The sequence below is a fragment of the Mustela nivalis genome (genome assembly GCF_964662115.1).
Source record: "Mustela nivalis genome assembly, chromosome: 1".
Classification (NCBI taxonomy): Eukaryota; Metazoa; Chordata; class Mammalia; order Carnivora; family Mustelidae; genus Mustela; species Mustela nivalis.
In genome coordinates, this window is record NC_139020.1 from 82539059 (window position 1) to 82611147 (window position 72089).

Genomic DNA, 72089 nt, shown 5'->3' on the forward strand with positions numbered 1-72089 from the left:
AATTCCCTTTCCCCAATCAATGCTACCCCTATAGGAAAACCAGTTTTTAATCCCCCTTTATCTTAGGAATGTTGAGTCCTTTAACAAAGATATCAAGATACATCCAGGAGGAATCACAATAGGAAAGTTGGGTCCTTTAAGAAAGATATCAAGATACAACCAGGAAGAATCAAAATAACCTTCCTCGCCTACACTGAGAATTTATAACACTCTCATCTTTTTCTTCCACCAGTGTTTCTGTGTATTTGTGTTTGTCCTGATAATATATAAATCTTATACTTGCAGTTCTTTTTGATGAGGTTTTGTTTTTGTTTTTGTTTTTTGCTTTTATATATATATGTATATATATATATATATTTTTTTTTTCTCTTGTCATATACTTTTATCAGTCTTTTTATTTGTCTGTTTTTGCTTGTATACTTCAAAAATCTTACCTTGGGGCCCATTTGGGCTGAGCCTCCTCTTTTATCTTTCTTTCTTTTCCTGTCTCTCTCTCTCTCTTTTTCTTTTTCTTTTCTTTTTTCTCTTTTTTGTTTTTCTTTCGTTTGGGTGCAGACTCCTGATTGCTCAGAAGCGTTCCAGGGTGCACCTTGACTGCACCATGGTCGATACATCCAGCTACATCTGTTCAGCTATCTCTCACCAAAACGACTAGGAGGAGGAATGCCCAACAGAAGAAAAATTCAGAGGATGGGCCTTCTGCAGCAGAGCTAATGGCTATTGACACAGACAATATGTTGGAAAGGGAATTCAGGCTAACAATTATCCAAGCAATAGCTAGGTTGGAGAAAGCCATGAATGACCAAATGGAATTGATTAGGGCAGAACTGAAAGCCACCAGGAATGATGTTCAAAATGTTAGGGCAGAACTGAAAGCCACCAGGGATAATGTTCACAATGCTCTCAATGAGTCCAATCTAATCTTAATTCTCTAAAAGCTAGGGTAACTGAGACAGAAGATAGAATTAGTGATCTGGAGGACAAACAGATAGAGAGAAAGGATCAGGAGGAAGGCTGGAACAAACAGCTTAGAAGCCACGAAAACAGAATCATGTAATAAATGATGCCATGAAACGTTCCAATGTCAGAATTATTGGAATCCCTAAAAGGGAGGAGAAAGAAAGAAGTCTAGAAGATACAGTGGAACAAGTTCTCCATGAAAATGTTCCCAATCTTGTGAATGGAACCAGTGTTCATGTACTAGAGGCAGAATGGTCTCCCCCCAAGATTATAGATTCTCGAAAGTCCTCGAGACACTTCATAGTAAGAATGAAGAATTATATTTGTAGGCAGGTCCTCTTAAAGACAGCTATGACTAAGAAGCTCCTTATGTACAGAGGAAAGCCCATCAGAATAAGACCTGTCCACAGAAACCTGGCAAGCCAGAAGGGTCTGGCAAGATATATACAGGGCACTAAATGAGAAGAACATGCAGCCAAGAATACTTTATCCAGCAAGACTGTCATTCAAAATAGATGGAAAGATAAAGAGTTTCCAAGACCGGCAAGGCTTAAAAGAGTTTGCGACCACCAAGCCACCACTGCAGGAAATATTAAGGGGGGTTCTATAATAGAGGAAAAATCCCAAGAATATCACCGAACAGAAATATAGAGACAATCTACAGAAAGAAAGACTTCAAAGGTAACTCGATATCAATAAAAACATATCTCTCAATAATCACTCTCAATGTGAATGTCCTAAATGTGCCCATAAAATGACACAGGGTTGCAAATTGGATAAAACAACAGGACTCATCCATATGTTGTCTCCAAGAGACCCATTTTGAACCTAAGGATACACCCCGACTGAAAGTGAAGGGATGGAGAAGCATCTTTCATGCCAGTGGGCCTCAAAAGAAGGCCGGGGTAGTGATTCTCATATCAGATAAATTAGATTTTAAACTGAAGACTGTAGTCAGAGATACAGAAGGACACTACATAATCCTTAAAGGGACTATCCACCAAGATGATCTAACAAGTGTAAATATCTATGCCCCCAATATGGAGAAGCCAATTACATAAGAAAACTATTAATCAAGATAAAGAGTCATACTGATATGAATACATTAATAGTAGGAGATCTTAACTTACCTCTCAGTAATAGACATATCATCCAAGCAGAAAATCAATAAAGAAACAAGAGCATTCCAAACTGTGGAAAGAACCAAGATGCCCTTCGATGGACGAATGGATATGGTCCATATACACTATGGAATATTATGCCTCCATCAGAAAGGATGAATACCCAACTTTTGTAGCAACATAGACGGGACTGGAAGAGATTATGTTGAGTGAAATAAGTCAAGCAGAGAGAGTCAATTATCCTATGGTTTCACTTATTTGTGGAGCATAACAAATAACATGGAGGACAAGGGGAGTTGGAGAGGAGAAGGGAGTTGAGGGAAATTGGATGGGGAGGTGAACCCTGAGAGACTATGGACTCTGAAAAACAATCTGAGGGTTTTGAAGGGGTAGGGGGGTGAAAGGTTGGGGGAACCAGGTGGTGGGTATTAGGGCACGGATTGCATGGAGCACTGGGTATGGTGCAAAAACAATGAATTCTGTTATGCTGAAAAGAAATGAAAGAAAAAGAAAGAAAGAAAGAAAGAAAGAAAGAAAGAAAGAAAGAAAGAAAGAAAGAAAGAAAGAAAATAAACAAGAGCATTGGATGACACATTGGACCAGATAGACCTCATAGATATATACAGAAAATTCCATTCTAAAACAACAGAATACTTATTCTTCTCAAGTGCACATGGAACCTTCTCCAGATTAGACCACCTACTGGGTCACAAATCAGGACTCAACTGATACCAAAAGACTGAGATTATTCCCTGCATATTCTCAGATCATAGTGCTTTGAAACTGGAGCTCAATCACAAGGAAAAGTTTGGAAGGAACTCAAACACCTGGAAGCTAAAGACCACCTTGCTTAAGAATGCTTGGATCAGGAGGGGGGACAAGATGATGGGGAATTAGGAGGAGGCGCCTTTTCAGCCCATACCCCAAAGTGAGCTGATTACCTACCAAAGAACTCTGATCACCTATGAAATCAGCCTGAGATCAGAATTATACACGTCTGGATCTCTACAGGGGCAGAAGACGCCAGTGGCCAGGTAAAGCGGAGTAGGAACGGTGGATTGATATCGGAAGATAAACAAAAGGGAGAGGGAGCCACCAGAGGCGACCGGTTGGAAAGTAATACCCCAATACGAGCGAGAGTGCCCTGCATCTGGGGACCAGCATTAACTTGGAGACTGGTTGAAAGCACTCCAAAACAGCAAAGGATCGCGGAGGGAAATTGTGGGAATCGGGGCGGCTAGGGACAGGGGCTTAAGTCCCCAGTCCCAGGACAGCCTCCCCTGGCGCTGAGGCAGAGAGAATGCGGCGGAGAAACCAGCTCTTGGTCCCTAAGCCGCCAGCGTGCCCGAGAACGCGTGGGGTCCATTTCCTGTGAGGGGATGGGAGCCACGCTGGGCAGCAGAACGCGTGAGCCCTGCTATAGAGCCCGAGATACTTCCCTGAGAGAGGTACAAAGGCCCAGCCAGCGCCCTTTGATACACGCCATTGTTTCAGAACCTAAGATGCCTGCACCAAACTCTCCCCCCAGGGAGGTGCACGGAAGTCCCAGCCTGGTGCTTTCGGACCTGCGCCCCGTTCTCAGAGCCTGAGACCCGCGCGCGACCCACAGTCTCCCCTGAAATTGGTGCGCGCAAGCTGCGCGCTCTTAGACCCAGAAAGACCAGGCACTCCCAGCTTGGGCCAGCGGGAAAATCTCAGTGTATGATTGCTGCTTGGAATCTCTCTGGTGGTCTGGAGCTGCCCAGACAGCCGCCACTGCCTTGGCTTTGGGTACAAGCAAAAGATCCTGCGTCCCCAGGGACCGCAACTTGGAACCTGCTCTGCCAGCGGCCAAGGGAGAACTTATTTAGGCTCTGCAGCCAGACTCAGGCTTCTCTCTGAGAGGGAGATCAGGGTGCGGTTAGTTTTCCTCTAAAACTACAAAAACCATCAAAAGCGGTCAAAGTGAGAGAAAAAAAAAAAAAGTGAACAAACATAAAAACCGCCAGAGAACAAAAGCCTGAAAAAAAAAACCAGTTTCCTCAGAGCCCACCCCCTTGAGGGGGGCTGGAGGACTTAACTCAGGGAACACCATTGACTGAAAACCCACGTGGCAGGCCCCTCCCCCAGAAAACAAACCAAGAAAGAAAAAAAAAAAAGAAAGACAAAAAAGGACTACAAGAGAACAACCACTACTTCAAAGGAAAACTTTTATTTTTCACTTGTTCCCACTATTCTGATTCATTTTTTTATACATAGGTAATTTTTTTAACCTATTTACCATCACAGCGAGCTGTACAGTACATCAAATTCTATAATAACCTTCTAACATGAACTTTTTGATACATACACCTATGTTTTTCTTTTGCATTTCTATTTTTTGTATTCCTTTTTTAAAATTTTAGTTTAGTCTAGTTTATTCCTTTTTATTTTTATCTTCTAATATTCATATAGAGTTAAACTTCAAAGTAATCCCCTTTCCCCAATCAATACTACCCCTGTAGGTAAACCAATTTTTAATCTCCCTTTATCTTAGGAAAGTTGAGTCTTTTAACAAAGATATCAAGATACATCCAGGAAGAATCAAAACAACCTTCCTCATACACACTGAGAATTTATAACCACTCTACCATCTTTTTCTTCCACCAGTGTTTCTGTGTTTTTGTGTTTGTCCTGATAGCATATAAATCTTACACTTGGGGTTCTTTTTGACGAGGTTCTTCCTTTATTTGATTATATATATATTTTTCTCTTGTCATATACTTGTATCAGTCTTTTTGTTTGTCTGTTTCTGTTTGTCTAATTTATAAATCTTACCTTGGAGCCCATTTAGGCTGGACCTTCTCTTTCATCTTCCCTTTCTTTCCTGTCTCTCTCTCTCTCTCTCTTTTCTTTTTCTTTTTCTTTTATCTCTCGTTTGGGTGGGGAATCCTGATTGCTCAGAAGTGTTCCAGGGTGCACCTTGACTGCACCACAGGATACATCCAGCTACATATGTTCAGTCATTTCCCACCAAAATGACTAGGAGGAGGAATGCCCAACAGAAGAAAAATACAGAGGATGGACCTTCTGCAACAGAGCTAATAGCTATCAACATAGACAATATGTCGGAAAGAGAATTCAGGCTGACAATTATCCAGGCAATAGCTAGGTTGGAGAAAGCCATGGATGACCAAACGGAATTGATTAGGGCCGAGCTGAAAGCGACGAGAGATGATGTTCACAATATTAGGGCGGAGCTTAAAGCTACTGGGGAGGAGGTTCACAATGTTCTCAATGAGTTCCAATCTAATCTAAACTCTCTCAAAGCTAGGGTAACTGAGACAGAAGATAGAATCAGTGATCTGGAGGAGAGAGAAAGGATCAGGAGGAAGCCTGGAACAAACAGCATAGAAACCACGAAAACAGAATCAGGGAAATAAATGATGCCATGAAGCGTTCCAACGTCAGAATTATTGGAATCCCTGAAGGGGAGGAGAAAAAAAGAAGCGTAGAAGATATAGTGGAACAAGTCCTTCATGAAAATTTTCCCAAACTTGCGAATGGAACCAGCATTCATGTACTAGAGGCCGAAAGGTCTCCACCCAAGATTATACATTCCAAAAAAAATTATGACACCTGATAGTCAAATTGAGGAATTATAAATGTAGGTATAATCTCTTGAAAGTCGCTAGGGCAAAGAGGCTCCTTACTCACAGAGGAAAGCCCATCAGAATTACATCAGACCTGTCCACAGAGACCTGGCAAGCCAGAAAAGTCTGGCAACATATATTCAGGGCACTAAATGAGAAGAATATGCAGCCAAGAATACTTTATCCAGCAAGACTGACATTCAAAATGGATGGAGAGATAAAGAGTTTCCAAGACCAGCAAGGCTTAAAAGATTATGCAACCACCAAGCCGACACTGCAGGAAATATTAAGGGGGGTTCTATAAAAGAGGAAAAAATTCTAAGAATATCATTGAACAGAAATATAGAGACAATCTACAGAAAGAAAGACTTCAAAGGTAACTCGATGTCAATAAAAATGTATCTCTCAATAATCACTCTCAATATGAATGGCCTAAATGCGCCCATAAAATGGCACAGGGTTGCAGATTGGATAAAACGACAGGACCCATCCATATGTTGTCTACAAGAGACCCATTTTGAACCTAAGGATACACCCCGACTGAAAGTGAAGGGATGGAGAAGCATCTTTCATGCCAATGGGCCTTAAAAGAAGGCTGGGGTAGTGATTCTCATATCAGATAAATTAGATTTTAAACTAAAGACTGTAGTCAGAGATACAGAAGGACACTACATAATCCTTAAAGGAACTATCCACCAAGATGATCTAACAATTGTAAATATCTATGCTCCCAATATGGGAGCAGCCAATTACTTAAGAAAACTGTTAATCAAGATAAAGAGTCATACTGATATGAATACACTAATCATAGGAGATCTTAACATGCCTTTCTCAGAAATAGATCATCGAAGCAGAAAATCAATAAAGAAGCAAGAGCATTGAATGACACATTGGACCAGATGGACCTCATAGATATATACAGAACATTCCACCCTAAAACAACAGAATACTCATTCTTCTCAAGTGCACATGGAACCTTCTCAAGAATAGACCACCTACTGGGTCACAAATCAGGACTCAACCCATACCAAAAGACTGAGATTATTCCCTGCATATTCTCAGATCACAATGATTTGAAACTGGAGCTCAATCACAAGGAAAAGTTCAGAAGGAACTCAACACCTGGAAGCTAAAGACCACCTTGCTTAAGAATGCTTGGATCAACCAGGAGATCAAAGAAGAACTGAAACAATTCATGGAAACCAATGAGAATGAAGATACTTCGGTCCAAAACCTATGGGATACAGCAAAGGCATTCCTAAGGGGGAAGTACATAGCCATCCAAGCCTCCCTCAAAAAAATTGAAAAATCCAGAACATAGCAGCTGTCTCTACACCTTAAAGAACTAGAGAATCAACAACAAATCAAACCTACTCCACACATAAGAAGGGAAATAATCAAGATTAGAGCAGAGATCAATGAGGTAGAAACTAGAGATATAGTAGAACATATCAATGAAACTAGAAGCTGGTTTTTTAAAAGAATCAATTAGATCTATAAACCCTTGGCCACACTAATCCAAAAGAAAAGAGAGAAAGCTCAAATTCATAAAATTATAAATGAAAAGGGAGAGATCACAACTAACACCAAGGAAGTAGAAACAATCATCAGAAGTTTTATCAACAGTTATATGCCAGTAAGTTAAGCAACCTAGATGAAATGGGTGCATTTCTGGAAAGCTATAAACTCCCAAAATTGAACCAGGAAGAAATCGACCACCTGAATAGACTGATATATAGTAACGAGATTGAAGCAGTGATCCAAAACCTCCCAAAAAACAAGAGCCCAGGACCTGACGGAGTCCCTGGGGAATTCTACCAAACTTTCAAAGAAGAAATAACACCTATTCTCCTGACGCTGTTTCAAAATATTGAAGCAGAAGGAAAACTTCCAGACTCTTTTTATGAAGCCAGCATTATCTGATCGCCAAACCAGGCAAATACCCTACCAAAAAGAGAATTTCAGACCAATATCACTGATGAATATGGATGCTAAGATTCTCAACAAGATCTTAGCCAACAGGATCCAACAGCACATTAAAAAGATTATCCACCATGACCAGGTGGGATTCATCTCTGGGTTACAAGGATGATTCAACATTCGCAAATCAATCAATGTGATAGAACAAATTAATATGAGAAGAGAGAAGAACCACATGGTCTTCTCAGTTGTTGCAGAAAAAGGATTTGACAAAATCCAGCATCCGTTCCTGATTAAAACTCTTCAAAGAATAGGGATAGAGGGAACATTCCTGAACTTCATCAAATCTATCTATGAAAAACCCACAGCAAATACCATCCTCAATGGGAAAAAGCTCACAGCCTTCCTGTTGAGATCAGGAGCACGACAAAGATGCCCACTCTCACCACTCTTGTTCAACATATTATTAGAAGTCCTAGCAACAGCAATCAGACAACAAAGAGATATAAAAGGTATCCAGATTGGCAATGAAGAAGTCAAACTCTCTCTCTTCACAGATGACATGATTCTTTATCTGGAACACCCAAAAGACTCCACCCCCAAACTACTAGAACTCATACAGCAATTCAATAATGTGGCAGGATACAAAGTCAATGTACAGAAATCAGTGGCTTTCTTATACACTTACAATGAAAATACAGAAAGGGAAATTAGAGAATCGATTCCATTTACTATAGCACCAAGAACCATAAGATACCTGGGAATAAACCTAACCAAAGAGGTAAAGGATCTGTACTCAAGGAACTACAGAACACTCATGAAAGAAATTGAAGAAGACACAAAAAGATGTAAGACCATTCCATGCTCTTTGATTGGAAGAATAAACATTGTTAAAATATCTATACTGCCTAGAGCAATCTATACTTTTAATGCCATTCTGATCAAAATTCCGATCCGATCAAAAAAGGGAAAAACTCTTTTTCAAAGAGCTGGAGCAAGTATCCAAAAATTTGTATGGAATCAGAAGAGAACCCGAATTGCTAAGCAAATGTTTAAAAACAAAAATAAAACTGGGGGCATCACATTACCTGATTTCAAGCTTTACTACAAAGCTATGATCACCAAGGCAGCATGGCATAAAAACAGACACATAGACCAGTGGAACAGAGTAGAGAGCCCAGATATGGACCCTCAACTCTATGGTCAAATAATCTTCGACAAAACAGGAAAAAATACAGTGGAAAAAAGACAGCCTCTTCAATAAATGGTGCTAGGAAAACTGGACAGCTATACGTAGAAGAATGAAACTCGGCGATTGTCTTACACTGTACACAAAGATAAACTCGAAATGTAAAAGACCCCAACATGAGACAGGAATCCATCTGAATCCTAGAGGACAGCATAGGCAGTAATTTTCAATATCAGCCACAGCAACTTCTTTCAAGATATGTCTCCAAAGACAAAGGAAACAAAAGTGAAGATGAACTTTTGGGACTTCATCAAGATCAAAAGCTTCTGCACAGCAAAGGAAACAATCAATGAAACACAGAGGCAATCCATGGAATGGGAGAAGATATTTGCAAATGACAGTACAGACAAAAGGTTGATATCCAGGATCTATAAAGAACTTCTCAAGCTCAACACTCACAAAACAGATTATCATATCAAAAAATGGGCAAGAGGTATGAACAGACACTACTCCAATGAAGACATACAAATGGCTATCAGACACATGAAAAAATGTTCATCATCACTAGCCCTCAGGGAGATTCAAATTAAAATCACATTGAGATACCACCTTACACCAGTTAGAATGGACAAAATTAGCAAGACAGGAAACAAAGGGTGTTGGAGAGGATGGACCCTTTACACTATTGGTGGGAATGCAAATTGGTGCAGCCACTTTGGAGAACAGTGTGAAGATTCCTCAAGAAATTAAAAATAGAACTTCCCTATGACCCTGCAATTGCACTACTGGGTATTTACCCCAAAGATACAGATGTAGTGAGAAGAAGGGCCATCTGTACCCCAATGTTTATAGCAGCAATGGCCATGTTCGCCAAACTGTGGAAAGAGCCAAGATGCCCTTCAATGAATGAATGGATAAGGAAGATGTGGTGCATATACACTATGGAGTATTATGCCTCCATCAGAAAGGATGAATACCCAACTTTTGTAGCAACATAGATGGGACTGGAAGAGATTATGTTGAGCGAAATAAGTCAAGCAGAGAGAGTCAATTATCATATGGTTTCTCTTATTTGTGGAGCATAACAAGTAACATGGAGGACAAGGGGAGATGGAGAGGAGAAGGGAATTGAGGGAAATTGGATGGGGAGGTGAACCCTGAGACTATGGACTCTGAAAAATAATCTGAGGGTTTTGAAGGGGCGGTGGGTGGGAGGTTGAGGGAGCCAGGTGGTGGGTATTAAGGAGGGCATGTATTGCATGGAGCACTGGGTGTGGTGCAAAAACAATGAATTTTGTTACACTGAAAAGGAAAAAAAAAATACCCAAAACAAAGAAGTAGTTTTGTATAGATTTGGATACCAGCCCTTTGTCTGTAATGTCATTTGCAAATATTTTCTCCCATTCCATTGGTTGCTTTTTAGTTTTGTTGAGTATTCCTTTGTTATACAGAAGCTTTTTATCTTGATGAAGTCCCAGTAGTTAATGTTTGCTTTTGTTTCCCTTGCCTTTAGAGATGTGTCTTGAAAGAAGGTGCTGTGGCTGAGGTTGAAGAAGTTGCTGCCTGTGTTCTCCTCTAGGATTTAATGGATTCCTGTTTCACATTGAGGTCTTTCATCAATTTTGAGTTCATCTTTGTGTATAGTGTAAGGAAATGGTCCAGTTTCATTCTTCTGCATGTGGCTGTCCAGTTTTCCCAGGACAGAGACTGTCTTTTTTTCCATTGGATATTCTTTTCTGCTTCATTGAAGATTATTTGACCATAGAGTATAGGGTCATTTTTGGGCTCTTTATTCTGTTCCATTGATCTTTGTGTCTGTTTTTGTGCCAGCACTGTGTTGTCTTGATGATCACAGCTTTGTAATATAGCTTTAAGTCAGGCATTGTGATGCCACCACCTTTGCTTTTCTTTTTCAACATTTCCCTGGGAATTTGTAGTCTTTTCTTGTTCCATGCAAATTTTAGGATTATTTGGCCCAGCTCTGTGATAAATGTCGATGGTATTTTGACAAGGATTGCTTTGAAAGTGTAGATTGCTCTGGGAAGAATAGACATTTTTCACAATGTTTATTCTTCTAATCCATGAGCATGGGATTTTTTCCATATCTTTGTGTCTTTCTCAATTTCTTTCATTTAAGTGTTCTGTGGTTTCTAGAGTACAGATCCTTTACCTCTTTGGTTAGGTTTATTCAAAGGTATCTTACAGTTTATGGTGCAATTGTAAAGGGGATCAATTTGTTAATTTCTCCTTCTTCAGTCACATTGTTAGTGTATAGAAATGCAACTGATTTCTGTGCATTGACTTTGTATGCTGCTAGGTTGCCAAATTGCTATATAAGTTCTAGCAATTTTGGGGTGGAATCTTTAGGGTTTTCTACATAAAGTATCATGTCATCTGTGAAGACTGAGAGATTGACTTCTTCTTTGCTGATTCCAATGCCTTTTATTTATTTTTTGTTGTCTGATTGCTGAGACTAGGACTTATAGTATTATGTTGAACAGTAGTGGTGAGAGTGGGCATCCTTGTCATATTCCTGACCTCAAGAGAAAAGCTCTCAGTTTTTCCCCATTGAGAATGATATTCACTGTGGGCTTTTCCTAGATGGCTTTTGTGATATTGAGGTGTATTCCTTCAATCCCTATACTTTGAAGCGTTTTACTCAGGAAAAGATGCTGTATTTTGTCAAATGTATTTTTTGACAAATACATTTTTGTCAAATGTATTTTTTCTGCATCAGTTGAGAGAATCATATGGTTCTTGTCTTTTCTTTTGTTAATGTGAACTATCATGTCGATTGATTTGTGAATTTTGAGCCACCCTTGCATTCCAGGAATAAATCCCACTCAAAAACCTCCCCCCCCCAAAAAAAACACAAAACTTAAGGGCCAGATGGCTTCCTAGAGGAATTCTACCAAACATTTAAGGAAGAAATAATCCCTATTCTATTGAAGATGTTTCAAAAGATAGAAGTGGAAGGAAAACTTCCAAACTCAGTCTATGAGGCCAAAACCAGACAAAGACTCCATCAAAAGGGAGATTTACAAACCAATGTTCCTGATAAACATGGATGCCAAAATACCCACCAAGATAGTAGCCTTGTGGTTTTTATTTGCATTCCCCTGATGATGAGTGATGTTGAGCATCTTTTTCATGTCTGTTGGCCATTTATATGTCTTCTCTGGAAAAATACCTATTCAGGTCCTCTGCTTATTTTTAATTGGATTATTTTTTGATGTTGAGTTATATAAATTCTTTATATATTTTGGAATTTAACCCCTTATCTGATATGTTATTTGCAAATATCTTCTCCTAGTCAGTAGATTACATTTTACATTTTTGTCTTGTTGATTGTTTCCTTTACTTTGCAAAAGCTTTTTATTTTGGTGTAGCCCTAATAGTATATTTTTGCTTTGGTTTCTTTTGATTTAGGAGAAATACCTAGAAAAATGTTGCTACAGGTGATTTCAGAGAGAGTACTACCTGTGTTATCTTCTAGGAATTTTATTATTTCAGTTCTTATATTTAAGTATTTAATCCATTTTTTAGTTTATTTTTGTGTAAGGTGTTAAAAAGTGGTCCAGTTTCATTCTTTTACATGTAGCTGTCCAGTTTTTCCAACATCATTTATTGAAGAGACCATTCTTACTCCATTGTATAGTTTTACCTCCTTTGCCATAGATTAATTGACCATGTAGTTTTATTTTGGGGTTTTCTATTCTGTTCCATTCATTTATGTATCTATTATTATGCCTGTAGTATACTGTTTAGAATTACTGTATTTTGTAGTATATCTTGAAATCTGGGATTTTAATACCTCCAGTTTTGTTTTTCTTTCACAAGATTTCTTTGGCTATTTCAGGTCTTTTGTGGTCACATACAAATTTTAGAATTATTTGCTGTAGTTTTATGAAAAATGCTGTTTGTATTTTGATAGGGATTACATTAAATCTGTAGATTGCTTTGGGTAATGTGGACATTTTAACAACATTAATTCTTCCAGTCCATCAACATGGAATATTTGTTTGTGTCATCTTCAGTTACTTCCATCAGTGTTTTATAATTATCAGACTACTGGTTGTTTGCCTCTTCAGTTGAGTTTATTTTTAGGTATTTTATTCTTTTTGGTGCAACTTTAAATGATGTTTTTATATTATAATTCTGCTGCTTCATTATTACTGTAAAATAATACTACTGATTTCGGGTGTAATTTTTTATTCTGCCACTTTACTGAATTCATTTACTACTTCTGGTAGATTTTTGGTGGAGTCTTTAGTTATCTATCTATCTATCTATCTATCTCATGTCATCTGCAATTAGTGACTGCTTAACAACTTCTTTACAAATATAGATGCTTCTTCTTTTTCTTTTCTGCTATGGCTGGGACTTCCAATACTGCAATGAATAAAAGTGGTGAGAGGAGAGTCCCTTGTCTTGTTCTTGATCTTACAGGAAAAGCCTTCATTTTTTTTTTTTTTTTCTGTTAAGTAAGACTTAGATGGGTTTTTCATATATGGCCTTTATTATGTTAAAATATGTTCCCTCAAAGCCTAGTTTGTGGAGAGTTTTTATCATAAATAGATGCTGAATTTTGTGAAATGTTTTCCTCCATCTATTGAGATATGATTTTTATCCTTAATTTTTGTATGATGTTTGACTTGCAAATATTGAACCATTCTTGAATCTCTGGAATAAAACCCCCTTGACCATGGAGAAGGAAGGAGCCTTTTAACATATTGTTGAATTTGGTTTGTTAATATTCTGTTGAGGATATTTGCGTCTGTGTTCATCAGGGATATTGGCCTGTAGTTTTCTTTTTTTTTGTGGTATTTTTGTGTGGTTTTGGTATTAGGGTAATGCTAGCCTCATATAATGTATTTAGAAACTTTTCTTCTATTTTTTGGAATAGTTTGAGGAGTATAGGTATTAACTCTTTTTTCAATGTTTGGTAGAATTCACTTGTGAATTCATCTGGTCTTGGACTGTTATTTTTTGGTAGTTTTTTTATTACTAGTTTAATTTTATTACTTGCAGTCTGTCTGTTCAGATTTTCTACTTCATCCTGATTCAGTTTTGGAAGACTGTATGTTCCTAAGAATTTATCCATTTCTTCTAAATTGCCCAATTTGTTGGCATATAATTTTTTATCATCTTATCTCATACTCCTTTTGTATTTCTGTGGTGTCAGTTGTTATTTCTCTCTCATTTATGATTTTATTTAGTTGAGTTTTTTCCTTTTTTTTTTTTTTTTTTTCTTGATGAGTCCAGTTACAGTTTTAGAAATTTAGTTTATTTTCTCAAAGAATGAGCTTTTGGTGTCATTGATCTTTTGTGTGTGTGTGTGTGTGTGTGTGTGTGTCTTGTTTGTTTTGTTTTGTTTTTGGTCTCTGTCATTTATTTGTCCTCTGGACCTTATTATTCCTTCTTTCTACTCATCTTGAGCTTTGTATGTTTTTCTTTTTCTAGTTCATTTAGGTGTAAGGTTAGAGTGTTTATCTGAGCTTTTTATTGTTTCTTGGGGTAAGCCTGTATTGCTATATATTTCCCTCTAGAACTGCTTTTGCTGCTTTCCAAACATTGTGGACCATTGTATTTTCATTTTCTTTTGTCTCCATGTACTTTTTGATTTCATTTTGATTGCTTCATTGATTGAGTGGTTGTTTAGTATCATTTGTTTGGCCTCCACATGTTTGTGTTTTTTCCAGTTTTTTTCTTGTGACTTATTTTTAGCTTTATACCATTGTAATCAGAAAGGATGCCTGGTAAATTTCAGTATTCTTAAATTTATTGAGGCTTGTATTGTGATCTAATGTGATTTTTCTGGAAAATGTTCCATGTGCACTTGAAAAGAATGTGTATCCAGTTGTTTTTGGATGGCATGTTCTGTATATGTGTTAGACCCATATACAGTGTGTCATTCAAAGACACAGTGTTTAAAGAGACTGTTGATTTTCTGCCTGCGTGGTCTATTCATTGATGTAAGTAGGGTGTTAAAGTCCCCTACTATTACTCATTGTCATTTTTTTTCTGATTGTTTTGTGATTCTTTTCTTCTTCATTCTCTTACTCTTTCTTTGTGATAGGTTTCTGTTGTGTTATGTTTGACTTTCTTTCTCTTTATTTTTTTGTGTATCTATTACAGGTTTTATGTTTGTGGTTGCCATGAGTTTCACATATAACATTCTAAATACATAGCAGTCTATATTAATTTGATGGCCATTTAAGTTCACACATTCTAAAGAGAAAAAAGTTAAAAATAAGTTATTTAAGTTCTTCTTCTTTTTTACTCCCTCATCCATGTTTAATGTGAATGTTGTCATATTTTACATCTTTTTATTTCATAATTTTCTTATGTCTATTTCTGGCCATTTCTTTAACACTACTTGTAAATCTGGCTTTGTGGTGGTAAATTCCTTTATCTTTTGTATGTCTGAGGAACTCTTTATCTCTCTTTCAAATCTGAATGATAGCTTCGGTGAGTAGAATATTCTTGATTGTATGTTTTATCCTTTCAGCACTGTGAACATATGCCACTCTCTTCTGTCCTGCAGAGGTTCTGCTGAGAAATCAGGTGATAGCCTTGTAGTTTTCCCCTTGTGGTAACTTCTGCTTCTCTCTTGCTGCTCTTTAAATTCTCTTTTTATCTTTAATCTTTGACATTTTAATTATTATGTGTATTTATGTGGACCTCCTTGGGTTCATCTTGTTCGGAACTCTCTGTGTTTCTTAGACATGGGTGTCTATTTTTATCCCTCGGTTAAGGAAGTTTTCAGCTATTATTTTTTAAATACATATTCTACTCTTTTCTTTCTTCTTCTTATGGGATCCCTATAATTCAAATGTTTGTTTGTTATTGTCTATGAGATCCCTTAATCTATCCTTATTTTAAATATTCTTTTCTCTCTCTCTCTTTTTTTTTTTTTATTGTTCAGCTTGGATGATTTCCATTACCCTGTCTTTCAGATCACTGATTTGTTATTCTGCATCCTCTCTTCTACTGTTGTTTTTCCTCTAGAGTGCTCTTTATATCTGTTATTTATTCTTTATTTTATTTATTTATTTTTTAAATGTCTTTCTTTTCTTTGAGCGTTTCACTAGTTCTTCTACTCTTCTCTCTAGCCTGGTGAGTATCTTTATGATCATCGCTTTAAATTCTTTATCAGACATACTGCTTATTTCCATTTCAATTAATTTTTAAAAAAATTTTTCTGAGGTTTTTTTTTTTTTTTCCATTTCTTTTGGAGTATATACCTCTGTCTTCCCATTTTGCTTGACTTTTTGTGTTTGTGTGGATTAGGCAGAACAGCTACTTCTAACTTTGTAGGCATGGTCTTGTGTATAGTCATTCCCTATGTAGACTATTTGGTTGATGACTTTTGCTGGCTGACTGGAGCTGTGGCTGATATGGGCTGGAGGTCTTAGGGCTTTTGATGTAGGTGGTTCCTTATCGGGACATCTAAAGCTGAAATGGGTGCAGGCTGGAGTGTCCTAGGTTCTATGCACTGAGCTAATGCTGAAATAGATGCAAGTTGGAGTGTTTTAATGCACTCTGTGCAAGGGGACCTTGGTGGGGAAGCTGGAGCTGATGTGGTGTGTGGGCTGGCAGGTTCCTGAGCTTTATGTGCAGAGCGTGCTCTGGCAGATGGCTTAAAGTAAAGTGTGCCAATGTCAGTGGATACTGGGGCTCTACACACAGAGACCACCTTAACAAAATAGCTGAAATTGAAGTGTATATCAAGGTACTTCAGGACTCTTCACATAGAGGGTGCCCTGAAGGGGTAGGTGGCCTTGAGGTGGGATTTAAGGGTTGGAGGTCTTGGGGTGTTCTCAGTAGGAGCCTCCCTGACAGGACACCTGAAGCTGAAGTGGTTGTAAGCTGGGTTGTCCTGGGGTTCTCCACAGGGAGAATAGTTTGTGGGACAGCTAAAGCTGAACTGGATGCAAGTTCTGGTGTCCCAAAGTGTTCAGTAAAAGAGTTTTCCTGGCCGGATGACTAGAGCCCAGGCCAGTGCTCATGGGAGTGTTCTGGAATGTTCCCCACAGGTGGTGCCCTGCTGTTATGTCTGAAACTGATGTAGGCATGGGCCTGAGGTTTTTGGGGGTACTCTACACAGGGGAAACTCTGGTATGGGCTGGGGCCCAGGGCTCACTATGGCAGCAGGCCAGTTAAGGCACCCAGAATGTACATTGGTCTGTGCTTTCAAAGTTGAGGGGGAGTTGAGATCATGTTGGTCGGCCCCTACCACCTTGAAGGTGTTCCAACAGCTCCCCTTACTGTTTAGTGGGGTTCTAAGGTTCTTTTATATGCCAGTTTCTCTTTTAAATTATGGATTTTTGAAGAAAAAAAAGAAGAAAGAAGAAAAAAATGAAAAAGAAGAAGAGAGAAGATAAGGAAGAAAGAAAGAAGAGAAAAGAAAAAAATAGCACCTCCAAGGCTTATTTTCTGTGCCCTAGAGTAACTGGGCAGGTGTGGGCCATGGGAACCCTGGTGTTCCTAAGGAGCAAGATGGTTATAGAGAGCCAGCCCTGCTCCTGTCTGTGCTTTTAAGGTATAGAGGAAACCATGTCACTTTTTTTTTTTTTAAAGGTTTATTTATTTCTTTGAGAGAAAGGGGGAGAGAGAGAGGGAGAGAGAAGTTGGGGGGGGGGGAGGACAGATGGAAAAGGAGAGAAAGAATCTCAAGGCAGATTCCCTTCTGAGAGTAGAGCCAGATGTGGGGCTGGATCCCATGACCCTAAGATTATGATCTGAACTGAAATCAGGCATCGGATGTTTAACCAACTGAGCCACCCAGGTGCCCTCCATGTCACTCTTTAATGCCTCTGGCCCAAAGTGCATTCCTGTAGCTCTTTGCCCCTTTTAAACCTCATCTTTCTGTGCCTCAGTGCTACCAGGACTGGTATGGGCCTCTGGACCCAGGGTTTGCTGAGGCATCAAGCCAGCTATGATGTCCAAACCCTGCTCCAGTCTGGGCTTTTAAGATGTAGGGGGAATGTAAACTGGGCTCTTCAGTCCCTCTGACCTGGAGAAGGTTCCACTGTTCTTCCTGCCACTGTTATATGGAATTCGAGTGTGGTTTCTTTTCTATGCTAGTTGCTTTTTAAACTGTGGCTCTTTTTCTGTACCCAGGGACAGAAGGATCTGTTTCTGGTCCCTTATTATTCTCCTTCCTCACTGTAGTTTCCAGCATTGAGGGGTGGGAGTTCCCTTTGTTACCATATCTTTGTCTTTCTTGCTGTTTTCTTTTGCCAGTCTTTCTGTCTTTTGTTATACAGAAGCTGTTCAGTCAGCCCTCAGTTCTTCTTCAGGGGGTATTGTTCTATATATAGCTGTAATTTGGTGTGTTCCATAAAGGGAGTGAGTTCCGAGTCTTTCTACATTACCACCTTGGAACAGAACAAAATGTATAGAATTGTCGAATCATTATTTTATACACCTGAAACTAATATAACAGTGTATGTTAATTATGCTTTAATTAAAAAAAAAAAGATTCCTAATTCCATATATTAGAAAAATAAGGGTCATTCATTGAGCACATAGTTATTAAGCACTGTTTCATTTAATAAATTCAGTGCTACTAGAGGGAATTAGGAGAAGATTAACAATCCTGTAATTGGTTCATTCTTTCTAAGTATTTACTGTATAATTGCCAGGTGTATAGCTTCCTAACTTAGAATTTTTAAGTAACTTGCAATTTTTAAAGGTAAAGTAAAAGTGTGTATGAGTTAGATGAATTTGGAACAAGCCTTTTTTTTTTTTTAATGTTTTATTTTTATTTATTTGAAGAGAGAAAGATAGCCAGAGCAGGAACATAAGCAGGGGGAGTGGGAGAGGAAGAAGCAGGCTTCCCACTGAGCAGGGAGCCTGATGTGGGCCTCAGTCTCAGGACCCTGAGATCATGACCTGAGCTGAAGGCAGCCGCTTAACAACTGAGCCATCCAGATACCTGAAACAAGTCTTATTGCCAGGAGAGAGTCTTTTATGGTGGAGAAATTACCTTCCAAACTCTAAAACACTTCAGTCTACTGGTGGGCCATAAGAAATCCCTTAAGAAGACTATGTAGACTTTTAGCTTTGCTTAAACTATGAAGAAAGGATTATGTAAGAAAAAAATAACCTGTATATAATTGTGAAGGAATGTTTAAAACTACTTTTAAGGACATTCTTATATGTCCTTTTATTATTATTTTTTACGGTGTGAAAATATACATAACATAAAAATTATCATTTTAACCATTTTCAGTGTACATTCAGTAGCATCAAGTACATTGTCATTGTTGACCATCCATGACCATCATGACCAACATCCATCTCTAGAATTTTTTCATCTTCCCAAATAAATTTCATATTCATTAAACAAAATCCTCCCATTCTTCCTTTCCTCCAACTCCTGGCAAGTATCATGCTACTTTTTGTTTTTATGAATTTGACTACCCTCATGCTGTAGGCTAAAGTTTTTATTTCCCCAAGTTTACATATTGAAGCCTAGTCTCCAATGTGATGGTATCGGAAAGTAGGGCCTTTGGGAGGTGAATTAGATCAAGAAGGTGGAGCCTTCATGAGTGGGATTAGTGCCCTTATAAAAGAGACTCCAGAGAAGGAGTCCTATGAAGGCATGATAAAAAGACAGCAGTCTATGAACCAGGAAGTGGGAACCCACCGGCTGTCAGATCTGCTAGTATGTTGATACTTGGATTTTCCAGCCTTCACAGCGGTGAAAAATAAATATTTGGTTTTTATAGTCTATGGTTTTTGTTATGGTAGCCTGAACTGAATAAGGTATCTAGGTACTTCATATAAATGGGATCGTACAATATTTGTCTCTTTGTGACTGGCTTATTTTACTTAGTATATAATGTCTTCAAGGTTCATTCATTCACGCTGCAACATGTGTCAGAATTTCCTTTCTTTTTAGAGCCAGATAACTTTCATTGTATGTATATACATTTTATTTATTCATTCATCTATCGCTGGACATTTAGTTGCTTCCCTCTTTTGGCTACTGTAAATAATATTGCTGTGAACATGGGTTTTCAAATATCTGTTTGGGGCCCTGCTTTTTATTTTTTTGGATAAATACCCAGAAGTGGAATTGCTGGATCTTATGGTAATTCTGTGTTTAATTTTTTGCATAACCACCATACGGTTTTTCACAGTGGCTGTGTCATTTTACATCCCCATCAGCAATGCACAGGGGTTCTAATTTCTCCTTCCCAGTGTTTCCTGTTATTATTTTTATTTTTTCTTATTTTTAATAATGATCATCTTAATGTGTGTGCAGTGGTATCTTATTTTGGTTTTGGTATGTATTTTCCAAATGATTAGTGATATTGAACATCTTTTCATGTGCTTATTGGCCATTTGTATATTTTCTTTGGAGAAACATCTATTCAAGTCATTTTTTCATTTTTAAATCAGGTTGTTTGCTTTTTTGTCATTGAGTTTAGAAGTGTTTTATTTATTCTAGATATGAATCCCTTACAGATATGATTTGAAAATATTTTTTGCCATTCTGTGGGTTGCCATTTCATTTGCACATCTTGCAAGCATCTTTAATACGGCTTAGAAACACATATTTACATGGAAGTATCCAACATTCATTGAGGCTCAGAGGCAGGAGAAGCTTTGCCTTGCACATCCTCATAATCAAGTTGGGGGAAGAGACTAGCAAACATAATTAGAAAACAACGTAATAGGGGACACCAAGGGCTAATAGAGCAGAAAGAACTCCGCTGCATTAAGTGTGAAGTTTTGATATCTACTCACTAAAGGTGTTCCCCACAAAACCTCCACTAGATTTGTTATCCAGGATATCAATAAATGTCCATATATGGATGATTTATTAGGAAGGTGAGAACCCAGTTTTCGTATCTAGACTGAACATCTTTTCCTAGATGTCTTGCAGGTATGTCATAATCTTATTCTGACCAGTCTGTGTATTTAAAAATAAAATGTGTGAATTTTATTTGGTCAAAAAGTATAATAATTCACCTTTTCATCAAATTCTGATTGAATTTATTTTCTTTAAAAAAGTCACCGAACTTTCACTTTCAAGGTCATTTTTGTACCTAGGTGATGCTTAGACAATACAGAATTTTAAAAAAAGAAGTAATTTTCTGTTCATTTTGTCACTGTCATATTTTTAAAGTTTGATTGAATATGAAACATTCATACATGATATTTAGAATTTCAGCAAGAAGATTAGTATAAATTACCTACAACTTCGAATGATTGCTTTTAATATTCTAGAAAGATTTTGATATCGAGTAAATATTTCACTATTTTAAAAGCTGGCAAGAGCTGTTGATCACAAAATATCATTCTATAGCTAGACTAAATTTTTAATCTTTTCTTTAATTTATTTTAGTTATTGAACATGCATTTTGCCCATCCATTTAATAATTGATTTTGGATAGCATTATTCTCCCAAGGAGACCAAAACAGAACAGATAAGTCAGATTTTTCCTGTGCATAAGTGCTTTCCTATGAATATATTAGATGTTCAGGATCTACACAAATACCTTCTGTAAGTCTGCTTATTATTCATAGATGATGATAAAAATGATGACTAACAGTTATGTGTTTTTTATAGTTTATAAAGCACCTTTGCATATATTATCTCATTTTATCCTCGTAGAAGATTTGTGAAATGGGTATTATTGTCATCATTTTTACATAATAAGTGAGGAAATAAAGACAGGGAGAGTTTAAGCAACTTGTTCAAGGTTACTTGACAAGAGCTTGGAGTCATTACTGATCTGAACAAAATCACTTGTGAGAGCCTTCAAAGGTGTCTCACATAAAAAAAATTGAGCCATGTAATTCATAGGACAAATTTGGTCATTATTGTAGATGAATTAATCTATCAGATGAATTACTTAATTTTGAATTTATAGTCCATGTTGACAAATGTTTTCTAATGGGAAAGCTCATCAATCAGGATAATACACTCCTTTGTTTTCTTATTAAATTCAAGATTTTCTTACAACATCATCTTTCTCATGAAATTCTGAGACTTCCCAGAGACTTTTCAGAATTTGGGCATCTAGGGCAAGTGGGGGAAGCATTAGGTCTGTGGGTTTCATTTGTCCAGGCTGGCATCTGCTGAATAGTATATTGGCCCATCTGGTCCCTGAACATCAGCTCTTTCTGCCAGCATCTGCTGAGATGTCTGAGCTCCCAGCTGGCTTTTGGTATCTGCTCTGGTGTCCTTCTTGTTCTTACAACAAAGTGCCATATCTTCCTGGCTATATCTTCCTGGCTCTTGGCTACAAGAGGCAAAGGTCTTCTTTCTGTTCCTTTAGTCTTGCTCAGAAGCTATGAACCCCTGTGTGCTCTCTATAGACATTGCTATGCAACTGTACACCAACCATGCAGTGCAGAGGAGCTTCCAGGTGTTGCCTTACCTATTATTTCCTCCCTTCTGTCCACTATAGGCCATGTCTGGGGGTGGTCAGTGTGCAAGGGTTTTTCTCACCATTGGCCATCTATCTTGCTTCCCCAAGACTCTCCATTCAATTCTTTAGTCAAAAGATTTAATTTTTCATATATTATTTCCTTGAATATTTAGCTTGATTTAATTGTTACTTAAGTATTAATTACTAATTATTTACTAAATTAATTAAAAACTTAGGTAACTTAGTGGATAATTTTCTTTTATACCCATGCTCTATGATTTCTTTCTTCTCCTTATTTATGGATAACCATTTCAGCCTATTTAATTTATAGGTTTTTGTTTGTATATCTTCTTAAAAATGCATTTGTTTTAAGTGCATGCATTCTAATTTACTTGAATTACTGTTATTTATATAATAATTCATAGTAATAACAATAACATTATAACTAATATTATTAAAATATTACCCATAACAATAACATTATAACTAATATTATTAAAGTATTACCCTTTGTCTATTTTGTCCTCATAATAGGTAGGTACTGAGGGGCAGTTGGCACAAGAAGCAGACGGTGTCAGTTCTTTTGTAAAAAGAAATATTTTTGTTTATTTGGATAATTTACTCATCTTTAAACAGATGTTGAGGGCTTTGCATTTGCTGGACAATGGTGGAAAAACAAATGCAGCCAATTTTCAGCGGATTCTAGTCTTGAACCTCTGTGAGAAAAGCTGCATGGCCTGTCTCAAATCTCTTTTCCAGAGGTGAAAGAGAAGACAAGAAAGTGTTAATTAGTTAGGTTGAGATGACATCTATCACTGCATTATTTGCAGACGCCCTCACTGCAGAGCCCCTCTGAGTTAGCTAGTCTCAGAGTTGCAGCTGCTGCCAGGTAAGGAAGCCAGCTAGCCCTGGACTAACTTAGTCCTGGCTTATGTGAAAGAAAAATATTCCAGGAATCAGCAAGAAATCTAAAAAGGCATATTGTAGATCAAAGTTTTTCATCACACTCAAGCTTTATAAATACTAAGTCCCAAACTTAGTGCAAATACTTGCACTTCTGGTTTGAGTGTATTTTCTTTATGCTGCTGTGAATGACACTCCAAGGCCAAAAGTGAGTGTGGGGCTATTTGAGTGTTATGATGATTAACCATTTTAGCCTCATTTTCTGACCATGGGGGTCAACATATGGCTCTTCTCTCCCTGTTAACGTTAACCTTCAGCACAAGGAGGGCCTGGCCAGAGAGCCAGAGAGGAAAATTCCTTTAAAATCCAAACATGCACATACTCACAGCCTCATAAGACAGAGGAATGGGATTGGAACCGTGTCCATATGCGGTGGGGTAAGGAAGAGGTGGCGAAGAGAGGCAAGAATTCCTATTCCTTCATCTGAACCAGGTCTAAACTGAGTCCTCGAATCTTGGGAGGAATTTTTTTTTTCATTCTTTCTTATCTTTGCTTTCTGGGTAATCCCATGCCCCCTGACCCTCTGTGCCCCTCCCAGAATTTTGTGTGCCTACATTCAGAAGTATTCAAAAACATGTGTAGACCATGCCTTATTAAAAAATTGTATTATTATCCTTCTCTCCTTCTAGGAGGTTTTACATTGTTATCTTAGGAAATGGGGATACAGAGGCCTTGGTCTGTGGTGATTTGATTTGCATAAAACTCAATCACTTAGACATTTCTGAGATATTATGCTCTGGTAAAAAAAACAAAAACAAAAACAAAAAACGAACAAACAAACAAAAAAACCAAAGTATAGTCCCTGAGAGTGCAGTGTGGTTCCTGTAATATGTTTCTGAATTTCTTGAGAAATTCAATTGCAAGGCCATCTGGTCCAGGGGTTTATGTCCTTGTCTTGAGATAATTGCATTATCTATACATCAGCAGTGATATCCTCCTTAGCTAACTGAGTCATCTCACAATTTCTGAAAATATTTTGATTTGATCTTTACTTTTGATTAAAGGACTAGAGCAATGGAACCTGTAAAAGAATGTTCACAAAAACAATTGAATATAGTATTTTTCTTGCTTAACTTCTTAAAGTAGAGCTAAGGTAGATTTCTTTTGTTTTTGTTGTTCCTTCCCTTCTACAGTTAATTCCTGTAGAAAATTTTACTAGAACATAGCAGAAATGCAAACTGCTAAATATTGACCATAGATAAGATGCTCATTAAAGAAATTATGGATGAGGGACTCCTGGGTGGCTCAATTGGTTAAGGGTCTAACTTCGGCTCAGGTTGTGATCCCAGGGTCCTGGGATCGAGTTCCACATTGGGCTCCTTCCTCAGTGGGGAGCCTGCTTCTCCCTCTGCCTGCTGCTCCCCCTGTTTGTGCTCTCTCTCTCTCTCTTAAATAAATAAATAAATAAATAAAAGATGAATATAGTGATAGGAGACGGTTTGAAGAATGTAAGGGGGTTTGCAATTCAGGCATTCAATGAATTGTGACTAGAAGAGAGACTATTTATGCATGTGTGCTGGGTTAACAGAATGATTCCCAGTGGACAGACCTGGATAAGGGAGAAAAGTAACATAAAGGCATAGGTGAATAAGGAAAAGACTGTTAGGGAGCAGAGTAAAAATGAGGAGAGGTTAATATGAGCAACTTTAGCTTGAAACATAAGTGGAAAACACCTTCTGATTATAATATAATGAAAATTGCAATTCAGTATTTGTAATTAAAAACATTAATTTGACAAAAAGGGATGAAAAAGGAATGGACTTGAGAAGGAAATCAGCTAGAGGAGAGTAAGTCATCAGAGTGATAGTCTAGTTACTTATTTATTTTCTATTGGAAACATTTTTATGGGCCTAGTTGATGTGAAAACTAGTAACCTGGAGTCTAATCATTGTATCCAATTAGCAGTTTTTTAGTCATCTTAAAGAAAGAAAACCTTAAGTGCAAATGAACACAGTCCAGAATAGGCTGGAACTATGAACTGAATTGGAAACCAAATGAAAAGTGAAAAAGCAGGTACTTCATTTGTTTCTCTCAAGAAGTTTGAAATTTGGCATGAGAAATATGAGTAGTGTCTGGATAAGTTGTTTTAGTAATGTTTTTGAGTTCTCTTCTCCCACACAGTTTCAAAGAGTTTTATTTCTCACTCCTCCTCCGCTACCCTTCCATTTTGACTTTTAAGTTTTGCAAATGTTTTCCATAAATATAAAATTTTTAGCAATTCCTTTTCTAGGACTTCATGTCATTGACAAACTAGCACATGCAGGCAAACATGTTCGTCTAACCTTGCAGCATTATCTGTAATAGCAAAAGAAAGAAGCATGTAAATGTCCATCTATCTGAGTAAAAGGGTAGTATTTAGAAGATTATTACTGTGTTTTTCTCTTTCTTATTTTTGAGCCCATGAGCATCTGCAGTTAGTCTGAGAAGCTCATCAGCCTGAGAAGAGAAAATAATCAGTTTTCTGACATGCAAAGTAGGATCATACAGCAAGGTGATAGCCTGGAAAGTCAGGCAATTGTCTGAAGAGAATTTTGCAAATATCAGGATTTCTCTCCTTTGATACAGGAAGCAACCAGAGATTATCCTCCCGCCTATCACAGCAAAGTGATAGGGCTTTTCCCCGTATCTTTAATGGTAGAAGGAGCAAGGAAAATCAGAGAAAGCCTGACCATTTTATATGCTGGGAGATTTAGGGAAGAAGAGAGATTTTTGCAAATGGGAATTGGAACATTCTGTAAGGGAATTTAACACTGAGGTGAAAGGATGCACCTGGGTGAGGACACATTACGTGATAGCACATATTCAGATTCTACACGGTTCTAGCAGAGCAAAAAGAACTGAAATTTTCTTTTTGTGTTTTAAAGAATTCCTAGTAAAAACAAACAGGGTTTGGTGCTGTTTTTCTTATCTAAAAGCATAGTGCCCTGTGGCAATGAAGCTGAACTTGGGAAACTGCCTACTGATGTGAAATTTTAGAAAGAAACAGCAACTAATCCTTTTTAGGGACTTCCAAGGCCCTTTACCTATAATTAAAAGGATTATCAGGGAGAGAGTGTTGGGGTTATAGACACTGGGGGGTGGGTATGTGTTATGGTGAGTGCTGTGAAGTGTGTAAACCTGGCGATTCACAGACCTGTGTACCCCTGGGGTTAATAATACATTATATGTTTATTAAAAAAATTTAAAAATTAAAAAAAAAAGGATTAACAAAGACCTATGAGTAAAGTACTTTCCTTTATCATTTGGAATGGGGTGGGATGGGGTGTACAGTAGTGATTCCAAAACATTTGGACTGTTAATCCTTTTTCTTAGCTTCAGTTTGTCTTGAGGACAGCTGCCCTTAGCCAAGACTGCTCTCCACTCCAGCAGGCTGCACTGACATTGCTCTGTGTCAGGGGAATGAAGATAAGTCACCATTTAGAACATTCCGGCTATTTAGAGCATCACCATTCTGAGTAACTAAAAGGTTTACATTTAGAAGTAAATGGTGGTTTATCTTCATTTTTTTCTGCTGTGGGATGGTACTGGCACGCAGGCCCAACAGCAGCTGCTATCCAAATGCCTGTACCCTTGAGTCTTTGAGAGCTGGGCTCAGTGCCCAAAAAAGTATAAGCACGAAAAATGAAAATACACACTGAAGAACGCTGGGCAGAAAACAACCCTGGCTTGGAATTAATGAGCCTCAGAAAATCCCTTTCTTAACCGAAAAAGTTCATGTCTGCTGTGTCTAGAGGTCAATTTTGTTTTAAAATAAAATTCTGATTCATTTTAAGGAGGACTTAGAGATATGATATGCATGATATCTCTGAGTTTGGTGGCAAATTCTGATTCCTTATTCCTTCTCTTTTTTTTCTTATTTTTAATTAAATTCTGGAAATAGAGGAAAAACACTTCTCCTTTCACCCTGAGTTAAAATAGAAGTTTAAATGTATAAGAAAACACACACACACACACGTTTTAAAGTAAGCACTTCATTGGCAAATAGCTGGAGATTCTGTTTGTGGATTTCCCATTATCTGGTTCTGTGACCTTGATCAAGCCACTTAATCCCTGTGGCCTTCAGTTACCTCATCTGAGAAGTGGGCATGGGTTTTGATGAATTTACTCTGAGATGCCTTCTAACTATAAGAACCTCTGGATCCAGGCACATGCCCACTTCCCCTTTCTATGACTTTCTCCACCCTCTGAGATGCCATCTTATCTTTCCAGACATTCAGTAATTTTAGGCTTGGAGCCTCCCCAGACTCCTGCCTTTCTACCTCCATAGTTTATGTTCCCTGTCCCTTCTCTTTCTGCCTGATCTCAGTTGACTGTAGAAGCCAGAAAGCATCTGAGTGTGGAAGACTCCTGATAGCAGTAACATATAACTTTTTCAGTTTCCTTCATTGCATTTTTTTGCCATGGTCACCAACCATAATCCTCTGTTTTCGTGGCTACTATGTACTTGATTAATGCCTACCTCCATAGATAGTAACCCTCCTGAGGTCAGACAGCATGTGTCTTTGGCTTGCCTTGGCCCTGCATCCCTAATGCCCACCACAGTGTCTGGTACACAGTTGAATATTACAGTATATATTTGTTTGAATAAATGAATGGGTCCTGTTCAGGCAGCACTTCTTAAATCACATTTAGCAGGCAGTGTAAGGGTAGACCTTACTGGAATCCTTGTTTGTTTATGTAGGTCCATCCTGAACTGCTATCTAAGGTAGCTACCAGCTTCTCTTCCTCCCAACCACCTCCATCAACCCACCCTCCTTCATACCACCCAACCCACTCAACCCATCAGTGGACTTTCTCCATTCTTTTATCCTACCTTATTTTATTTCCATCACTTAATGCTATCTGAATTTATTTATTTGTAGCTTTATTATCTCTTTCTTCTACTATGAGACTTGTGAGGGTCAGGACCATCTTCATATTATTCAAGGTTGTATTTCCAGCACCTAGAATAGCACCAGCACATAGTAGGCTTTTAATAAATGTTTTTTGGTTAAATGAATGAAAAATAATTTATTGTTTGTAGCTCATTCAAGTGACATGGACTCCCTCTAGTTCATTATCCTTTAGAAACCTCTGCCTTGCAGTGTCCCAGGCTGTTACCAGGTACTGTTCTTCTCCCTGCTGTCCAGAGCATATTGGCTTGTCATATTATTGCCATGTCTTCTACAAGGCCCAGAGCAGAAGCCATGTGCTTGCATGACAGTTCAGAATAGAGCATCTTCTTCTTAACTTGCTTTACCCTCTTGCCTTTATTTTAAATTTTCCACAACTATAAAAAGAAAGAGAACAAGAGACTTGAACAGAGTGTACGAACTCCTCAATCTAATAATGTTTCCTTCAGTAGGCAGGCAGGCATGCGTGGTACCCAGGCCTCTCTGGTGAATGAGAAACATCTGCCCTAACTAAGCCTGATGTCTTGCAAAACACTCAAGGCTCCTAGTGGCTTCGAGCACAGTACCCAGGGTACCTTCCCTGCCTGCTGTTAACTGCTGCCTGTTTGGTGGTTGCTTTTTTCTTTCTTTGTGCCTTTGGGTGTGTGTTTTTTGTTGTTATCTACAGAACCTCTGAGCTTTCTTATTGCAAGAGCCAAAAGAGGAATTGGAATAACAGATGTTTTTGTTTTGCTGTATAGAGGAGAATTAATGACTTCCTTGTTCAATAAAGGCCATTTTCATACTGTTAAATATCTTGCTTAGTTATGTTTTAAAATCAAAAGTGTATGTGTTGAGGGGAGTAGAGGCAGTGGGGATGGGGCAGGGACAGTGGAACATTTGAAATCTTTTCTAAAGAAAAGACTTCCTGGCTTCTAAAGATACCATAAACACATTTCTTCATGCTTCTTATAAATTCTCAAGTTTGTGTAGCAGCCACAAATGACCTTAAATTTATCCCAAAGTGGCTAAGTATTTGACCCATGCTGCTCCCTGAAGTTTGAAAAAAGTCCTAAACATTGGACAAATAAGAGAACAGATTAGGAAAAAGAAAATGCTTATATTGTAAACTGCTTCTCCACAAACTCTCCAATGAGTTTGATAGAATTAAAAGTCATGCAGCACTGACTGCTTTTCTTATGTTGGCCTATAGTATTGGCTTTCTAGAGTAAATGAAGCTTTAGTTTGGAAAAGCATTCTATTTATAAAGTATCATTAATTTTTATGAATGCTTAACTTTTTTAAAATGGGTTATTTTTCTTAACAATAATGTGAATATTGGAAACAGTTTCTCACTAATTTGATGTGGATTTCTTGACAAAGACATTCTTCCTCTATACAATGTACTAACTTCTTAAAGAGAAAAAAAATCTATTGTTAAACCTGTTTACTCACTTGTGCTGTATTGGAATAGTACCATATAAATTATTCCTACCAAGGATATGCTGTTTCATGTGACTTCATTGTTAGCCTTCTCCTTCAGATTTCTTCTATAGCTAATTTAGCAAAACTGCATTTAAATCAGTCCCCGATGAGAGGACCTGGAGTTCACATTTTTGCTTTTAATAGGCACATTAGTCTTCCTACATTGTAAGATTTCATAAATGGCTTCTTATTCTTTTCTTGGGAGATAGCTATTATATATCACTCAGTGCATTTCTGGTCTTACCTTAGGGAATTTACAGGGGTTGTCGTTGCTTTGGCTTCAGCTGAAACACAAGATGTTTTAAATTAGATCTTGTATTTGTGTTCAGGATTGATAAAACTCTTCTTGTACATTTTAATAAGAGTTCTGTAAAGGTTATGTTGGCCAAGCTAATTTGAATAACCAAATATCACTTGAAAATTCAGTAATTTGAAGGTTGCATTATCCATACCCCCAGTAAGGAGACTACTGGCAGGATTATTTACATATTGGCAGTGGGGCATAAAAGCTATGGGAAGCCATGAGTCGGGTATTATCCTGCTAGGTGAGAAGCTTTGGTAGATTTTTAAATGTTACACAGTGTAATTCAAGTTCATATTAGAAAATGAGCATTCATAATCCTTCCATCCAGAAATAACTACTGTTAAAATGTTGTGTATATCCTTTATATGCTTTTTAAAAATGTTTGTCTTTTTTTTAAAAAACACAAAAATGGAATCCTCTGTTTAGTTAGGGAAGGGTGCTCAATTAAAAATACCTATCTTGGGGTAACTGAGTGGTTCAGTTGTTAAGCATCTGACTTCGGCTCAGGTCATGATCTGGGTTCCTGGGATCAAGCTCAGCGGGAGCCTACTTTTCCCTCTCCTGCTCTCCTGTGCTTGTGTCCCCCCCCCCCCCCTTGCTATCTCTCTCTGTCATGAATAAATAAAATCTTAAAAAAGAATCTATTCTTTATCTCTTGCTTAATAAATAACCCTTGCCTTATGCCACATAATACACATAGTATTTACAAAGAGAAAATAATGTGGCCACCACCGCATTATTAGGTCACTAGCTCTCCAAGTGACTGGTTTGAGATGGCACGTGGAAGCCCCACAGGGCCTTCAGAAAAGAGCAATATCACGTGAAAGCTGCCTCAGTGAGGCTTATTTAAAATGAAAACACAAAATCCTGATAACCCATGTTCAGTAGTCACAACAGGACTGGAACATGAAGATTCATACACAAAATGGGAGAATGGAAATTACATCTTGCTCTTTGTTAGGATCTAGAAAGGGTCTGACATTTGATCCTATTTTCAAGCTAATAAGTTAGCCTACTGCAGCTTCATGAATGTTGCCTAAAGACACAAGTTGCCCAGATCAGAGGCAAAGGACTTAATTACTCATGGCACAACAAGAAGCATGACCTTCATGTTCATGTCATTTCCTGAAGGGTCATGACATGACCCAGACAGGCCCTGGTGGGTGTCACCTATAAAAATCAGGTATCATTTTTGGGACATCTTTTATGAGACACACAGTGATGTCTCATAAAACTATGCCTCACTCCCCTTCTTTATACATCTTCACACATATTTTCCCTCTTAGTAGTATTTTCCCTACCCTAATAAAATTTTTTGCCTTAGTAGAGTTGACCCTAAATTAAAAAAAAAAAAAAAAAGGTGTTGTTAAAGTGCAGTTTCTATTTTTCAAAACAGCCACCAGTTTTGAAGGACAGCTTACCTAAACATCAGTGAATGCAAATAAAACTGGGCAAGTTCTTTCCCTGTTAAAAAAGAATGTCCTATGTATCTGGGGCTCCTACAGAGTTTAGGGGTTTGTTTCAGGCCTCACTTGGGGAGAATCAGTGATTAGGTTACTACTTAACAGGATACAGATCATTTAAGTCTCAGAGGAGACGTGGGTATTTTACGTTTTAGGGTAACTGCTCCTTTTACGACATCAGATGGCATCTAATTTGGAGAATAAACACCTTTGTAATTAGCTTAGAAACATGGAAAGGTGCTTGAGGTTTGCACCTTTGTTGTCAGGACTGGCTCTGCTAGCCACAGTAAGTTTACAACCCTGAAGTTAAAGCTTATATATATTTAGAAAATTCCATTTAGGGCATACTGTAATTATGATTAATTTCCATCCTGGGTGTTCAATTAGTATAATTAGTTTGGTATATTGTGACTTGGTCTGAGGATACGAACTGAAGTGTTTCTTATTTTACAATGTGAATTTGGGGGATGAGGTGGGTTTGCCTAGGGCTTGGGGAGTGTGATTTTAGGCCTGGGGAGATCCATGAATTTGACTGGATTCCACTTGCCTTGTTGGTGAGGGAATCTTTAAAAAATTACTAATAAGATCTAGTCCTCACCTTCTTTTCCAACCTTACTGTTCATTATTTCCAATGGAAGGATTTGTTCAGCCAGGCTGACTTCCCTCTAGCAACAGAAAGTTAGTCAGTCATTCCCACCTTCACAGCTTTGCCCATACCTTCTGCTTCTCCTTGATGGATGTAATTCCTGATTAACCCCAGTGAAGTCCTGATCCTTCATAAACCTTTCGCTGTTCATGCTTCCTCCTCTTAGATCCAAAAACATCTGTTATCTTTACTACTTTATTCACTCATTCATTCATTCCACAAATGTTTTGACAGATGCTAGTTTTATTTCTATAATGGAACTTATTTTCTAGTGGGAAAGATGGACTCTAAAAAAATAATTATACAGGGACACCTGGGTGGCTCAGTTGGTTAAGCAGCTGCCTTCGGCTCAGGTCATGATCCCAGCGTCCTGGGATTGAGTCCCACATCGGACTCCTTGCTCGGCAGGGAGTCTGCTTCTCCCTCTGCCTCTGCCTGCCATTCTGTCTGCCTGTTTTCACGCTCTCTCTCTCTCTGACAAATAAAAAAAAAAATCTTAAAAATATTATACAATTAATTACTTAATTATTATTTTTATAACTGGAAGGGAGAAAAATTAGATGTAAGAAGATCTACTCATTTGGTTTATTTGATACTATATTTGAACATACTATATTTGAAAGACACAGGGCACTTACTATCTCATTCTAACCCACCAACAGCCTTATGCATGTGATAATGTTACCATTTATCAGAAGAGGAGCCAAGGGCTAGCCAAAGTAAAGGAATATCACCTTGCTAGTAAGTAGTAGAAATGAAATTCCACTATTACATTTCAGTGCCTATGTACCCATTTGTTATTCTTGTAGGTGAGTTTCTTAACTCCCTCAGAGAGTATGAAGGTTTTTTGTTTGTTTGTTTGTTTGTTTTATTTTTTAAAAGATTTTATTTATTTATTTGACATAGATCACAAGTAGGCAGAGAGGCAGGCAGAGAGAGGGGAAGGGGAGAAGCAGGCTCCCTGCTGAGCAGAGAGCCTGATTCGGAGCTTGATCCCAGGACCCTGGGATCATGACCTGAGCCGAAGGCAGAGGCTTTAACTCACTGAGCCACCCAGGTGCCCCAAGAGTATGAAGTTTGAGGATAGGAACTTTACCTTGTACCTTGCTTAACATGCTGCCTTACTAATAAGATTTAATGGCCAACTGACTACCTGACTAAATTAAATTATTAAATGAAATAATAGTTGTTTGGTAACTTGAGGGATATAAGGCCTAATCTAGGAAAAAGATATGACTATAGAAGGAATTTAGGGGCTGATATAGGAAAAGATAGGATGCAAGCTTTATTGGTGCTTGGACAGGGTTACAGAAGGGAAGTCCTCATATCCAGAGATTTATGGTGAGGGGAAGAGGAGGAGGGCATTTAGAAGGGGAGGAGGATGAGTGAATTCTCAGGGAGAGGGGAATTAGAAAAAGGGCTTGAACATCTATATGATGTCCATTAGCAGCACAGTTTGGGGCATCTTTGGGTCAGAGAGCTTTTCAGACCAGAGAGCAATTGTTTGTGGCTTGTAGCTACAAGGCCCTGTCCTATTACTAGGTAATATCTACTGGATGAGGTTTTGTGGGGTATACTAAGCAGACAGGCTCTGAATGGCTAAAAATTTTCTAATTTGGGCTAATTTAAAAAAAAAATTTATTTTTTTATTAACATATAATGTATTATTAGCCCCAGGGGTTCAGGTCTGTGAATCACCAGGTTTACACACTTCATAGCACTTACCTCAGCACGTACCTTTCTCAATGTCCATAACCCAACCACCCTTTCCCGATCCCCCAACCCCTAGCAACTCTCAGTTTGTTTTGTGACATTGAGAGTCTCTTATGGTTTGTCTCCCTCCTGATCCCATCTTGTTTCATTTTTTCCTTCCCTATCCCCCAGACTCCTCACTTTGCCTCTCAATTTCCGCATGTCAGGAGATCATATGATAATTGTCTTTCCCTGATTGACTTATTTCGCTTAGCATAATACCCTCTAGTTCCATCTACATTGTTGCAAATGGTAAGATTTATTTCTTTTGATGGCTGCATAGTATTCCATAGTATATATATACCACCTCTTCTTTATCCATTCATCTGTTGATGCACATCTAGGTTTTTTCCATAGTTTGGCTATTGTGGACATTGCTGCTCTAAACATTCAGGTGCACGTGCCCCTTCGGATCACTACATTTGTATCTTTAGGGTAAACATCCAGTAATGCAATTGCTGGGTTGTAGGGTAGCTCTATTTTCAACATTTTTTTTCCTTTTTCTTTTTTTTTTTAATTAATTAATTAATTTTTAAAACAAACATATAATGTATTTTTATCCCCAGGGGTAGAGGTCTGTGAATCGCCAGGTTTACACATTTCACAGCATTCATCATAGCACATCCCCTCCCCAATGTCCATAACCCCACCTCCCTCTCCCATCCCCCCTCCACCCAGCAACCCTCAGTCTGTTTTTTGAGATTGAGTCTTTTATGGTTTGTCTCCCTCCCAATTCCACCTTCTTTCATTTTTTCTTTTCCTATCCCCCAACCCCCCCACATTGCATCTTCATTTCCTCATATCAGGGAAATCATATGATAATTGTCTTTCTCCAATTGACTTATTTCGCTTAGCATAATACCCTCTAGTTTTATCCACGTCGTCCAAATGGCAAGATTTCATTTCTTTTGATGGCTGCATAGTATTCCATTGGTATATATACCACATCTTCTTTATCCATTCATCTGTTGATGGACATCTGGGTTCTTTCCATAGTTTGGCTATTGTGAACATTGCTGCTATAAACATTCAGGTGCACGTGCCCCTTCGGAGCACCATGTTTGTATCTTTAGGATATATACCCAATAGTGCAATCACTGGGTCATAAGGTAGCTCTATTTTCAGTTTTTTGAGGAACCTCCACACTGTTTTCCAGAGTGGTTGCACCAGCTTGCATTCCCACCAACAGGGTAGGAGGGTTCCCCTCTCTCTGCATCCTCGCCAGCATCTGTCATGTCCTGACTTGTAAATTTTAGACATTCTGACTGGTGTGAGGTGGTATCTCATTGTAGTTTTGATTTGTATTTCCGTGATGCTGAGTGATATGGAGCACTTTTTCATGTGTCTGTTGGCCATCTGGATATCTTCTTTGCAGAAATGTCTGTTCATGTCCTCTGCCCATTTCTTGATTGGATTATTTGTTCTTTGGGTGTTGCGTTTGCTAAGCTCTTTATAGATTTTGGATACTAGCCCTTTATCTGATATGTCATTTGCAAATATCTTCTCCCATTCTGTCAGTTGTCTTTTTTTTTTTTTTTTAACTGTTTCCTTTGCTGTGCCAAAGCTTTTGATCTTGATGAAATCCCAATAGTTCATTTTTGCCCTTGCTTCTGTTGTCTTTGGCAATGTTCCTAGGAAGAAGTTGCTGTGGTTGAGTCAAAGAGGTTGTTGCCTGTGTTCTCCTCAAGGATTTTGATGGATTCCTTTATCACATTGAGGTCCTTCATCCATTTTGAGTCTTTTTGTGTGTGGTATAAGGAAATAGTCCAATTTCATTTTTCTGCATGTGGCTGTCCAATTTTCCCAGCACCATTTGTTGAAGAGGCTGTCTTTTTTCCATTGGAAATTCTTTTCTGCTTTGTCAAAGATTAGTTGACCATAGAGTTGAGGGTTTATTTCTGGGCTATCTATTCTGTTCCATTGATCTATGCATCTGTTTTGTGCCAGTACCATAGTGTCTTGATGATGACATCTTTGTAATAGACCTTGAAGTCTGGAATTGTGATGCCACCAACTTTGGCTTTCTTTTTTAATATTCCTTTGGCTATTTGAGGTTCCATATAAATTTCTGGTTCCATATAAATTTTAGGATTGTTTGTTCTATTTCTTTGAAAAAAATTGATGGTATTTTGATAGGGATTGCATTAAATGTATAGATTGCTTTAGGTAGCATAGACATTTTCACAATATTTTTTCTTCCAATCCATAAGCATGGAACATTTTTCCATTTCTTTGTGTCTTCCTCAATTTCTTTCATGAGTACTTTATAGTTTTCTGAGTATAGATTCTTTGCCTCTTTGGTTAGGTTCTTTCCTAGATATCTTATGGTTTTGGGTGCAATTGTAAATGGGATTGACTCCTTAATTTCTCTTTCTTCTGTCTTCTTGTTAGTGTAAAGAAATGCAACTGATTTCTGTGCATTGACTTCATATCCTGACACTTTACTGAATTCCTGTACAAGTTCTAGCAGTTTTGGAGTGGAGCCTTTTGGGTGTTCCACATATAGTATCATATCATCTGTAAAGAGTGGTAGTTTGACTTCTTCTTTGCTGATTTGGATGCCTTTAATTTCTCTTTGTTGTTTGATTGCTGAGGCTAGGACTTCTAGTACTATGTTGAACAGCAGTGGTGATAACGGACATCATTGCCATGTTCCTGACCTTAGTGGCAAAGCTTTCAGTTTTTCTCCATTGAGAATGATATTTGTGGTGGTTTTTTCATAGATGGCTTTGATAATATTGAGGTATGTTCCCTCTCTCCCTACACTTTGAAGAGTTTTAATCAGGAAGGGATGCTGCACTTTGTCAAATGCTTTTTTCAGCATCTATTGAGAGCATCAGATGGTTCTTATTCTTTGTTTTATTAATGTATTGTATCACATTGATGGATGTTGAACCAAACTTGCAGCCTTGGAATAAATCCCACTTGGTCGTGGTGAATGATCTGGAGCACTTTTTCATATATCTGTTGGCCATCTGGATGTCTTCTTTGCAGAAATGTCTGTTCATGTCCTCTGCCCATTTCTTGATTGGATTATTTGTTCTTTGGGTATTGAGTTTGATAAGTTCTTTATAGTAGTTTGGGTTAATTTTAAAATAATTGGAAGTATTAAAATTTGAGTTTGGCACTGGTGGACTTTTGATCTAATGGATTTCAGCCTGCAGGGAAAAAATAAGCAGCCTAATAGCCAAAGCACAGAGACCATCTTAAGCTCATTTATATAACATAGTAAATGTGGCCCACATATTCTTCTGAGACTCAGCCTTAGGCTAATTTGGTTACTCCTGCTGTTGATTGCCAACAGCACCAAAAATTATATTTTTATAAATGTATTTACCTAAGGAAAGGCTTTGACAGGTATGAACTCTGCTGGCTCCTGCACTTGCCATCTTTTATGATTATTCACTGGAGACTAAATGAAGGAGGAAGTGGAATAATTGTGGGCACTGAAGGAAGCTCTTGAGGTGTGAGTGGTCAATGTAGTCCTGGTAGTGGTAACTGTGGGTGGCACTGCTGTTATGGTAGGCAGAGTGCTGGAACAAGGTTTGGTTATAAGATTAATCTTCAAGTTTTTATTTCTTGGCTTCTGCATACTTTTCTCTATTTCAGGAGCTTGAGTAGGATGATGCACTTGGCTTTAAAACTGTAACCTTCTACTCTTTTGAACTATTCTTTCTCAATCTTCCTTCTAAAAGATTAAGTTATTCTGGCTTTGATAGCTGAGTGTTACTCCATCATCTGATTGTTGTTGCATTAAGAGATCTTCTCAGTCTTTATCTTGTGTTTCTTCTGAGAGACATTAGAACTCAAGAAAAGACAATACTGAAGCATTAATAACTACTACTTGTGTTGAAATAGTCATTGGTTCTGAATACAAAAGCACTAACTGAGTGCTGATCATTTCAGTCTTGTTCCTCACTCCTCTAAGAATTCCTAATGATCTTTACCCACCTCTCAAAAAAAGTTAGATGGAAGAATTTAATTTGTATGAACTTACTAAACTACTGATAAACAAAGATTTTTTAATATTAAAGGCAGTGGACCTAATTGTATTGGTGAACAAGAACTAAAATGTTCATCATCTGGAGGTTAGTTAATTCTTTATGTTATCAGTATTTAGAATACTCAGAAGTCTTTACTTATGAACATTTTCTAGTAAATCAAAATGGTATCTGTTGGGCATCACTTAATATACTATTCATTTTGGAAATAGGACTAGACTAGTTCCTTGGAAAAGATTTTAGGTGATGTGGTATGACTTAGCTGTGTGGCTCAAGTAAGTAAGAGGTCTTCTCTCAAATTCAACATCTTTTATTCATTAATCATATTTCATTTTCTTCCTGTTTAGCCCAAACTTTTCACTTCATTTTCCTTCTCCTTTTTCCTCTCCTTTTCATATTAACTTCCTTCCTCCTAATCATCTTCTGTGCTGAAGTTCACATAACTAATCTCAAAGTTAGTATTTCAACATCTAAAAGAAGATAATGGTCAGTCCTTATCTTTTCAATTTATCAAAGTGATGGGGTGGAGGCTACTGGTGGGGAGGTGAGAGTTGAGGAATGGGAACAGAGAGGTTCGGAGGATCAAGAGCTGCTGTATTTCTTTTTCCTTTTCTAAACAAAGGGCCTGTTCTGATAGATTATCGAAAAGTCAAAATATCTGGGTTTCTCTTTCATTACATGACAAGTAGATTCCCCAACTTCTGTCAGGGAGCAGGATGAGATCACCAAGGACTGAAAAAAGAAGACTTCTATAAGGGAGCAGGATGAGATCACTAAGGACAAGAGTGAGACTGAGAAAAGTAGGCTGGACCTCTGAAGACTGGCACTAACAGATAAGTAGAGCAGAGAAAGTCACAAAAGGAAACCTAGGAGGTGTACATCAGGAAAGCATAAGGTCATGGAAACCAATGGAAGGAGTACTAGGAGGGCTCAGCAAAGGGTCAAGGGCTGCTGAGCCATCAAGCATTCTATCTTAGAAATACATTCATTCCATTAGCTGCACGGAAGTCCTTGGTGATTTTGCTGAGAAAGTTCAGGGATATGATGAACAGAAGACTGATGAGAGTGTATTGAGACTGAGACAGCTGGTGGTCATTACACTCATTTCTTTCATTCTAAGACCACTTTCCCCCCCTTCCTCTTCAACACTTATATATTTCAGGAGATATCTTATAATGGCTCTCAAGGATGCCTGCCAGCATTCAGGTGGAGTAATGGATTTGGAAAACTTGTTAAGGCCTTGGGCATATGTGGATACAGCCTGGGCAGAATATTGTCAACCATTTATGACCTCAGCTGAGCTCTGGGACCTGATAGCACCACAGTCTGCTGATTTTTGAGTATAATTCCTATATTTAGTTGTGAATTAAAATCTCTTTGAAAAGCATGAGACTATAAGGCAGCATTGAATTCAAGCATTATTAGATACCAAAAGTTGCTTATGCTGACAATGACATTGAAGACTATGCTAATGCCCAAATCTCCAATTCCAGGTTGTAGATTTTCAAAGCTAGGAGTTTGGAGAGATGGTTTATGCTCTTGAACACCTATCTGTTAAACACATCTGGCTAACTTTCAAGGGAGCTCTTTAGCACTACATTAAATATACTTTTTATTTTACTTTTTATTTTTATTTTTTTAAGATTTTATTTATTTATTTGACAGACAGAGATCACAAGTAGGCAGAAAGGCATGCAGAGAGAGAGGGAGGAAGCAGGCTCCCTGCTGAGCAGAGAGCCCAACGTGGGGCTCGATCCCAGGACCCTGGGATCATGACCTGAGCTGAAGGCAGAGGCTTTAACCCACTGAACCACCCAGGCACCCCTAAATATACTTTTTAAAGTGAAATTAAAATAACATACCTTATTCATGTAATGGCACTCTTGTTTTGAGCCTAACTTTTCCCATCTAGAGATTCTGAATTACTTTTAGCCATTTTCTAAGTATATTTAGCCTTAGGAAGACATGCTAATTTTTGTTAGCCTTAGAAAGACATGCTAATTTTTGTAAGCTAAGCCCAAGACTTTGATTTCTTCATCACATACAAGGTTTAGCATATAGTTTTACCATAGAGTAGTCTTTCCCATACAATAATGAACTTTACTGACTAATATTTGTTAAACATTTTTTAATAATTTACTTTTTAATTTAGGTATAACTTACATATAGCAAAGGACACAAATCTTATATGTATAGCTGACAATTTATACATATGCATGTACATGTGTAACCATACTCAGATCAAGATATAGAACATTTTTGGCGCCCCAGAAGTCTCCCCACAAAGTAATTGCTATTTTGATGTTTTATCACCATAGATTAATTGTGACTATGTAAATTTAGGGATATTGTTGTTTCTAGTTTTGCATGTAAAAAGCTTAGAAGTTGCCACTCCAACCTAACACTATATAAGAAGCTGAACAGACTGAATAACAACTCTTACAGGATCTGTAAGAGAAATGAGGTCAGAGGGTAAACTGTTGCCATGAGATTGAGGAAATGGACAGAGAAACACAAGAAATCATGATTTTTCAGAGCAGAGACTCATGAGTGGAAATTGCAGTGGGACCAGTGCTGGGTAGAAAAACGTAAACTGTAGTTGACAAATTGTTTGATGTTCAGTGTGGACAGCTCAGAACTAAAAACTCCAGAGAGGGCCACAATAGTCTGAGTTTTATCTCCAGCTCCACTGGGTTCTTATTGTGAATATCAGAGAATTCCCTTATGCTTCTAGGAAGGGGAAGGGGAAGAGGAACTATTTTGAAATATTTCAGAGCATCCTATTCTTAACAAGATCTGACCTTAAGAGAAACTATTTTACTGGGGCTTAACTTTCTGGATTGTTGTCAGAGCATAAATGATCTGGGAGTAGGGAAATCCTGAACTTTAGCCCATTATAGTCATCCTGTTCCACCTAAGGGGGAACAAAAACATTTGAAGAACATTTGTGAAGTTCACAGTCCAGAGGTATAAGCTCACTAGGAGACTGAGACCTAAACATACGGCTGTAGAAAACTTCTCCCCTAATACCTCATCACTAAATTACTAAAATCTAATAGTGGTTCCTTTTGGCCAGTACCTCTTGTCTAGCTATTAAGAAAAGAATTACAAGGCATAGCAGAAGGCAGAAGACACAGTTTGAAGAGACATAACAAGCATCAGAACCAGAGATGGTAGGGAAATTGGGATTATCAGACTGGGAATTTCAAACAACTATAATTAATATGCTAGAGCTCAAATGGAACATATAAGAACAGAGGGCAATGTAAGCAGAGAGACTTTAAATCCTAGGGAAGAACCAAAAAGAAATGCTATCAATAAAAAAAACACTGCAACAGAAATGAAAAATGGAATGGAAAAAAATTGATGGAATTATTAGTCAACTGATACAGTTGAGGAAAAAAATCTCTGAGCTTGAGAATACATCAGTAGAAACCTCCAAAACTAAAAGGCAAAAACAATGACAACAACAACAACAAAACAAACAAGCAAAACAAAACAACAAAACAAAAAACCCCCACTAGAACAGTATATTCAAGGACTGTGGGACAACTACAAAAGATTTAATATATTAACATGTGCATAGTGGGAATATCAAAAGGAAGAGAAAGAGAAAAAGGAATAAAAGGAATATTTGAAATAATAATGACTGAGAATTTCTCTAAATAAATGTCAGACATCAAACCATAGATTCAGGAAGCTCCGAAAGCACCAAGCAGTATACTTTCCTAAAACTATACCAAAAAACTATACCAAAGCATATCATTTTCAAACATCAGAAAATTTAAAAGATGAAAAATCCTGAAAGACGCCAAAAAGGGGGAAAAAAATCCCTTACCTATAGAGGAAAAAAGATAAGAATTACATCCAACTTCTCAGAAGACATGTAAGCAAGAAGAGAATGCGTGAAATATTTTAAATGTTAAGAGAAAAAAAAAATCACCAGTCTAGAACTCTGTTAGAGAAACAATAATTGAGGATATTTGTTGTCAGTAGACCTGCATTGTAAGAAATATTAACAGAAATTCTTCACAGGGAAGGAAAATGATAAAGGTTAGAAACTCTGATCTACATGAAGAAAGAAGGAACATTGAAGAAGGAATAACTGAAGGTAAAAAAATTATTTTTCTTATTCTTAATTCATCTAACAGATAACAAGGTAACAGTTGAGAATAACAACAACAATAATGTATTTGATTATATATCCTTATGTATATATCTTATGTGTCTATAAATGCAAATGTATGCTTATATGTAAGTTAAATGAATGGCAGTGATGAGACAAAGGGATGGAGGAATTAAGACTATTTTTTTTATTATAATGTATACTACCTGTGAAGTGGTACAATGTTACTTGGACTTGGACTAGTTATAAATGTATATTGCAAACTCCAGGACAACCACTAAATAAAAAGAAATTAAAAGTAGTATAACTGATATGTTAAAAAAAAAAAAAAGGAGAGAAAATGATTTCATATAAAATTCTCAGAGAGACAAACCATAAGAGACTTAAGAGTTGCTGGAGGGGAGGTGGTTGAAGGGATAGAGTAATTGGATGATAGGGATAGGGTAATTGGATGATAGGCATTGAAGAGGGCACTTGATGTAATGAACACTTGATGTTATATGCAACTGATGATCACTAAATTCTTCCTCTGAAACTGAAAAAAAAATTCTCATTTAAAAAATTAAAAAACAAACAAACTACTGCAACTATGCAGAAATGAGCTAAGAAAAGAAATAATTCTTCTTGTTTGTTCCTATATATAAAATGCCCCACCCTAAGGAAGGATGAAAAAGGGAGAACACATGTTTCTATATAGACATCACCCTCTAACCTGACCAGGAGCTGACAGCTTATGCCCTAGTACCATGGAAGTCCTAGACAGCCTAGGCTTGACTTGATGTCCCTCTCCACAAAACAAAACAAAACAAACAAAAAAACAGAATAGAAACACCAGCTACTAACTGAATTATTTTCATAAGAACAAATGCACCTTCATGTTTATCTTTTAAAAATAAAAAAAAAAATAAGTAAAATCACAAATAGAAGAAAAACATAGAAGACAAAAATAGAAACAAAGAGCAAAGGCAATCGATTGAAAAAAGTAGCATAGTAGATATCAATCCACCTACTCAGTAATCACTTGGAACATCAATGGTCTTAACATATCAATTAAAAGAGATTGTCAGGGTGGATCAAAAAATGAGACCCAGCTATATGTTGTCTACAAAACTCCACTTTATTTTTTAAAAAAGATTTTATTTATTTATTTGACAGACAGAGGTCACAAGTAGGCAGAGAGGCAGGCAGAGAGGGGGCAGGGGAAGCAGGCTCCCTGCTGAGCAGAGAGCCCAATGTGGGGCTCAATCCCAGGAACCAGGGATCATGACCTGACCTGAAGGCCGAGGCTTTAACCCACTCAGCCACACAGGTGCCCCCAAATCCCACTTTAAATATAAGATACATATAGATTAAAAGTAAATGCATACATATAACATGCAAACTCTAAAGAAACCAGGAGTGGCTGTATTAATGTCAGACAAAGCAGACCTCAAAGCAAGAAAAGTTGTCAGGAATAAAGATGGACATTACGTAATGGTAAAGGGGTTGATTCTCTGAGAATTCTAACAATCCTTAATATGTATGCACCCAACAGCACCAAACTACATGAGGTAAAAACTGATAGTACTGGGCGCCTGGGTGGCTCAGTGGGCTAAGCCGCTGCCTTCGGCTCAGGTCGTGATCTCAGGGTCCTGGGATCGAGTCCCGCATCGGGCTCTCTGCTCAGCGGGGAGCCTGCTTCCTCCTCTCTCTCTCTCTGCCTGCTTCTCTGCCTACTTGTGATCTCTCTCTCTCTGTTAAATAAATAAAATCTTAAAAAAAATAAAAAAAGTTCATCTATAAAAAAAAAAACAACTGATAGTACTACATGGAGACATAGATGAATCTACTATCATTCTACTATCATAGTTGGGGACTTCAACAGCCCTCTACTAGAAATGGAAAGATCCATCACAGCTGATCCAGATGATCAGTAAGGACATAGTTGAACTTAACAACAATATCAATCAACTGGATATAATTGACATTAATGGACTACTTCATTCAGCAATGTCAGAATACACAATCTTCTCAGTTTCACAGGGAACATTCACCAAGATAGGCCACATATGGGCCATAAAACACAACTGTTTCACAAAAGAACAGAAATAATACAATGTCTGCTCTCAGAGCACAATGGAATTATACTAGAAATCTGTAACAGAAAGATAACTGGAAAATGCCCCACATAGATTAAATAACACATTTTTAAATAACACATGGGTCAGAGAAGAAATTTCAAGAAAAATTTAAAAATAACAATTTAACTAACTAGAAATGAAAACAATTCAACAAAATGTGTGGGATGCAGTAAAAGCTGAGCATAAAGGGAAATTTAAAGCATTCAGTGCATATATTAGAAAAGAAGTTCCAAAATCAATAATTTAAGTTTTCCTAGAAATCTTGGGAAAGTACAAAAAGCAGAGTAAATTAAAACCAAAGTAAGTAAAAAATAGCAGAGGAAACAACTGACAAAACTAAAAGGCAACCTAGAGAATGGGAGAAAATATTTGCAAATGACATATCTGATAAGGGTTAGTATCTAAAATATATAAAGAACTTATCACACTCAATACTCCAAAATCAAATAATCCAATTAGAATGGGCAGAAGACATGAATAAACATTTTTTTCCAAAGAAGACATATGCATAGCCAACAGACATGTGAAAAAATACTCAACATCACTATTATCAGAGAAATAGAGATCAAAACTGTAATCAATGTCGGAATGGCTAAAATCAACAACACAAGAAACAACAGGTGTTGGTGAGGATATATAGAAAGGGGAGCTCTCTTGCTCTGTTGATGGGAATGCAAACTGATGCAGCTTCTGTGGAAACGAATATGGAGCCTCCTCAGAAAGTTAAAAATAGAACTACCCTATGATCCAGCAATTGCACTACTCTAGGTATTTACTCAAAGAATAAAAAAAATACTAAATCAAAGGGATACATGCTGCATTATCTACAATAGCTAAATTATGGAAACATCCCAAGTGTCCATTTACTGAGGAATGGATAAAGAAGTAGTGGTGGTATATATACAATGAAATAAAACTCAGGCATAAAAAAGAATGAAATCTTACCATTTGCCATGGTGTGTTTGGAGCTAGATAACATTATACTAAGCAAAATAAATCAGAGAAGGACAAATACCATGTGATTTCTCTTATTTGGAATTTAAGAAACAAAATAAACAAAGGGGAAAAAATAAGAGAAGGAAAGAGGCAAACCAATAAACAGACTCTTAACTGTAGAAAACGGACTGGGTCACCAGAGGGAAGATGGGAAGGGGATAGGTTAAATAGGTGTTGGGGATTAAGGAGTATGTTGTGATGTGCACTGGGTGTTGTATGGAAGTGTTGAATCACTGTATTGTATACCTGAAACTAATATTATACTGTATGTTAACTAACAGGGATTTAAATAAAAATTAAAACAAAAACCAAAAAAACAAAGTAAGCAAAAGAAAAGAAAGACCAAAGAGAGCTGAAATCAACTGAATTGAAAACAGGAAATTAATACAGAAATGAAACTAAAAACTGGCTCTTTGAAAAGAGTAATAAAATCAATAAGCCTCTAGCCAGAGTAACAAAGGAAAAATAGAGAGGACACACACTTCTAGATTTAAGGTTATCGAATAAAAAATAATATATAAAAAAAACAAGTTTCCATGTACTCCCTGGTTGACTACTTTACAGTTTCACTTCTTTAAGATGTCCATACTATAGGTTCTGTTTTCATCCCTACTTCCCCTGCTCACTCAGTCACTTCTAGCTGGAAGGCAGAGGCAGGAGGGGTTTATGTTTAGAGAGTCTAAGGGGTTTCTTCAGCAATGAAGTTTGTTTGCCTTTAATTCTTTGATGCCTGATATCACTGCAATGAAGTGTCCTTCTTTCAATTGAATGAATTGTGTCTGGAGAACATCAATATCAGGTTATTACCATAAAGTAGCCTCTTTGGATTCTCTCCCGCAGAGTAGCCAGGTAACAGGCTTTGGATAGGGAAGTAGTGAGGAAAAACTGGGTCTTTAGCAAGGGAAGTCTGGATGGAAAATGTTTCATAAAGAGGAGAGAAACTAAGAGTGGAGCTGACCAGTAACTGACCATGGGCTGCCCCTCTTTCCAGTCAGACCTCATCCCTGGCTCCCATCTCTGATGATGCTGCCACAGGTCACCCTTCTCATGATCTTGCCTCCCTGTTTCTTCTTAGGCACAAAGCCCCTTCTCTTTTTGATTATAGAGTAGCCCCATGAATTCTCCAATGCCTCAGTCCCCTGTGCTCAGCTACTCAGTGTTGTAATGGCTCACACTACTGATCATAACTGACTTGCAATGTTTTTATCCACAACATCCATCAGAATCACTGTGATGTGGAAATGGTGGGGATATTTCTGTCATAGTGATCTGAGATGACTTTCTTGCTCTTTAGCTAAAGGGACTTATCCTGTTTATAGAAGGGCGCTTTAGCATTCTTTTGGTTCTAAGTTTTATCTTATGGTATCTGGAGAAATTTAACTCTTTTCTGGCCCTCATCATTGGACATTTTGGGGACAGTTCAATGTTATGGCTGTCCTTGGCTTGATAGAAGGGTCAGGAAAATTCAGAATACATCCCTACTTAATATTATCCCCCTTCCACTCATTATTTTAGTGAGATCATATTAAAACCAAATTAATCTGGAGGGGGGAAACGAATATCTCAAAAAGGCCAAAAAGCTGGGCAACTGCATGTGAGAGGAAAGAGAAGGGACTATTCTGCCTCCTCAGCACTCTTCTTGCTTTATTATGGAACGCAAACGCCTCAAGTATTGCTCTTTATGGTCAAGTATATATATTCTTGTTCTTGAAAACTCATCAGAGTTGTGATGACACCTTGGATAATAGTCATAGTAGTCTTACTCTATTTTTTAATACATTTTTTAAAAGATTTTATTTATTAGAGAAGACAAAGAACATGAACAGGGTGAGGGGCAGAGGGCGAGGGAGAAGCAGACTCTGCTGAGCAGGGAGCCTGATATGGGACTCGATCCCAGCACCCTGAGATCATGACCTGAGCTGAAGGCAGACGCTTAACTAATTGCACTACCCAGGTGCCCCATAGTAATCTTACTCTAAAGAGTCAGACTAGGAAGGTTTAGATATGAGCTATAGAGTCAGAGTACCTGGATTCAGGTAGGTAGGCAGGTAGCAGCTCCTCACAATGTTAAGGTCTGAATAATGAAAAAGGGGCAGCTATGCACAGATGCATATTAAATGGAAAACCACAGCAAGTGTAGAGGTTGTGAATGAGCATGTCATATTTGAGAAAGAAAAAAGGATGGAGTGGAACTGGATCACAGTGAAAAGGAGAGAGTAGCTGGAGAAGCAGGTGGAGAGAGCTTGGATATGGCCTTCTAGGCTAGGTTAGGGAATTTGGATCTTATTCTAAATGCAATAAAAAATTCCTAAATGGATGAATGCATGCAGAAAAAAAAATTCCTGAAGAGTTTAAGCAAGGAACAGTTGTAATTTGATTTGGGTATTTTAAAAGATGACTCTGGCTACTGTATGGTAAATGGATTAGGGACGAATAAGAGTAGAAACAGAGATACCAGTTAAAACCCCATGTAATAGCCTAAGATAAGAGAAGAGAGGGCCTTGGACCAGAGTGGTGAGGTGGAGATGGAATGAAGTAGAGCAGTTTGGATATATTTTGGATGTGGGTCCACAGGGTTTTTCATAGATTGAATGTGGGAGAAGATAGAGAAGAGGGATCAACGAAAACTCTAACATTTTGGCTTGAGCAACAACTGGCTAGGTGCTAGTTAATATAGAGAAAACAAGATTTTGGGGGGAGATGAGAATATAGGTACAGTGTATGAAAATAAAGAGTTCTGCTTTAGACATTAGACATTAAACATCTATGTGGAAATGTCACGTTGGCAGTTGGTTATAGGATTTGGCACTGAGCAAAGATATAATAAATATTTGGGAGTCCGCGGTATGCAGGTAACAATTACAGCCTCAGGAATGGATGCGATCTTGCAGAAAATGGGTATAGAAAAGAGCAAAAAAGGGCTGAGATCTGAAATCCAGCAATTTAGAGGTCAATCAAAAGAGAATAAAACTGAGAGCACTCAGCCAAAGAGGTAAATAAAGTACTTATTCCAGAGCTTGGCATGTAGTAATGGTAGGTACTATTTCAACACTACTACTGCCACTGTTTTTATAGAGCTAAAATATATAAAATCTCTCATTTCACTTTCCTTGTAGACATTATCTTTGATTATACAGTGCCAGCATTTCATGCATGTTCTTTTAATTTTCTTATTTGCCTTCACAGTTGAAGACACAGGCAACTGGCTTGAGTCCAGTGAGCTTCCAATTGAGTCTAAAGATTCACTGTTTTCAGCACACCTAGTGATTTCCAAGTTTGTACCAATCATATTAACTTTATGAGAATTATACTTCCTATCACTAGTATCAACACTTCATTTCTACATTTTCCACTCATTTTATAAACCAAAAAAGACAAAATGCAATAAAATATTCGCGTAATTGTTTGAATTGCTATACAAAGATGGTGACTGCCAAAATGAAAGTGGTTGCAAGCAGGCGGTTCCATAGTATGATAGATTTAAATATTTACTACTCAGTTGAGGTATGAAAATATGCATATGAAGGCAGTTTTGTGGGGGCCTATATGTTATCTACAAATGCATTTTTCTTCCAGAAGTTGAATATGTAAGAGACAAGACATGCTTGTATTTACTTGTTCACTGCCAGGTGGACCAACTTTCTTTCATACACCTCTTTAGGCCCTTTCTTCACAGAAGACAAGGATCAAGACATTTGGCCTCCGTATGTAGCACTGGTGTTTGACTCAGTAATCAATAGCTCAAAATATCATTTGGTTGAATAGTCTTCTTGCTTAATAAGGAGTTAGAGATTGGCTAACAAAAGACATCACAGATGGTAAGAAACAGACTTAAAGGAAGCCATGCCAACCACTAATTACTAAGACATACTTGGAGAGCGTTGGTACTTGTCTTAACCCACAAGTGAGAACTTCTATGCTTTAGACTTCCTTTCATTTCCAACAGGGTTTAAAGCATGGTTTAAAGTCAGATACTTTAGCAATTGGCTTGGCTTTCCAAATGTCGGGCCCACTTTAATTTAAAAAAAAAAAAAAAAGGATTTTATTTATTCTACAAGAGATTAAAGAATTTTAATTTCTTTAGGAATTATCCTCCTCCACCCCCCAACCCTGCAGTACATATCCCCAAGCAGTGGCTGCTTACTGATTTTAATCAGTGCATATTTTCTTTTGGAATCTTTATGTTGGTTTAAAAAAAAAAGTCCCAAGCTTATCTTTGTGACCCTTTTCTGAAGGCTGATCATTGATAAGGATTATTCCATTTTATAAAATTTACTGGATATGGCAGTATTTATTTACATCTGGAGTGAAGAGATATCTTAACACCTCAAAAACTCTTTTGAAAAGTTTAAAAATATGTATCACATACTTACATTTAAAGCACAATAATAAAGTGAACATGAATAGACCCACTCCCTGTTTAAGAAGGGGAACTTCATCAATGCTATTGATATTTCCACATATTCTTCCCTCTTTCCATCTTTTTTTGCTAGCTGTGCCATCTTTACATTGTCAGAGCATATAGCAGTTTCATACTATTTTTCTGCCCTATCATCATCTTTTTTTTTCCCCCAAAGGTTTATTTATTTATTTGATAGACAGACAGAGAGAGAGAGAGAGAGAGAGAGAGAGAGAATAAGCAAGCATGCATGCAGGTTAGGAGAGGGGCAAAGGGAGAGGGAGAAAATCCCAAGCAGACTTCCTACTGAGTAGAGCACCCCAGACATGACCCTGAGATCATGACCTGACCCAAAACTGAGTCAGTCACTCAACCAGCTGAGCCACCCAGGGACACCTGCCTTATCATCATATTTTAACCTTAATTGTATAGTTAAGTATGTTCAATGTTCAATCTGTTTTTTTTATATGCTGAAGCTTACTCAATAATTTATCTGAAACTCATTTTCTAGTGGATTACTCAGGAAAAACTTATGGAATCAATATCTTTGAGTACTTGTATATTCATAATTGGTTGAAGCATTCATTTTTAAAGATGTATATAAAATCATTGGCTTATAGTTTCTTTCTCAAGCGTATCTCTTAAAATGTTGTTCCGTTATTCTCACCAGAAAATTTTGCTGAAAATTTTGAGAAATCTGATGTCAGTTTTATTTTCTGCTCCTCATATGTAACCTGGTCTTTTGTTTGGATGCCCTAGTAATTTTTTCCTTTTCTTTAAAGTCTAGTAGTTTTATTAGACTATATCTTGGTATTACCTATTGTGGGATAATTCCCTTGGATACATGTAATGTCTTTTTTTGAATAAAGATTTAACTCTTTTTTATTTCAGGCATCTTTTCTTAAATTATTTGAAATTTTTTTTTTGTTTTATTTGCTTTAGTTTTCTTTTTGGAGACTCAATTTATATGCATATTTGAGAATTTTTTTCCTATCATTTTTTTCTCTTGGATATTTATTATTGCTTTCCATATTTTTATCCATATTTTCATGTGATTTTATGTTTTCCTTTTTATTGTATATTTAGCTCCCCAAATTTCCTTGGGGTTGTTCTGAACAAAAGATTCATAACAGCCATGTTTCAGTTTTGAAAAGGGAAGAAAACTTTATTATTATTATAGAGACCTAGTAGAAACAGAAGGGGAAAGGAATCTACACATAGATGAAGGTAATAGTATGCAATAAATGAGAATAAGGCAAAGTTACATCAAATTGGATACTTAAAACATCTACCCTAATTAGCTGGGGAAGCCCTGTAGAAACAGCTAGGGCAGGGTGTCCTCCCTTCAGGTGAGTCTTTCAATTGACCATCCCTATTAGGGCCATAATTATTGGACAAATAACAGGGTTTGAAATTAAACATTTGTTTGCTTATGTGCAGTTTGGAGCAAGCTGCATTTGTTACCATGTTTTTATAGATTTCAAAGAGCCTGGGCTATATGTGTCTGCCTTTCCGCCCAGATTCCATTCCAGGGGGCCAGATTAGCCTGGAGCAGGAGGGGATGTGAGAAAAGATTTGTAGCTCTCGGTGCCCAGAACAGAAGGGCCAGTTCTGACCTGGAGGCCAGAAAATGTATTTTAAATAACCAGCCTCCCAAGGCTATTTCCATAGCATGAGTCTAACAGACAACATTTCTTAGCTTGCTTGTGTATGTGCAAATTCAGGTGGTCAGTTCTGCAGGATAAATCACTGAAATATCTATTCACATAGAACAGAGGTCTGTCTCCTCTTGTATTCCTTTTGATCATTTTTTTCCTTATTCTATCTTTTTTTTGTTTACATTCCTAGTAACAAATATTCTTGAATTTTGTATTTCTTTTTACATAATGTTATTATCTTCAATAAAGACAAATGTCAGTTGTACAACAAAATGTAATTTGATTTTTTTATTTTTTGTATTTTTTCATGTAAGTAACAAATTAGGAAAAATTTTATTGGATCATCTATTCTGTTGGCAGCATCGGTAGACAAGGCAAAGGTGAGGTGACCAGTGAAAATTTAATTTTTACATCACCTTTGTTAAGCTATGCTAGAGAGATTCTTCTTTTTCTTCTCCTCCTTCTTCTTCCCTTTCCACTTCTCCTCCCCTCTCCTTCTTCTTCAACTTCTTTTGTTTTGTTTTGTTCTCTCTACCCCTAAGACCTTGGGTGCAAAATGGAATCCAGAAAGAATCTGGGTAATTCAGCCAGGAAATTGTGGTTTGGCTGTGATTCTGTATAAAATTTGCCAAACTATTTCTTTCCAAAGTAAGAGAAAGAAAGCACAGGATATTCCCAATCTATTTTTTTTAACCTTTTGACGACCCCCTTCACCCATTATTTCTCCCACTTCTACTCCTTTCCTATAACAACCACGGATTTTGTTCTATATCTGTGAGCTTAGTTTTGAGATTTCTCTCTCTCTACATATGTATGTGTGTGTATATAAATATATATATTTTTCAATTCCACGTATAAGAGATTATATGATTGTCTCTGTCTCACTTATTTCACTTAGCACAATGCTGTTGAGGTCCATCCATGCTGTCACAAATGCAAGATTTCATTCCTTTTTAAAAAAATTTTTTTTTCATTCTTTTTTATGGCTGCATAGTATTCCGCTGTATATATGTACCACAGTTTATCTCTTCATGCATCAATGGACACTTGTTTCCATATCTTGTCTCTGTAAATCGTGCTCAAAGGGGTGCAGTTATCTTTTTGAGTTAGTGTTTTTGTTTTGGATAAATTCCCAGAAGTGGAATTCCTGGGTCATATGGTAGTTCTGTTTTTAAGTTTTTGAGGAACCTCCATGCTAGAGGTTTTCCATAGTGATGGAACCACTTTTGTATTCCTACCTGCAGTGTATAGGGTTCCCTTTTCTCCACATCCTCGCCAACACTTGTTATTTCTTTTCTTTTAGATGCTAACCATTTTGATAGGTATGAATTGGTATTTAATTATGGTTTTGATTTACATTTTCCTGATGATTAATGAAGTTGAGCATCTTTTCGTGTACTGCTCGCCACCTGTATATCTTCTTTGGAAAAATATTCAGCGCTTCTGCCCATTTTTTAATGGGATTGTTTGTGTTTTTGCTATTGAGTGGTGAGTTCTTCATACATTTTGGATAATAACTCTATCAGATACATGATTCACAAATATTTCCTCCCATGCAATAGACTGACTATTCATTTCGTCAGTGGTTTCCTTTGCTGTGGCAAAGCTTTTAGTTACAGTTCCATTTGTTTATTTTTCTTTTTTGTTGTTGTTGTTGGAAATCTTACCATGCATACTTAAAAATCCAACAAAGCCTCAAGTTCATTTGTATGTCAGGCCCCCTCTCAAAATAAGAAACCACACATGCACAAAGATGCCGTCAGGTCATTTTTCTCTGACTGGTTCACATACTAACATTGTCTGTTATATTGTTTTTAATTTTTTGCTGTTAAAATTGGACTCTACCTTCATATGTTTCTGTTACTATCGTATCTGTTGATACTATCATGTTGTATCATTTCTGTTTCCATTTTCTTCACTTATCATTCCTTCTTGTAACTTAGACTTTCCTGCTCAGATCATTTTTTTAATAGCAATGGCTAACTTATACAGTATTTTTTAATCAGTTATTGTAATTCTCAACCATTATTTCTTTAAAAACTTATTTTACATTCTCTGTATTCTCTTTCTTTGGGCCTTCAATTAAACATATCTTACATGACTTTGATCTGTCGATATGTTGTTTATATTTTTGACCATTATATAGTCAAGCTGTAATCTGTGCTGATTACTGATCAGTTGCAATTCTCTCACCTGTATTTTATAACGCATCTATTGAGTTTTTATATAACGCATCTATTGAGTTTTTAATTTCAAAAGTATTTATTCTAAAAATTTTTTGGTTTTGTGTTTTTCAGATTTCCTTGGTTATGTTGGTAGTCTCTTATTCCATGCTTTTTGTGTGTGTGTGTGTCAGAGAGAGTGAGGACAGGCAGACAGAGTGGCAGGCAGAGGCAGAGGGAGAAGCAGGCTTCCCGCTGAGTGAGGAGCCCGATGTGGGACTCTATCCCAGGACGCTGGGATCATGACCTGAGCCCAAGGCAGCCGCTTAACCAACTGAGCCACTCAGGCGTCCCTCCATTCTTATTTTTAATTCTAAAATTGAAAGCATTTGTACTCCGGTATTTATTTTATATATGGTATCTAATAATTTCAACTTCAGATGTTCTTGAAGGCCTATTTTTTTTTAAATCTCTTGATTTTTACTGTTGACAGCTTATTTCCTTGTGTGTTTGGTGGGTTTTGATTGTGAACTCATGTATTATTGAACTTACCCTGGGGAAATTTTGGGACTAAATTTTGGTTGTTTTTCTGCAAAAAAGATTTCCAGTTGCATCCGCTGATATCTAGGGGGTATTGCCAACTTGGAAAGCTTTAGCTCCTTTTAAGAGTCCTTGTTTAATGTGGGAGTTCACGTTCAGCTCTTTCACATTGCGAAAGTCAAGGTTCCTGCTATCTTACCATCATTGATTCCAGGAAAATCCTATGACTTTGCTTCTTCATCAGTGTTAACTGAGTGGCATTGTGCAAGATTCAGCTCTTCATCTTTCTTTCTTTCCTTGAGGATATCTCCTAAACCTCAAAATGCTTTTGAAAATATATTTAAGTTAATATATGTTTTTGTTATTTTTCTTCAGAGTATCTAGCTCTGGTCCATCATACTCCTGGAAGTGAATGTCAGGATCATTGATCACTCACTTTTCTTCAAAGCAAATAATTTCTCCTGTGTGTAGTACTTTAAGTATGTAAAACTCAGAGGGCAAAGATATGATCTTTTCTAGTAACAGAAAAAGACCTAATGTTTGTCTTCAAAATAAACCTCACAAAATCAGCTGATAACGTGATTTGTTTCTCTCTTCCAGCATTCCTCCAGGATGCTAATAATTTTAATACATAAATATAAAATATGTAATTTTAAATTAACTACAACTTAAATTATAGTTTCTGTGTAGTTTTTTTTTTAAAGATTTATTTATTTGACAGAGAGAGAGATCACAAGTAGGCAGAGAGGCAGACAGAGATCACAAGTAGGCAGAGAGGCAGACAGAGAGAGGAGGAAGCAGGCTTCCTGCTGAGCAGAGAGCCCGATGCGAGGCTCGATCCCAGGGCCCTGGGATCATGACCTGAGCTGATGGCAGAGACTTTAACCCACTGAACGACCCAGGTACCCTCTGTGTAGTTTTTTAAGTAAACTTTTTTGGTGTTATATCTGGTCATGGCTCTATAAAAACATCCATTTTCTAAATTCTTTTTGAAAGTATATTTTTAAATTCATCAAAGCAGTAAAATATAACAGAAGATTTGGTGAAAACCACTGCAACTCTGCCTCCTTCACTGCAACTCTGCCTCCATCACTGTGCTAAGACACCCAGAAAACACAGATAGAGGTGAGTTAATAGACCCTAAAACAATGATTCCCCTGATCATAGATCAGTCTGCTGGGGCAAAGGTATGAGAGAATCCATGAAGCCTGGCAGAAGACTGACCCAGAAGGGAGCAAAGAACAATCTTTCTATTGATCCTTGGGGACTAAGAATTGCAGAATGTCCATTCCTGAATCCTGTCCAGACCCCACCAATCAGGATCCGAGTTTTTAATAAACTTTTAGAATGACAGGTTGCTTATAGTGAAGTTTTAGAACTGGCCTAAGTCTTCCCACCAGTTTTTTAGCAAGAAGAAATTAGATGTTGATGTCAGACTCCTGAGTGATCTTGGTTGTTCTAACTATCTGTGCTCGAATTAATATGGAGTAGACATTATATAGTTCTCATTTCAGGTCATGGACTTAGTAATCTGTTAAAAACATTGCTTGATACATTATTAAGTGTTATAATTTTCATATAACTGTCATTTTTAATTACAATATATTTTAATAAGGGAAATAAATTATTTTCTTACATTGTACATTCAAGCCAATTCTAACTTTTGGCTATAATATATAATATTGTAATAAAACTTGGTGTGCCTAGACTTATTTAGCATTATTTCTTTGCACTTAGATACTTAGATTTGGAATTACTGGAAATAAAGACATTAGCACTCTTAACACTTCTGGTAAAGATTGTCAAATTGCTTTACAAAAGGTTATACCAATTCTAACTGCTGCCCGCAATGTAGGAATGTATTTCAGAGCACCGTAGACAGCTTTGGACATTATCATTTATCTGTTAGGCAATTAGTGTTTTTACTGATTTTTAATTTTTCAGCTGTTGCAGTCCATGGAGTCTACTTAATGAGTCTTCAGAAAGGGCGAGGCCAAATGAATAGTGATGAGATGTGGAGTGAGAGGATGTCTGTTGTTCGGACATTCATCATAGAACCTAACCAGATCTATTTCCTCTTGGTCTAACAAAATTCAATCTTCCAATCTCTGTTTCTTAATTCATGAAATGAAGAAGTAGGGCCAGCTGCCACCAAGATCCCATTTGGGTTCATGATACTGATCCACCGCTTGGTGTGGACTTTGCATTTCAAATTTGTGCAGATTTCTCTGGTTGTCTTATCAGTAGCTGTGGGCATCTATCTGTCCACCATGCATATTAGTTTTTTCTTTGGTGTCCTCCATAGATCGTGTTTTAAATTTTGTTCCTCCTCTGCTTCCCCTTCCACTTTTGAAAATTCTGATTTTAAAAATGCAAATATGGTATATGAATATTTAAAATATGATTTGCATTTAACAAATTACACATGATCACATAACTCCCAATGTGATTTTGCATCAGGGAAGAAGTGAGAATATGTATTTTATATTAAATGCATAGCATTTAAATACTTTAATACAAACAAACTGCATTTGAATATTAATCTCTCCATAAAAGACCTTGGCAGGCACATTAAATATTTAAAACTTTTCCTTACTACAAAGTTTTCAAACCCCTTGAACATTTTCACTTTTCTCTATTATTTGTAATTTAGAGAATCTTGGTTTTTTGTGCATTTATTGTCAATTTTGAATCCTCCCTTGTGAAGTTTTTCCTCTGCAAGGACAAAGGCGAATTAACAGACCAAGAATAACTTATGGTAGAGAATGTTACCTAATGTGCTAAATGCGGCAGTGAGGAGAGCTGAATATGTGATAAGGGGAAGGAAATTAACTGATAATAAGATGTTCTGCTTAAAAATGATAGAAACATTGATTCTTAATATTGGACATGACCTCAGAAGTCATCAAGTGAAATCATCTATCTAATGTAGAATCCAGGTACCACATCTCCAGGTGGTTAGTCAGCCAGTTACTTCTTCTTTTTTTTTTTTTTTTTTTTAAGATTTTATTTATTTATTTGACAGACAGAGATCACAAGTAGGCAGAGAGGCAGGCAGAGAGAGGGGAGGAAGCAGGCCCCCCGCTGAGCAGAGAGCCCAATGTGGGCCAGTCCCAGGAAACTGGGATCATGACCTGAGTGGAAGGCAGAGACTTTAACCCACTGAACCACCCAGGCACCCCAGCCAGTTACTTCTTGAATACCATCAGTGTTTGAGAGCTCACCACCTCACAAGCCAGCCCTGTCTTAAAATTGGACAGTCTTTGGGAAAGGTCTTATTATTTTGAGTTTAATTCTATCTCTAAATGAGCCACTAATTTTAGTTTATTCTCTTGGAGCAATTGCATGTGATTAGGTAACTCTCAAAGTGATTTTGTATAAAATAATATTATGCAGGCATGTTCACTGTTCTAAATAGTGATTAAAAATAAGTTTCGGGGACGCCTGGGTGGCTCAGTTGGTTGGACGACTGCCTTCAGCTCAGGTCATGATCCCGGAGTCCCGGGATCGAGTCCCACATCGGGCTCCCAGCTGCATGGGGAGTCTGCTTCTCCCTCTGACCTTCTCCTCGCTCATGCTCTCTCTCACTGTTTCTCTCTCTCTCAAATAAATAAATAAAATCTTTAAAAAAAAAAAAATAAGTTTCGGAGGGAGACAAACCGTAAGTGACTCTTAATCTCACAAAACAAACTGAGGGTTGCTGGGGGGAGGGGGTTTGGGAGAAGGGGGTGGTATTATGGACATTGGGGAGGGTATGTGTTTTGGTGAGTGCTGTGAAGTGTGTAAACCTGGTGATTCACAGACCTGTACCCCTGGGGATAAAAATATATGTTTATAAAAAATAAAAAAAAATAATTTTGAACACTTGCTGGTAATCAGCATTGAAAAATTAAAGCAAGATTTAAAACCTTAAAAAAAAAATAAGTTTCACAAAAAGGAATGATTTTCCAAGTATTCACTGAGGGTATTGGACTCAAGAACAAATTAGGTGATTTTTCTTTTTTTGAGTTTATATCCAAAGCGAAGACAACAAAAGCTAAAATAAGTGGGACTACAATAAATTTCAAACCTTGTGAATAGCAAAAGAAACCCTCAACAACCTACCGAATGGGAGAAAATATTTGCAAATCTTATATCATTATCAAAAAGACAAGAGATAACAAGTGTTGGAAAGGAGGTGGAGAAAAGGGAATCCTTTCTTGTGCACTGCTATTGGAAATGTAAATTGGTGCTGCAACCACTGTGGAAAACAGTATGGAGCTTCTTCAAAGAATTAAAAATAGAACTACCATATGACCCAGCAATTCTACTTCTGGGTTTATATCCAAAGGAAATGAAGAGATACCTGTATTCCAATGTTCATATCAGCATTATCTACAATAGCCAAGACATTGCCATAACCTAAGTGTCCATCAGAGGGTGAATGGATAAAGAAAGTGTGGTATATATACTCAATGGGATATAGTTTAGACTTAAAAAGAATGGAACCCTGCTGTTTGCAACAACATGGTTGAACTTTGAGGGCATTACTCTAAGTGAATTATATTTCAATATCAGTAGATAAAAAAGATCAGAAGTCAATAGACTTTAAATCAGTGATTACAAAATAATAATAGCCACCAGTAGATCGTTATCTGTTTACAAGCACAGTACTTTCTCATCAATAAATAATTGTTTTTTTTTTAAAACAACTAGTTAAGAGTTAATAATAATGACAATAACAACAACAATATCAACAAACATTTAGCACATAGTATTTCCTCTGTGCCAGGGCAGTGCTCTAAGTACTTTATATGTATGGATTCATTTAATCTTTACAATCACCTATAAGGTATGTACTGTTATCTCCATTTTACAGGTGAAGAAACTGAGACACAAGTTAAATTCCCCAGATTATAAATGACAGTGATTGGTTTTAAGCAGTTTGATTCAGAGTTTGTGTTTTATCTATTATGCTATACTTAGAGTGACTACATAATTTACCATTCAAACCAAGATGCTTTTGAGAGTGAAAGAGGGCACTAATAATAAGTACTCCTAGACAGCACTACAGCTATACTGCTTCTTAAGAGATAGGCTAAGAACATATTGAAAGCTCTCAATATCACCATGAGGGGCAGATTCAAATTTTCTGGGGCCTGGATGTTATGAATTTTGAGGGGCCTCCTTCAGAAAAAGAACATGGTAGCTATGAATACATTAGATATCAAAATGAATTTTTTTTTATGAGAAAGAGATCACAATAAATTAGTGGAATCTTGGGGGTTCACATCTCTTTCTTCTAAGATCTAGTTGGGAAATTTACCATAAACCCTTGGTTTCAACTTGGCTTCCCTCCCTACTTTGAACATTCTACAAGTTCAGGATTTCACAGGGGTGGTACAAACCAGAGCTCTGCATTAGTTTCATGGTAGGTCTGTCTCTGCTCACCATTTTCAGGACACTTAGAAAATAAGTTGAACACCTAGAATGTTTGTGGTGCTTACTACTTGATAAGATAAAACAGCATTTTAAAATACATGTTCAAGGGCACAGACATGTCAGAGTGGCCACTTTATAGTTGCCCGATCCCAGTAAGGCACCATTTAGATTCTCTGGAACAGTTCCTGCCTGGGCAGGTGGTGAGGTGACTTTCTGTGAATGGGTTGAGCTACTGGTTCAAAGTTTTTGGTATGGGTTTAGCATTTGTCAGTGTTTTGACATCACCCTCCATCTCCCTCTCCCTGTTGCTTTCTCCTAGCTCAGATACAACTTAATAATCTTGAGTTTCTAGCCTTAGAATACCTGCTTTGTAAAGAAAATATTCTGCAAGGGATCACATAGTACCATATGCATTCGAAACATTAAATTATCACTAATGAAGGATAAGAAAGGCAGGTACTCACTTATTTGTAGTCCTGTATAGATTTGAATGCTCTCAGAGATATAAATTATATTCTTACTAATGTTCTCCTACTATGTGGTGCCAGCTCCATTCTCATTCTTTTCCTCTTTTCCTCTCTTACTGGTTTTCTCCCCACTACCTCTTAATCTTCTAAGATAGCCAGTGCAGGAATTTGGGTTAAGAAAGGGTGAAAACCTATTTCAGTTTTTTTTTTTTCTTTTTTGTGGTGAGAAGATGGATAATAGCTGTCCTGTCTTGCATAAATTTTTTTCTATGATTACCCCCACTGCTTCCTTGCAAAAACAAGTAGGAATTAGAAAAGTTCCTTCTTACTGTCCTAGTAAAGGACAGGAAGCTTGAAATCTGAAGCTGGCTACTGCCTGTCAGTCTAAGTTGTTCATTATATTCTTGTTTATCTTGTTTAGATTATATATCCCCTGGGCAAGAGGCCAGGTGGTTTTATTACAGTACCTATCGGTCTGTCAACACCATCTAAATTAAAACAAACACTCTTCTCAAATGGCACTTTTTGATCATGTCTCCCTATGCCCAGACTGCTTAGGACTAAGAGCTTTGAGTTAGCTATGACACCATTAAAATGGACTGAACCCAAAATGACTGGGATGCTCTTGAGAAAATTCATTTTCTCATCCTGACATGGACTGCAGAAGACACATTGAAGCTGTAAAACACAGCTTGGAAATGACTAGACTAATTTTAGAACCCGTTTACACAGCTGCTCCACTGAAAAGCTGACTTTCATTGTAATTCTTGCTCTGGGAGGGTTTGCCTTTTATTTAATTAAAAATGATCGGCAAGGCATGCTTTTGCTATAGTAATGTCCACAATAAAACTGCAAAGTGAGTGTGGTTGCAGTAGCTCTCTGACATTCTGCTTTATTAGATGTCAGTGTATAATTAAAAGTTTGAGTGGCAGAACTCTGAGTACCCAGCAAAATGGTTTTGAGGATCTTAATTATTTCCAGCCATCTTTCTAGCAAATATATGAGACTGTGAGTTTCGACATGGTGGGACACATTTGGCATTTTCCAAACACTCCCTTTGAAAAATGCAAAAAATGAGAAATGCTCTAGGGTTTAGAACCCAGGAGAGGGAGATTCATATTTTGAAATGCAATTGAAATCATCCCCTGCTAGGTGAAAAAGTTACATATTTGAAGCAATAGATATTAGAAGCAAAACAAAGGGAGTCAGATATCCTAGGGAAAGACATCAGTCTTGGTTATGAAGTTAATTAGAAAAAAAGAAGTGCTTTTCCCTTCTAGTTATGCTTGTTATTACTTATGCCATGATATCCATTTTATGGGAATGCTTTTTAGAAATACCTAAATTTTATTGAAAAAAATATTTTGAGATTTTTTTTCCATTTATGCCAATTAATATAAGAATGCATGAAACTAGTGATGATGAACATTTTTTCAAGTGTCTGATAGCCATTTGTATGGAGAGGATGTGGAGAAAGTTGAACCCTCTTACACTGTTGGTGGGAATGCAAGATGGTGCAGCCTCTTTGGAGAACAGTGTGGAGTTCCTCAAGAAATTAAAAATAGAGCTTCCCTATGACCCTGCAATTCCACTCCTCGGTATTTACCCCAAGGATACAGATGTCGTGAAAAGAAGGGCCATCTGTACCCCAATGTTTATAGCAGCAATGGCCACGGTCACCAAACTATGGAAAGAACCAAGATGCCCTTCAACAGACGAATGGATAAGGAAGATGTGGTCCATATACACTATGGAGTATTATGCCTCCATCAGAAAGGATGTAGCAACATAGACGGGACTGGAAGAGATTATGCTGAGTGAAATAAGTGAAATAAGTCAAGCAGAGAGAGTCAATTATCATATGGTTTCATTTATTTGTGGAGCATAACAAATATCATGGAGGACAAGGGGTATTAGAGAGGAGAAGGGAGTTGGGGTAAATTGGAAGGGGAGGTGAATCATGAGAGACTATGGACTCTGAAAAACAACCTGAAGGGTTTGAAGTGGCAGGTGGGGGGGTGGGAGGTTGGGGTACCAGGTGGTGGGTATTATAGAGGGCAAGGATTGCATGGAGCACTGGGTGTGGTGAAAAAATAATGAATGCTGTTTTTCTGAAAATAAATAAATTTTAAAAAAAAGAATGCATGAAACGTAGGGACTCATCAAATGTTCTTTTATTTTGTGACACTTAGGTGCCTAGAACTGAATTAATCACAATCAACAAATGCTATTCTCACAAAGGCTATTTATATATCCGAAACTTCACACTTTGAAAGTGAGCCAGTTAAGGAATTTCTGGCGACCAGCGAACTCAATTGTTAATCTTATTAGCAAATTACACAATACAGCAGTCACATGTACTTTGTATTATTAATAGACTCAAGGCTACTTGCAATTTACTTAAGTTTGTTACCTTACTACTACCACATTTTAAAAATCAAGTCAAATTTAACAGTAAAACTATCAACAAGATTACATTTGAATCTGTTAGGGTTATGTTAGTGGGTCAAAGTGAGGTCTGTGGACATCATTACTCTTTGTTATTCAGTATTGTTTAATAAAGAGACTGATTAATTGATAAAGCAGAAACAATGTGAAGAGAGATTACATGTTCCAAATGACAGTAGATCTGTTTGATGGTGTGAAGTCTGCATCCTTGTTTTCTAGAAGGAAATAGTAGCAAGCAAAGAGAAAACAGCCTTTTTCTATTGCCATCACATTAACAAGTGGCTGAAATTTCTGCAAACTAAATTTTAAAGCTAAGTTCAGAAAATATTAAGCCATATTAGTTTCCAAAAACCTCAAATTGGCAGATTATTCAAACTCTCTTAATTTAAATGTGAGAGGTGAATTACAGATTTAAATGAAGTACATGTGGTCTTGGAGATGACTTCTTTAGCATGCAAGTTCTCTACTAATTAGCTCCCAGGAGGTGAATGAGAGTTTTTGTTGTTCTTCTAGGTTCAGCTTTAAGATCACAAGTAGGCAGAGAGGCAGGCAGAGAGAGAGGAGGAAGCTGGCTTTCCGCTGAGCAGAGAGCCCAATGTGGGGCTCCATCCCAGGACCCTGGGATCACGACCTGAGCCAAAGGCAGAGGCTTAACCCACTGAGCCACCCAGGCGCCCCTTTAAGCAAAGTGAACCAGCAAAGTTAACCAGCCACAGGCATTCAAAGTATTTTTTAAAATACCACCACCCCCCCCCCGCCCCCAGAAGAAAGAGAGAATGTTACATAGAATATAAGCTAACTTTGGTTTACAAAATTTACTTTAAAAATATTGTGTTTATTATAGCACCTTCTTACAGTCATCATCTCATTTTCAGAATCAAAAGGTTAAATAATGTATTTTCTTTTAAAAAGTCTGTTGTGGGCTTTCAAAGTACTTTCAATTGGGGGTAAGTTCAAGTTGCACTGTATTTTGGGAAATGAGTTGTATGAGTCTGAGGTGGAGGCATTATGAAGGCTAAAGAGGCAATTACACATGTCATTAGAGAACGTCTTAGCTAGCTGTTAGAAAATGTCCCATATCAAGTCCTTATCCAAACTCTGTAATGTCCTAGCCAGACTGGCTGAGTCCCTACCCTCAGGTTAATTAGTAATGTTGGGAAAAATAAAGGATTATTGAAGAAATTATTTATCTTTTACAGTGTGTGTATGAAAGACCAGATTGGGCTTTAAAATTCTTGGCACAAACCAATAATGTTCTGTGCAGTCTCCCACTCTTTATCATTTTTTTTTCTCGATGCACATTATGTGTTTTGAAGTTTCCTTCAATTCCATAAAAATAATACCCAAACTGTATTGAGGTGAGTTAAACCTTTTCCTTCTTCTTCTAATTTTAATGACCACATGTGTTAGTATATCCTTTAAAGTAGTTGGGTTGTATATTGATGATTATTATTGTAGTAGCATTGGCCTGTTAATGAATTCATTCAAAGACAGTTAATTAAGGTCTGACTGTATTATGGACTGTTCAAGTTTCTGGAAATAAGAGTGAATAATGCACAGTCCCTGCCTTTTAAGGGAACAGTGAGTCTCAGGGCAAGACATGCAGATAGATGAAGATAATCCAGCATAGCAGTGCTACAGATGATAGACAATATAGGACATGTATTATGCTAAAGGGATTACTACAGGCACTTACACTTATTCATGTTAATATAATCCTCAATGAAACACAATGAGTTAGGTACTATTATTAATCCCATTTTACAGCTGAGGAAACTGGAGCAAAAGAGGTTAAGCAACTTGCCCAGTATCATACAGTAAGCAAGTAGCTGACCCAGGAAGACTGACACACGAATTACTTTTTTTCTGTTCAGAAGGACAGCGCTTCCATTTTGAACCCCATAATTTTGTCTGCTTCAACTTTCTTCCTACTCCCCACCCCTACACATGTAACAAGCAGTTACTCGCCAAAACCCACAGGTGTGTGTGGTTCCTATACTTTCATGACTTTCCTTGTCTGGCCTGGCTTTTGGATGGCCCCATCCTTTTTCCCTTCTCCTGATTTTGTACCACAAGAACTGGGTTGGCAGATTAGAAGAATGCACATCCACTTTCTTGTACCTTCTCTATTGGACAAAGATAGACAATGCATGCTAGTAATATTATTTTGAGATACAGGTTTGAGCTTTCAAATAGTATCGGAGTGCATGGTTTTAGAGGAACTTGAGATCTGAGACAGTGATTGAAATGATTTATGTTTCTAACATTCCCAAGAGTATATAAACTATCAATAGGGAAATAATATAGTTATGCTGATTTAAGTGTGGTTTTAAATTTAAGGTTCTCTTTAGATCCAGAAATATCTTTATGTAAGAGAAGGAAGAATTCATTATTCATTCCATATACATTAATGGGATACATATATTGCTTTTCCTGGTTGTATTATATCTTTTGGGGAAACAAGACAGGTATACATTAATTCAATAATAGAACTACTCCGGGGCCCCTGGGTGGCTCAGTCAGTTAAGTGTCTGATTCTTGATTGTGGTTCTGGTCATGATCTCAGGGTTCTGAGATTGAGGCCCACATGGGGTTCTGTGCTGGTCGAGGAGCCTGTTTAGGATCTTTCTCTCCCTGTCCTTTTGCCCCTCCCCCTCTCTAAAAAAATAATGATAATAGAACAATTACAAGAGTTATCTTAGCAACTAAATGGAATAGAGAGTATTTCAACATTTTCCTTGTTAGTGGAGACCAGGTTTCTGATCATTGGATTATAGTTAGAATTAGAAAGAATAGAAAGAATGGGAAATAATTTAATCTACCATTCTCAATTCTATGTAATTATCACCTATATATTATCTAATTAACATTTTTTCTTAAATCACCTTCCTGTTTTTATTTAAATAACTTACATTATACTGTAAGTGAAATTAATTTTATATGCCATAAATAGAAGAATATATAATTTGATACAATAAAGGTAAAACAACTTTTTTTTTTTTTTAAGGTAAAACAACATTTTAATTGTAGCTAAAGACTTTGCCCTTGGAAGACTCTAAGTTTAAGGTGTGCCTTGTGTTAAAAAAGGATATTTGCTGGTATTAGGGAGGTGTCAAAGCTACACTAGCACCAAGCTGAGACTTTCTCCTTGACCTTGTTATAAAGGTTACAAAGAGAATTGAAAAGGAAATAACTTACTTACTTAGAGATTCAACATTATTTAATACTTTTAATGAGCTCATTTACTACTTCCACTAACATAGATCCCAAACTTTGGGTCATAATAACTTAATTGTACCTCCTTAGTTTTCAAACTAGAAAACCTAGATTCACAAAGATAAATTATTGGGCAAGTCGACATTGGAACCTGGATCTCCTGATTAGAGATCTTTTCCCTGTTCCCTTTCCCTGCAATTAAAAAAAAAAACAAAACAAAACACAGAAATCGGGATGCTTTTTAGAGGTAGCCTGTCAACTTAGGGCATGGCCCATCTGAACTTTCTTGTAACTAGTTACATTTGATACTTTAAGTAATGAAGTGATGATTGCTTTCCTGCCTTCTTTAATAAGATTTACTATTCCATTTATATATATGCTTGCTTATTTGTATATACTTATTTATAATTAAACACAGTATGTGTGGAATTTGAATTTTGGAGTGTCTCAAAATTGAGAGACTGAATTAAATTCAATCCCAGCAAGATCTTCTCTGCCCTGCTACTTCACTGCATTGCCTATGATGAAGTGATGAACAGCTGGAGTTTTGCTATTACCCTGGAAGCAGTTTACTTTGAACTTGTCACAGTCTACCTATTCTCTATTCTTAGTATAGAACTTCTTCTCACCATTGAACTTGAATTAAGTATATATTATGCTCTTAAAATTCAAGCTAAAGTAGAGCTTTGGACTACACCAAAGCAATATACTTGGGGGGGATGCTAAGGCACATATTTTTTCTAAGACACATTTCATCACATTTTTCTTAATATATTTTACACTTTACACTTCACTGTGAAAGAAAATGAGCTACTAAGCATGTTTAAAATTACATAAATGTTTTTGAGTTTTAGGGGTTTTTTTCTCCGTGAAAATATTACCCTATTTGGGTCTTCTTGTTATTGTTACTTTTATTGTTCTTGGTTTGGGTTCATTTGTTTTATTGATGCTGCAACTAATTTTTAAGACCAAACATTTTTTTTACTTCTTTTTTAGTGAATTTGAGATTAATATCAAATAAATAGTAGTCTGTAAGCTTTTAAAATCTTTGACCTTTGTATATTGGTATATTGCTGCTATAAAAAGTTACCATAATCTTAATATGTTCAAACAACACAAATTTATTATCTTATATTTCTGGCGGTTATAAGTCTGACACGGGTCTCACTGACTAAATCAAGATGTCAGGAGAGCTGAATTTCCTTTTGAAGCTGTAGGGAAGAATCCATTTCCTTGCTTTTTATAGCTTCTAAAGACTGCCTGCATTCCTTGGCTCATAGCCCTCCTTCTCCATCTTCAAAGCCAGCAGTGGCTGGTAGAGTCTTTCTCACGTTGTATCTTGTAGACACTAATTCTTCCTCATGCATCTTCCACTCTTGATTACATTGGACTCACTTGGATAATCCAGGAAACTCTTCATCTCTTGAGGTCAATTGACTAGCAAATTTAATTGCATCTGCAGCCTTAAAACCCTTTTGTCATTTACAGTTTCAAGGATTTAGACATCTTTGGGAGACCATTCATTATTCTGCCTACTGCAGTCTTTTCTTCAAAGTTATCTCTGTACTTTTTAAAAAAAAGATTTTATTTATTTGAGAGAGAGAGACCCCAACCACAAGAATCTTGGCAGAAGGAGAGGGAGAAGCAGACTTCCCAGTGAGCAGGGAGCCTGACACAGGGCTCGGATCCCAGGACCCAGAGATCATGACCTGAGCCTAAGGAAGATGCTTAACCAACTGAGACACCCAGGAGCCCATCTCTTTAGACTTTTAAAAATAAAAATATACCAGGCAAAATATGAATATATTATAAGGTGATTATCAATTAAATCCATTTTAAAATAAAAAATACTTCACTATGTAGATTAACATTTCCTGGAGACATGTATTTTATGGGTTTAAATTCATTAGTAAATCTCTGTTTTTTTTTTTTTTTTTAATAATTAGGATGGTATCATTAAAGGTCTTTACCAACTGACCATTCAGTCCTAATCTGTTATATGTATTTGGATGTGAAGTTTACAGAGATATTAGTCAACTCTTTGGTAGGTGGATTTTATGAAGTTCAGTTGTGATGTGCTTTTCAGTACACTGTATTCCTTTCTCTTCCCTGGTCCATTCTTTTGACAACATCCCTGTATTTCCTTCTATTCAAAGCATTTCCTGTAATTACTGATACAAATAGAGGCTTCAAATCCTCAGTTAGAGAGAGAAGACTATACTCCATCATGGATTTACTTTTAATTTGTTCTTGCCCAGTCTAAACAAGATTCAAAGAAGGGTTAAGCCTCTGCCTTCGGCTCAGATCATGATCTCAGGGGCCTGGGATAGAGCCCCACATTGGGCTCTCTGCTCAGCGGGGAACTTGCTTTCCCCTCTCTCTCTGCCTGCCTCTCTGCTTACTTGTGATCTCTGTCTGTCAAATTAATAAATAAAATATTAAAAAAAAAAAAGATTCAGGGGCACCTGGGTGGCTCAGTGGGCTAAAGCCTCTGCCTTTGGCTCAGGTCATGATCTCAGGGTCCTGGGATCAAGCCCTGCATCAGGCTCTCTGCTCTGTAGGGAGTCTGCTTCCTCCTCTCTCTCTGCCTGCCTCTCTGCCTACTTGTGATCTCTGTCTGTCAAATAAATAAAATCTTAAAAAAAAATTCAAAGATTCTGAATTCATTCGTTACTTCAACAGATATTATAATTTGGCACCTGCAAAAATGTGCAAAGTGCTTTCAAAAAAGTCAAAACATGTATGTTTCTGTTCTCAGAGTGGCAAGATGAAGAAATTGAACTAGTGTAAGAGTGTAAGAATAATGTTTTAATACAGATTGACAAGACAAGAAATGTCATAGGAAGCATGTGATCAATGATTATTTGACAAATCAATGGAACAGGAAGTAAATATAATGAGTTTGAGATAGGATAATTATCTTTGTATTGTGTGTACTCCAGGCCCATATATTACCCATTACCATTTAATCAACTACATTAAGAATGCCCCAAAGCCACAGTAATCCCCCATGTCATCATTAATTTACCCTGGTAAAAGAAAGTCTTAAGTACTAGATGCAAGTAAAGTTGTAAAGTTCATTCCTAGATAGGGAGAAATTATGACTATTTTCAGAATCTGGGGTTAATAGGCTTATTTGCAGAAGGTGTTCAGCATGAAGTACTCATGGTGAATGCTCAGCAAATATTTATTAAAATATAAAATTGATATGAGTCGGCTTTTATTTTTTCAGGTTGATAGATACTTTCTTAAATTTTTGCTGTGTATCATTTTAATCTTTTCATGACTTTCATTTAGTATTTACTGTGGGTGGATTTTTCAGTCATTATGTGCAGTACTCAATTAACAATCCATGATGGATTTAATTTATACAGTGTTTTCTGGTCATTAATGTATATTTAATTAATCCAGCCTAATATTATCTTAAGTCGAAGGAGCACTTTCATTCCTCTCAGACCTTGAGCTGTTATCCATGTTGTTTATCCATACCATTGATACTCATATGGGATACCTGTATGGGATGGGTTCATTTGACTTTAATTGTGTAATTTTAGCTCTACTGTAAGAAATATAAAACTGCAGAAGACTATCTTTTAAAAAGGCATTTTTGCCTTGTTATTTCAAGACAAAGTGTAGAGTTTTCACACCTTGGATTTTGTTCATTAGTAATGTTTACATACTGACTTATTCTCTGGTAATCATGATTTCCTTAGATGGGTATTACTTTTGGAAGTTTTAATTAGACGGTTTTTGGTATTGAGAAAGACTTTCTACAGGGTAATCCAATTTTACTGTATGACTCTAATTTTTTGCCTCTCTAACACCGATCTTTTCTTTCCATTAATTGTAATTACATTTTATTAAAAAGAGAGAGAGAGATTGACCATGACAAGGATGTGGATGTAGAGGAAGGTAACATAAGTAATTTAGTTTATCATAACTGCTATGAATTATACTACTAGATAAAGCCCTGGCAGATATGTGTACCAACAATGTGTCCAACTTAAACAATTAACATCAATAAATTAATAGCATTATGTTCTAAATATCTACCCAAAGTACATTAAAAAGACCTCTAACTAGTTACCAAATTGCATTTAATAACAACAATACTTGATTATATATTCTTGCTTATATAATCTCCATGTGATTCTCACAAAAGTCCTGCTGATGTGAGCTGGAGTAAGAAAAGTTAGAGAGCAGCTGGTTGCTGACTTACAGCTGGATCTCATGAACTAGTGGAGGCAGATGAAGTGGGGTTATGATACGATTTTCTGTCTTTTCAATCTTCCTTCCTCGTCACAGCATATCTCTACTTGATCCTTCAATCCATTATAGATACCTCTCTTTCTCTTTTGTTCCCATCTCAGTACGATTAAACTACTTGACAGTAGAATGAGTTTTAGCTGGCAGCTAACTAGGAATTCTTCTATCTCCCGTCTTATTATTAGTGCCAGCTTTGACTAAGATAAAAAACCACTATATAGAGAGTATTATTTTCATGTATGCATATGCAAAGGAAGAAAGCATGGACTAGGACGAAGGTGCCTTGGCCTGATAGAGCCTAGCTAGGTGCTCACCAAATCCCTTGTCCTCATATTCCTGCTGGACTACATTTTGTATTCTCCTTTGTGGTAGGTGGTAGTCAAGAGATTAAGTGATAGTGAGTGTGAGCAGAATTCACTTCCAGGCTTGGCCTGTTATAAACCTCTTATATGTAGTCCTCCATAATCTTTCCCTATCAGACACTGGAGAGAGATCTGACATTTGAAGTGAACCCAGAAGCCTTGTTTTGAAGATGGCAGAGATACAATATGGAGGGAGCCTGGGTCCCTGGAAGAGTGCCTGCTACTCTGGGACACTGGTATTGTAAGCAAGACATAATGCTTCTCGAGTTTGAGTTTATTTTGTTAAACCAGCTAAAATTAACTTAGTTGATATACTTGGGTCTGCCAAAGTTATTTTTCAAGGCCTCAACTTTCTCATTTATAAAATGAAGGAATTTGCTGTGCTGGCTTCCTTCCTTTTCCCCAAACACATAGAACATTTGGGACTTCTGTACTTGCTGTTTCCTCTGCCTAAAAACTCTTCTCAGAAACTCACAGTGCTTGTACCCTCACTCCTCAGTTCAGCCTTAATGTGACCTTATCAGTGAGGCCTCCCTGGCTACTCTTAGTATAATAACATTTCCCCTTCTCCGTCACTCTTTTCTTCTCTTATCTGGTTCTTGTTTTCCTTATAACATAAAAACAAAACTATTTATTTATTTGACACTCAGTAAAATATTTGTTGAAGAATTGTGTGAGTGCAGTGCTCTCCAAGGTGCTAAGCAGCTATAAGAGATTATGCTTTCTAAATTCAAGGATTTATAATCTTAGGGGAAAAAATAAAACAGATTTAAAAATCAATTTTAAATATGCAAAAAGTATATACACTTTGTCAATATTATATTGCCAAATATGTAAGGAAAGATAGAGATTCTAATAATTATTAAGTACTTAAGTGTTATTTACCAAAATTTTTAAGACATTATTTCATTTGATGACTAATGCAAAAGTAGCATTATTTAGCCATTTTATAGATGGGGAAACAGGCTAAAAGGGCTGGAATGGGAGCTTCTCAAGAGTAGTATCACATCTGTCATATTCTCTGACATTTAGCAAAGTTTCTAACAATTGGCAAGAAATAATTTTTTTTTGATAGAAAATGAGTTAGATAGCTTGTCCATGGTGGGTCAGTTGATATTAGAACACATAATTACCTGAATACAAGTCTATGTTTTTTTTTTTTTAAACACTCCTAGGATGACAAATATGTTTCACTCTGATCTAATTCCTGAATCTGGGCTGTAACTCTTTCTGTTTCCTCTCTTGAGAGGTTGTCCCTTAGTAACTACTTGTTTGAGTTATTTCCATTTTGTCAGGCCTCAGCCCAGCCATCACCTAAGTGGAGAGGCTTTTCAGGCCCTACCCAGGCCTGTTGTATCAGAACTTCCATTATAAGATCCCCAGATGATTCCTGTCCATATCAAAATGGGAGAAACATGACTCTAGGAATATCGATAGTATCAATCAGTTAGCCTTGGCAAATTAGGAGAATCCTCTTTACCATCTTTCGTGCTTCTACATTAGACTCTGACTCATCCAGAGTCAGAGCCCTAACTTTGGCATTATTTTATACTGTATAGAGTGATTAGGACTGAGTGGAGTTAGTGTGAAAATATTTTGAAAAGTTTGTCTTCAAGTGTTAAAAAACAAAAAAGGTATAGATACATTCTGGGTCAAAGAAAATCGAACAAGTACGTTTGGGCATATACATGGTAGTAGATGAACATCTATGTGCAGAGTTAGAAGGACACTTGGTCCAGAGCAGTACTTACATTCAATGAAGGATAAAGAATGAAGGGAATTTAAAGTAGTAGCTGAAGAAGAAAATGAAAGTAGCATTAAAGGGGCACAAAGAGCAAGGCTGCATAGGGTCTAGGTGAAGAATGATCTTAACAGTTAAAAGTGGGAAGTGGGGGAGAAATACCAAGGGCAATTTAATTTGGTAAGAAGAAAATTATGAGTGTTCCTAGAGAAAAGAATTATACTAGGTAGTGAGGACACAAGTTATAATGTGACAAGTAGCAAAATCAAAGGCTAACAAAAAAAGGCTGATTAAAAAAATGAACCATGGGGTGCCTGGGTGGCTCAGTGGGTTGGGCCGCTGCCTTCGGCTCAGGTCATGATCTCAGGGTCCTGGGATTGAGTCCTGCATCGGGCTCTCTGCTTGGAGGGAGCCTGCTTCTCTCTGTCTCTGCCTGCCTCTCTGTCTACTTGTGATTTCTCTCTGTCAAATGGATAAATAAAATCTT